At 40.8% G+C, this 72089-nt stretch overlaps 1 protein-coding gene across 3 annotated transcripts; it reads left to right on the forward strand.

The window, feature by feature from the left end:
- Nucleotides 1-24656: 24656 nt before the first annotated feature.
- On the forward strand, nt 24657-55595 carry LOC148038307 (UBX domain-containing protein). 3 transcript variants are annotated; one of them, XM_087670434.1, is made up of 5 exons: nt 24657-24791; nt 24884-25933; nt 53066-53236; nt 54082-54285; nt 54366-55595. In XM_087670434.1, the coding sequence occupies exons 2-5, from the start codon at nt 25064-25066 to the stop codon at nt 54594-54596; spliced, it is 1476 nt and encodes a 491-aa protein (XP_087526560.1). In that variant the 5' UTR covers nt 24657-24791; nt 24884-25063; the 3' UTR covers nt 54597-55595. The 3 variants fall into 3 exon arrangements, 2 of the variants coding, with proteins under 2 accessions (XP_087526560.1, XP_087526555.1); XR_015689338.1 differs by lacking the exon at nt 24657-24791 and having other exon boundaries at nt 24816-25933; nt 54366-54906; nt 55134-55593; XM_087670429.1 differs by lacking the exon at nt 24657-24791 and having other exon boundaries at nt 24816-25933.
- Nucleotides 55596-72089: the final 16494 nt, after the last annotated feature.

A 72089-nucleotide genomic window follows, 5' to 3' on the forward strand; every position in this document is an offset into this window, starting at 1 on the left:
GTGAGCTTGATTTCTAACATCTCTCTCTCTCTCTCTCTCTCTCTCTCTCTCTCTCTCTCTCTCTCTCTCTCTCTCTCTCTCTCTCTCTCTCTCTCTCTCTCTCTCTCTCTCTCTCTCTCTCTCTCTCTCTCTCTCTCTCTCTCTCACATCACACATGAGATCAAGAGACTACAAATGGCTACACAAGAAAAAAAAAGCTCATTCTTGCTTAAGAAATAGCAAAAGGATAGAAATGGTGAATATCAGTTTATATTTACATCTCTTCACCACACATCGATGACCTAAGGGGTTTTTTGAAAGCATTCTAAATACACAATTTAACATGGGCTTAAGGCAAACCTTTCCATTAACATTTGCCCCTTGTTGAAGTGCCAACCCCATAACATAATGAAAATGGGTAGCAAGGTGGAGAAGGGTGGAAGGACTTTTATAGTACTAGAGCATGGTAGTGGTGAGGAGACACTCACAAAATAAGGGGTCACCAATGATAGGAAAATCAAGGAGAGAGCCATTGGAAGATTGATTAGAACTAACATATAGATGTCATTATAATGAAAATATAACTAGGTGAAAAACTTATGCAATTACCCTAGGGGTACTAGTATAGCACTAGGCAAGCCAAGGTATCTTAAGTATGTCTTGTTATTAATGTGCCTTGGTGGGTGGAGGGGGAAGGAGGGGGATTGAGGAGGTAGTAGAAGATTTTATCAAGTCAGATCACCAAGTATCATTGAGAAGACCCCTATTGCGATTCATGAAAGTGTATGCTTATTTTTTCTTTTTTTTCTTATTTACGAATATCTTGTATATCAAGGGTGGAGGATGCCAATCCACCTTGTGAAAGAAGTTTCGCTTTTTAAAGAGGATCTCTATAAGATGAATGTGGTTAAGGTGATTCTCTCCAAGCATGAGAAATTGGTAGATTGGGGAAGCAAAACTTATCACTAACATATCTTTAAGCATGGCCAAAGGATGCTAGGAATTGAGGCCAATTGGGAGGTAAAATAAGATGGGGGAGCTTGGGTCTTGAAGGGATGGAAAGCAAGATGACAATTTTGAGGATGATATTTTGGGCTTTATATAAGATACATAAGTCATTGATGCTAGAAAAGGTGGGTAACTAGTCAATGGGGGGTAGGGATGTTAAAGCAAGGGTATCTAAAGGAAGTTTGAAATATTGGGAAGGGTGAGAAAGGAGCAAAGGGGGGATGAGGATGTGAGCTAGAACGAGGGGTTCTTACAAAAGTCACAAGGAGTGGATTGGGAGTGTATGTTGAGGAAGGAGCAAAGGGGGGATGAGGATGTGAGCTAGAATGAGGGGTTCAAACAAAATTCAAAAGGAGTAGATTGGGAGTGTACGTTGATTCGTTACCTTTGTGACAAGATCTAGATGTGGGGGGCTCTAAAGAAACTTGTTTGAGTTGATGAGATTGTATATGAATTAAGATAAAGAACTTACATTAACCAAAAGATTTTTTATAAATGATAATTGAGACATTAAAGAACCTTTAATTTATGGTTTCTATACATGGGTGCATATGCAACTAATTTTCCTATTAAAAAAATAGAAATATTCAAGAAGAAAATAGCTATATTATAACATACCCAAATAAAAGTAGAACTGGCTCCACAATGAAAATATTGAAATACATAGATTTCCTATAAATACTAAAATAGTTAGGAATCTAGATAGTTTTGTTGTGCTACAAATATAAAGATAATCTTAATATGCTTCGATAAAGAAGAGAGCATTTAATGAAACTAATGAACAAGACATCTAACATGTAGGCTGAATGGGTTGTACTACCTAGATGACCAAACAATGAAAAAGGTCCAAATCAAGAATGCAAGTAGTGATGGTGGAGCAATTATAGAGCAAGGAGAACCTCATGACTCTACTATAAAAGATAATGAAAAGGAAGTTTGTAAGTATGAAACCCTAAAATGGACTAGAGACTAGTGTATATAAGCCCAAGGCAAAAATCACTTAAGGAGGAGAAATGTATGTAGGCCTAAGTGTGTCCACACATCACTACCATAGTATATATGCTACAATCCTTAAGGCCGCACTTAAAAGCAAAAAGAGATGGTTATGATTTGAGGTCAAAAGCAAAAGGAAGAAGTTATTATGGTCCATGCCAAGAAAGAGAATTTAAAAATGCAACAAGAACAAGAATGCAAATGCACCACCAATAGCAATTGAAAATTGAGGCCTTGAAGGAGGTTAAACATGAGGCTCTCAAAAAAGTTCAAGAAGAGGCCAAAGGAGAGGAAGAAGATATAGAGGCCACCAAGAGACACTACTTGAAGAACAAGGGCCTCATCTCGCCACTATCACTACCATCGATGATAAAATGGTGAAAGTTGGTCAACTTAAGCTTGTCCTCAAGCTATTCTTCCAAACAACCATAAGGGTAACCACTCTAGATATATTGATGCCAGCTTGGACACCATAATTCCAACTTCTCAAATCAATCACTACTATAGGTAATGTTATGTGAGTTCTAGACAATGTATCATAAACTCCTATTACCATCACCCCCATGAAAATGCAAGCGCAAGGAGAACAACACCCTAAATAAGTATCTCACACTTGTCCTAGAGGCATCAAAGAGCATGCATACCCTTACAATAGAATGAGTTGTAGTTGTTGAGGACATCTAGTTTGTGCAATGAAATTTGGCCAAGCTAGAGTGCAAAGTCACCTCATGAGGGTAGTAATAAGGAGCTTGGTCTGTTGGTGGTAAAGGTGCCTCTGCATAGCTACCTGTGTATTACTACACTAATAGTACCCGCATCCATTGCGTATGGATAGATCTTGCAATCTCTGCTTCATCTACTACAAGATATACCAGGAGGTGAGTTTGTATCAAAGAGACAGACCATCTCCATTGGTCCTTGCCTTGCAGATTCAATAGAGGATATCTTGATCTCCTTTTGTGAGATCCATTGCACTAATTTTGACAGCCTATAAATCGCAAAGTGTATTTCTAGAGTGAGACACCCCGCAATCATGATCGATAGTATAAACTGTCGAAAATTTGAAGCATTATGAACATTGAGTCGACACTAAATAGCGAAATATTAAGGTTACTTGCTATCAAGGTCAAGACAAACCTGGCATATCTTATGCCAATCATGGGATTTCAACCATGATAGTAGCTAGTCGTCTTTAGGAAAAGTAGACATGAGGGAACACATCATACTCATCGAGGTATGGATAGACCTAATAATTTGCTTCACAATGCACTCTTCATTAGTAGATAGGGTGACCTAAGGAGCACGAGGTAGTTGCAAGTGACCGTCTGGATTCGCCTCCATCTTGCCTACCTCCTTCAAATCCATTTGTGCCCCTATAGTGTCTCCATTTCCTGTGATATGGTCCCATAATAAGTTACCCACATTTTTGAAAATATGCATGGGATCCAACAAATGGTTGATCTGTAAGTGGGTCCAATAAATATGACAACTTGTAGAAAATTGAGAACTGCATATTCCCCTTGGATGTGACTCCTTATGGACCATTTTTAACTTATACCAACTTTGGGCATTCATTTGTATTAGAGGTCATCCAAGAAAATCTTCCCTCAATCCATTACCCTTCGACAAGAAAGTGGTGTGTCCCTGATATACCATCTTCGTCATGGTCCACGACTTTTGGGAGTCTAACTATGGCCACACAATGGACATGAATGATAACTTGAGGTAAGCGAACCTATCACAATATCCCTATCCAATCAACACAAACTTGAACGAGCCATGTTAGATATCAATAATGAAAATGGAAGCCCACTTACTTGAGCACTTTTCGAATCCCAAAAAGTCATGTATGGTCACCACGAGAATGTCTCATATATTAGTGGACCGTCGACCATCGTGCTTGCTCATATCTTCCACAATGACCCCCTTCTCCCACAAAATCTTAAGCTCGTCAACTAATGGATGGAGGTAGACGTCCACGTTCTAGACTTTGTAGCACCTAGGAACGAGCAAGCTAAGGATCAAGTGTCCTTTCTTCGTAGAAAGCCATATTGGGATGTTGTAGTTAACAAGGACTATATGGCCACACACTATAAGAAGTTGAGCAAAGACTGAATGAATTCACACCATCCATAGCAAGACTAAGCCGAAGATTCCTTGGCTCACGTGTAAAGTCTAGAAAGGTGGAGTAAATGTGACTCCATATGCGTGAAGCTACTAATATTTGTTTGACTCCATTTGTGGATCTATTCCATGCATGCCATGTTATCAAGCTTGCCATACTTGACGTACAAAACATGTGACATATATGTGGTGGTATAAGTGGAAAGTGTCTAAGAACCTTCTAAGGGACAGTTTGCCCTTGCAAGTCCTATCGATATCTATGAGCACCACACTTCAGACACGTCTCCATAGTCCCATACTCTCCTCGAACTAGCACACAATCATTGACATATGCATGCATACTGTTATAGTCCATGCCAAACTTTTGTAACACCAATTGTGTATCATCACGGGACTTAGGCATCATGTTTTCACTTGGTAATATGTGATATTTTAGCAACCTTTTAAAAAAATGAAGCACGCTTGAAGAGCACAAGCAGTGTTTTTTATAATGGAGTCAAAAAAATCAACAGAGCGTAGAATGTACCTGAACAACTTGGTCACACTCATATCGCTCCACCCGTACTTTGCATGCACACTTAGGAGCACAAGCAATGTCTTTAAGTGAGATACTTGGCACCCATTATACAATGGTATGGATGCTTCCTTTCTCAATGGATTAGATAACTTGGCATCCATGGGCAGTAATGCATCAATCATTTGCTCCATCTCAAGCTCCAAGATTGGAGGAAGGTTCAAAAGGCCCATTGTCTCCTTTGGTATCAAGGGTGTAGTTTGCGGCGTACTCTCCAATTGGTGTATCGGCTCAAGCACTCCATCCATAGCACACCCATGAACTCTTCTAATAGGCCGCAATAGGTGCATTCATTGGGATGAAGCATCACCTCTCTGTACAAATTTCCAAGGCACATCTAATATTTTTGTATATGATTTTCAATTACTTTGTGAATGTAAAGCATGATTAATACACACTTTTCTTATCGTTCATTCAAATTCTGAGATCACTTGGTCAATGATCTTCAATTGAAACTCGTCGAAGCGTCATACATGTTCTATGGACAAGCAACGCTTTTGTGATTGCCAGCTTGCATTGAGTGCAAGGACACGCGATACTTTGATGAAGATATGCCTTGCAATCTTGGATATCACAACTATCATTATTCTCCATTTGGTCTATATTACGACAAACAATATGTTTTTGTTTCCCTCATTGATGATCTTTCACCATTTTAATATCTACTTATCTTTCTTGATCTCCATTCTTATATTTCCCATCATTCCTTTTCTCTCTCCCCTCTTTATTTCTCTCCCCACCCCTCTTTCTCTCTCCCTTTCCCTTTGTTTGTTTGCCTCCTTTCATCTCATTGTTTTTCTCTCTTCCCTCTCTCTCTCATTGTTTCTCTCTCTTCCCCCTCTCTCTCATTGTTTCTCTCTCTATACCATCTCTATACTTCTCTCTATTTCTTAATTTCTCTCCCCACTCCCTCTTTCTCTCTCCCTTTCCCTTTCTTCGTTTGCCTCCTTTCATCTCATTGTTTCTCTCCCTCCCTCCCTCCCTCTCTCTTATTGTTTCTCTCTCTCTACCATCTCTCAAAATCTCTCCATTCCTTAATTTCTCTCCCTTCTTTATTTCTCTCCCCACCTACCTCACCACCTCTCTCTCTCTCCCATTATCTCTCTCTCTCTCTCTCTCTCTCTCTCTCTCTCTCTCTCTCTCTCTCTCTCTCTCTCTCTACCATCTTTGTACTTCTCTCCATTCCTTTTCTCTCCCCTTCTCTTTACTTTTATCTATTTTTATCTATCCCTCTGGTTATTTTTCTCTCTCTTTCCCTTTTTTTGTTTGCATCCCTCCATCTCTCTTTGTCCATCGCTTTTCTCTCCTCGTCTCTCTATCTTTATCTATCCCCCTCTCTATTTCTCTCCCCACCCCTCTTTCTCTCTCTCTTTCCCTGTCTTTATTTTCCTCCCTTTATCTTTCTTTGTTTCTCTCTCTCTCCTCTCTCTCATTGTTTCTCTCTCTCCCCCATCTTTCCCTTCCCATTCTCACTAGACGCATCTCGTTACAATCAAAATCAAAGATAGAAAATAAAAAACTTACAAAACAAAGACATTGAAAGACCCTCTCTCCCCACCTCTCTTTGTGTCTCTCTTCTCTCTCCTCCTTTATTTTTCTATCATTCCATTCTCTCTAATTCTCTCATTGTTTTTCTATTTCTCTCTCTCTCTCTCTCTCTCTCTCTCTCTCTCTCTCTCTCTCTCTCTCTCTCTCTCTCTCTCTCTCTCTCTCTCTCTCTCTCTCTCTCTCTCTCTCTCTCTCTATTTCACTTTTTTTCTTTCTTTTTTCCCCCTCTCTTTCTTTTCTTTTCACTCTCCTTCCTCTCTTTATCTCACCCTTCTTTTCTACCTCTTCTTTCTCTCTCTGTCTCTCTTACTCTCCCCCTCTCTTTCTTTCTCTCTTTCTCTTTCTTTGTTGTCACTCTCTTTGTTTCTTCCCCCTCTCATTGTTTCTCTTACTCATTCTCCTCTCTCCCTTCTTTCATATCTCGTTTCTCTCTTCCTCCCTCTCTCTTTGTTACCTTTTACCCCTCTCTCTCTCTCTCTCTCTCTCTCTCTCTCTCTCTCTCTCTCTCTCTCTCTCTCTCTCTCTCTCTCTCTCTCTCCTTTCCTCCCTTTCTCCCTCTATTTCAATGCATTTCATTACAAATAAAAACAAAACAAAAAGAAAAAAAAATACAAAAACTAAGCAAGAAGAGGCAATGTACTTACCTCAAAGACCCGAAGATGAATTCTTTTTTGCCTCCAACATGAGGACAGCCCACCGGAGGAGAATCCCCTACCACCAAGGCTAAGAGGAAAGCTTCATCTTCAAAGGCCTCAACGTTTATTACCACCATCATTAGGGAAGCCTTGGGGCAACAACAAGAAGGAGGAGAAGGAGTGGATGAAACACCAAGCATGTCGTCACCTCACCAAAATAGGAGGTATAGTCAAGCAAAAGGACATTGAGTGAGGAAGAAGAAAACATGGAATAGGAAAAGCATACTGATAGGGAAAGGCTAAGAAGATGAATAAGAAAATTGCACAGGAAAAGCAAGAAGAGGAGAAAAGGAAAAAAGAGAAATTGGACTTGCAAAAGGCTCCCAGGGAGTCCAAGAAGACCGAGGAGGAAAGAAAGAGAAAGCAGGAAGAGGAGGAGAAGGAGGAGTTGACAAGAAAGGAGGAGGAAGACATAGCCTTTGCAAAGCACAAATCCATTGAGCAACAGTCCAGGTAGGACAAGCTAGAGGCCGCAAGCCCACTTAGAGATGAAGTGCCGAGCTCAAGCACCCACGTTCTAGAGTTTGTGTCACCTGCAGCGCGAGAAGGCAAGGGCAAGGCCCCAATCACCCCTATTCCCACTCTCCTGGTGCTCGCCACCATGGCCGCCATGTCCACACCCAATTCTATGACTCGGGTGGATGCCAGCAACTTAATGGCTTGGATCCAATACTTCGAGAATTAAAAAATGAGCCAAGGAGCATGAGAAGGAACCCCTCTGGCAGGAATCAAAAGACCGGCAACAACAGCAAACAGCAAGTTAAGGCAAGACCCGAAGAGACAAAAGGTGGCAACCTCCACAACCTCTGTCCTTGCAACAGAGAGGCCACCTATAGAATATGATGAATATGTCAAGGAGCTTCTCTCTCAACTAGAGAAAGCCAAGGAGGAGAAAAAAAATTGCAATAGCAAAGCTAGAAGCCAAAAAAGAGGCCATGGTTGCATCCCAGTTGGAGAAAATTAGCCAAAGGGAAGTTAATGAGCTGAAGGAGCAGCTACAGGCTAAAGAAGAGATAGAAGCTGAATGGTGGGTGCAATTGGACAAAGAAATTGAGGCCATACAATGCCTACGATGGCACAATGAAGAGATTGTGGGGCTCTATGAAGATCTGCAAACTAAAATGGAGAAAATCACTAAAGCCACAGAAGAATTTGAGGAGCTGAGGGAGGAAAGAGCTCGCAGGTACAAAAGAGAGGTGAAAAGATTAACCCAAGAGGCTGCCTCGGCACAGAAAGATCAGCATAAGCTATGGGCAGAAATGGAAGATCAAGAATGAAGGTTGAGAGTGCTAGCTCATAGGCAAGGAGAAAGCCTTGAAGACATGAAAAGGAGAGCAGAAGAGTGGGCCAACCAGAATGAAAAAAGAGTTAAAACCTTGGCACACCATCTAGCTCATGTGGAGAAAGACAAAACATTGGTAGAAAGCAGAGCATCAGCTATCCACATAAGTTTCGAGGCCCAGCAACGCACCTTCCTCAATATGCTACTTGATGTCACTTAAACAGAGGAAGGGGAGGCTGTTGAGATGATTAAGAAGGAGCTTGGGATTGCACATAGGGCCTTGAAGGTAGGATTGCAAATGCCAGCACCACTAGTGGGAGTCCACCTAAGCCCCAAAGAACAAATAAAGTATATATTGCAAGTAGGCCTCACCCCACAAGAGGTGGATGCATTAGGGTTCACTAAAGGGACGCAGCAAGAAGCCTGACACAAGGAAGAGGTTGGATTGAACTTTGAGATGGGACCTCATGAAGAGGAATTAGTCCCATAGCCTCCCTCCCCATCTCAGCTAGATGACCAACATCAAGTGGACACCTCCGAAGAAAGAAGAGCTGCACTCAAGGAAAAAAGGAAGCAGATGGTGGAGGACACAAGGAGAAGGCTCAAGGCCAAACCTATACAAGTACCACCCACACTTATTCCCCTGAGCCAGGATACTGTCCTAGCAAGCTTCCACGCTAATTTGGTGATCAGAGAACAACATGAGATCTCCAGAAACCCCTTCAACTTAAACTTTTAGTTCCCCGCTAACTTGCATAAGGTTTTACTGGTCAAGGTGGTGGAAAAGGTAATCAACATAAGAAGCAGGCTCAGGGAAAAATGACTGACAGAGAGAGCACAGAACCCCACCCTCTGGGGCACAAAGGATGCAGAAATTTGGTAGGACAAAATTTTTGAGATCTCTAGATTAGTGCCAGCCTACATGGAGAAGGCGCCTGGACACTTGGGTGGCATTCTACAACACCCTCCCACTCAAGTGCAACAACCTGATATTCATGCCATGCCCCCGAAGAATGGGAGTGGATTTTGACCCCAATGTCCACGGCCAGTACGATTTTCCCATGGTCTACAATGTAAATTGTACCACGTTGAAGGAGGCCCTTTGATTTACCCCAGAAAATCTAGGTGACTCTATAGTCAGTTTTGTAGAGGAATTCTCCTCGTGCCCTGACCTCGCATTCATTACTACCTATTATTACCTTAGGCTACTTAGCTTAGAAGCAATAACTATATCAAGATACATGTTGCTTCTCAGTACTTGCAATAACAACATTTCACAACATGGAAAAGTGGTCCCATAAAGCATTTCATTAATTGACACCAAATTCTTGGATACATTATTGCTCCCATACATTTTCATATCTCGAATGTACTTGTAAATTACTCAAGTCTAACTACAAACTATTCCCAAATCATAGAAGTAATATGTATGCTTCCAACATGGGAATGATTATTATAGAGGTATTGTATTGTAAAATTAAAAAACTTGTGTTCAAGTATATAACAGACTCTATCAAGAATAATAAGGGTAAACTTGTATTTGAAAGTTGCATGCCAAACCTAATGCATGGCTTGGCCACCATAATGTAGCAAAATGGCTGAAAGTAGAAAATACATGTCATTTGCAAGGGTTGTAAAAAATGTTTGAAAACTACTTGCATAGTGAAACATGACCAAGATGCAAGTTTTTCTCAAAACATAGTGCAAAGTTTCAATCTACTTAGTAGTAAACACATGTCCTCAAGTCCACCTTGAACAATACAATAATTCAATGATTTTTGTACCCATGCAAGAGAGGCTTGTAGGGAGAGTTAGACATAGGCTCTAATAATAACTATTGGCCAAAGGAGGTGGTATATGATAGAAGTGTGGGTGCAATTGGGGTTGGGATTGGGTAGGGTAGTCATACTTTGAGATTAAGGTTGTGTTAACACAAGATGAGATGAGGCTAGAGAATGAGGTGAGGGAAATTATTGGTGGGAGATTGGAGGGAAAAAGGGAAGCAAGTAAGGCATCTTTAGCTACTTCTTTGTCATCTTTGTGATTTTCATTTATAGATGCCTTATATTAAAAGTCTTTAAGCTCTTTGTAGTTGTGGCAAACTTCACAAAGCTTGGTTCAATGTTGATTTTCTACTAAGCCTAAGAAGAGACAATGAATGAGAGGATTGGGAGGGGTTTGGAGTAGCATGATAACTAGGCAAAAGAGAAGGTAATGCAAGTGATAATGTGTCCATGGCTTGTGTTGTGAATTTGAATGTAGATTAGAGGGGTGTAACCAATGTTGCTAGAGCCGATTGGGGTGTATTAGGGTGCATTTCCAAGCTACCCTTAGCATTTTTGGGGGGGAGGGTGGGTAGCAAACTGGCTTTTTTTTCAAGGGGGTAGCAAGGCAAAGAAGGGGAATTTAAATTTAGCAAGGTATATTGTGAGCTTGTCAATTTAGGGGATGGTGCAGTGCTATATGAATGTGATGTCTTAGTGAGTAAGAAAGAAGATGTTATTATGATGGACTTTGAGGTGGATATGGTGGAGGCTAATGTAGCATCTCGAGTAAGAGGCTATGAAGTGGGTTGACGACAAGTGTATGTGACAAGGAAGAAGGGGCATGTGCTAGTGAAGCTAATTTCTAATGTAGGTATAGGTGAGTTCAAAGGACTCTTTGTGGGAAATGGGAACACCAGTGTAGTGGGAGAGGAAGATTGTCCAACTAGCTTGGTATTTGTGAAATCATATACTAGGCAATTGTGAAGGTAGATGATGATGTAGTAGTTTTCACCTTGGATGCCATGGTGGTGATACATTTGATGCAAGAGCTAGTGTTGATATTGGGGTTAAATCCTAGATAATGCTCTATTCAATCAGTTGTCTAAATAAAGGTCCTAATTAGCTTACTAATCTTCTATATAGAAAAATAAAATATTGGAAGTCACATTAGACTCTTAAATATGTGTGGAAGTGTCAAAAGTCTTTTTCAATTATGAAATTGCTAAGCCATGGTAAAGGAAATGTACTTTAAAGACCCCATATTGCATATTATATTATGTGCATTTCCATTTCATTAAGTCATCTTAATGTGTTAAGGCCACAACATATACAGAATGAATTGGTGGTTGATAGATCCAGAAGGCATACCACTCTAAATAAAGTTTCTTGTTTTGGACCCTTGAATTTTTTTAATTCCTTTCTCATCAATACTTACTTATTTTTCCTTTAATTCACCCATGCCTTAACCATCTTTTTCTATATCTCTAGCAAGTTCCAAATTTGTGATCTATAACCATATTTATTTTTCAATAATGCAAATGCAAAAGGGTTTCCCCTATCAAGCACTATCGAGAGTAAGTTTATCATTGCTCCTAGCTACACCAATAGCTTACCTTCTCATATCAACAAAATGTTCTACTAGTGACCCTTAGGGAAGCGATTGCTTATTTTAAGGTCTCATTGCTTTGTTGAATCACATGAGCCTCGATACATCTTTGGCACTAAATGGTGTTATCTCCTCTTTGGATTTGGAAATCATGAGAAGATTGCCCGATTGGAATCAGAATTGGCAAGGTGAGGATGGCAATGGTGATGAACTATAAATATAGAGGGCATGGATTTAAATAAACCATGTGTTGACATTGAAAGAGGTAATAAATGGGTTAATAAAATTACTTAGGAAGTGGTAGACCATGAAAGGTGAGAAGGATTGAGCAAGAGAGCATGAAGGTGAGAGCTATGGCAGATGGAGCAAGAGCAAGAAAGAGAGAGCCTCCAAATGTTGGAACTCCAACAGTCACAATGTGTGACCAGCCTTCCCTTTATTCAAATGTCACTGAAAGAATAAAGAATCAAGTAACAATGATGGGTGCCCATCGCCTGCAGTGTGTAGGTGCGGGTACTGTCAGTGTAGTAATACACGAGTGGCTAGGTAGAGGCGCCTTTACCCCCCAACAACCTCCCACTTTATCTGGCTCAGTTGAGGAGTGAGAAGAAAAAAGACAGTATAAGAGGATAAGGAAAGACACCATTTCATCCAATGCCCATCAACTTCCTAATGAAGGCAAAGCATTTTGTAGAGAGGCTTTTCATGAGCAAGTCTGCAGGACTTTGGTCAGTTTTGAGATCTTGATAAGGTCAACAGATTTGTCCTCAACAACCCCACGAATGAAGTTACCTCAATGTGTTTTGTTTTCGCATCATGGAAGACTGGATTCTTAGCTAACTGGATAACACTCATAGAATTCGAACATAGTGTAGGAATGGCATTTGCAATACCAAGATCAACAACCAAACAACCCAACCAAATGGCCTCCTTGCAACCCTTAGTGGCTGCAACATACTCGGCCTCTATAGCAGAAAGGGCTGTGCATTTTTTCACCCTAAACATCTATGAAATAGCACCTCTAGCAAAAGATGAAGCAAAGTGGTCCATGATGGAAAGAAGTACACGTGAAGGTGGGTGTAACATCTTGTGCATTGTGATTACACGACGTAGTAGGATAGAACACAGGGATAGTGTACTATCCCTAGGTGGTAGACATTGGGCATGTGCAATGAGGACGGTGTACTGTTCATGGCCATTCGTGCGGTGCATGCCCCAATTGATTGCCATGGTTTTAAGGCAGAGTGTAAGAGGGAAATGTGTGAACGGGTCAGGGTGACGGGTCTAACCATAGGTGCGACAGACTCCATAGGTTTGTCCTGCCCTTGATGTGCCCTGAACTATTGTGGGGGGTGCTAGGGGGCTAGGGGCGGAGCCAACCGACTAAGGGCACTGGACGCACCTAATTTGCAGGCCCCTAGGTGTGGTGTTGTGATCGTGGGTACTCTTTATTTTTTCATTCTTTTGTTTTCTTCTCTTTCCTTTTCTTTCCGTCCCTCTTTTTTTTTTTTGGGCCACAGTACAACCATTGCAATATGCAGAGGCTATGAGCCTTTCAATGGGTCGGGACATGTCAAGCCTCGAAGGCTCAGGAAATGGATATGATGGTGATGATTTTGCCCTAGCCTCGTTGTTAGGGGAGCCTTTGTTGCGATATTGGCGTGGTTGCAGTGACACCCATCGTGAGCTCACTGTAGAGCTTGGCCCAAGAAGAGAGTGTAGCCCATGACTATGCTTTGGTTCGTGCGATGTGAGCACTTGCAAGGGTTATTTTTCGCATTCAGCAGCGTGGCTTTATTGTGGTTCTTTGTTCGGTTGGTGGTCTTGCGGTGGCCTGAGCGTTGAATACATTTGCACGAAAACATGTGTCATCCTACATCCACTTGTCACTTCGTGAGAGTATATGCTTGCTCGCGTTAAGTGCATCGAACAAATGCAATCATGTTAAGACATAATTCCATTGCATTGCGATGCCCATTCCATTGCTTGTTAAGATCGCATACATTAACGATAGGTAAAGGAAGTGTGTACAAGTGGAGATCTTGCCCCTTTACTCATCAAAAGACAAAAAGTTATGGCATGATGACTTGTCAAGCCACTTGTACATCATAGGGGCTTAGTCGATTTGTACTAGGCGGGGTGAGTCCGGTTGGTTAGGCGGGGTGAGTCGATTTGTACTGGTGCGGGACTCCCGTGAGGTTGGGCAGGGAACATGTCGGTCAGGATATTAATGGTGTAGTCCCGAGCCGCCACCGTTTCCAAAATGCCTTTAAACAATTCATTAAATTCTTCCCTGTCCCGAGCCGCCCTTTCTTTTCGTGAGCACCTGGTGCCCGAGCGTACGTTGGGAGTCTATGTAACTCGTGTTGCCACATACTGCGCGTTTCTTTGAGTCTCAACTTTCTTGGCCCGGGGATTCTTCGGCCTTCATCTGGGACGGTGTCACTTAGGACCTCGTTTCTTCGCATACCTTTTGAGGGTGGGCACATAGTGCACGGGCGGAGGGGCATGTGCCGCATGTTCCCGTCGTCCACGGAGAGCGTCTCTGCAAGCCAGCTACCCTAGGTTTTCCATGTTTTTCTTGTAGGGAGACCTGCAATATGCAAACCAAGGGTTAGGCCTTGATACGGAATGAGACCGTTCGCATGGGAGAGATTATAATGTGGGTTATCAAATGCATATGACCAGAAGAGGCAGAGTGGGCCATGCTGTGCTCTTGTAGCGGGATGGCCCCCGTGATGATGTTGACTTAGCCTCTTACCATTAGCAGATCTTGGCTCATACTGAGTTACATCGACTGCTGGCGGTCATGGATTTGGGCAGGGCTTATCCTCAAAAGGATGGACCGGAAAGGGAAAGGTATATAGGAAGGGATTGCACTCTGCTTACATCATCAGAGATGTTGGTCAGGGCTTCCTATGGTGGTAATGAGGGTTGCATGCCCTTCACTTGGAGGTGGGGATGGTCACACGACTTTTAAATGTGTGATGAGAGGAGGACTTGAGGGGCTTAGCCTGTCAGACCCAACTCTTCTCCCTGCGCTTGACTATCATTGCTTGTGTGTGTTGATTTGTCTATACAGGGTCGCACAAAAATCCTTGTTTATATATATACATATTTACGAATCCATGTCACTTCACGAGGATAGAAACCAATTGTAGAACTCGAGATTGTACTGGAGCGTGGCACATGCATCTAGTACTCATGGCAGCTTACTCAATACCGATAGATATTTTGCCACATCGAGTAGCATGGAACCTTGCTCGATTCTACTGGCAACATGTAACTCCTCCTCAGTGAGAACCTTATCAAACAGAGAGTTTTTTTGGCTAGGTTCAGCCAAGTCCGTACCCCGAATGGAGTTAGCACTCGAAGGGAAGTTGGTGCCACATAGGTTGGGTCTCTTTGAGACCTCCATTTGGCCAATCGCTCCTCAGAGACTGTCATGATCTGAGCTCCTAGTTCGGCCATTGCGATGCGATTTTCACACCAACACTTTTCAAATTGACTTCGACTCTCTGACTGTCGCTTTAGTTGCTCTATCTCTAAGAGATTTGTTTGGCAGAGCGCATCATTGAATGTGACAGTTAAGTGCAGTTCGTCAGCTTCCTCGCCCGAGATGAGTAGCATGCGTTCATGCAGGAGCCTGTTATAGTGCTCATCAAGATGTTCTTGCTCTTCCCAAGATAAGGGAGATGGCAAGTATTCTCCGAGCTGCTCTTTAGGGAATGCGTGCATGTCTGCCAGGACATAGACACATGTGAACACCTTAGCTTGGCATTCAACTCAGTTAAATCTTCCAGGTGTCCAAGAGGCAGGACTGATACTCGATCTACACAAGTGAATGCTCTAAGGGCAACAAAAGACACGACCACTTCCAATCGCCCTAAGGACTTGACACCGCAATCCACCAATGGTAGGAAGTTCACTCAACTAGCTGCTAGTACTTCAAATCAGGGATCACAATAGTCACAGCCCTTGGCTGTGACAATGCCCCTTGCGCAGCTTGTCCTTAGCAGTTTACCTGTGAAGGAAATGTCACAACCAACTTCCTTGACAACTCTAGCACTTCCAAAGTGCCTAAAACCTAGACTGGAGGAGTTAACCACGTGGGAATTGGCGGAAGAGCTAGGCTCTTCCAAAAGGGAGATAGTCGTACCCTCACAACCTGGCGAGGCTAGTCAGCAACCCACGGTTACGACCCATGTGGACACCCTAGAGACAGGAAATGCTAAGTCCTAACCAAGCACAACAACGGTTGACCTAGTCCAGGGTTCTGAGATGTTGAGAGATGCACCTCCACTAACCAAGAAAAAGAGGAGAAAACAACGAAAACAACAATAGTTGCAGGTGGTTGGGGACCCCAAGAACAGTGAGACAAAGAGCACTGGAGAGTTGATGAATAAAGCATTGAGTCCACCCACCAATGAACCCCTTGACGCCTCCCCTAATAGCGGTGAAACCTCAGACACATCCGTGTGCTCTCAAAAATCAAAGTAGTCGTTACCAGCAATGGTTGCTTGCAACACTCAATCCACCGAAAATAGAACTTGCATTGACCAATCAAGAATGGATATAACGCTGTCACAACAGGGTGACAAACCTATACCAGTCACATCCAAGGAAAACCATGACGCAATAACGAAGCCTCAGGTGAAACATGGAAACCCCAAGAGCGTCAGACGTCCTAGCGTTGAGCGATCCTGCTCATCTAGACCTGAGCCCCCAGCTACGCTAAAGCCCAGGCAAACTCCTAGAACCTTGCATGAGATAGCAACTGGGCAAGCCCTCATTGAACATAGAAGTGCTATCTGTGATTTAAAAGACCGTTTACAGCCAAATTTTGAACTACTTGCTCTAAGTTTCAGCCTAGTGATCAATCTATGATATGGTTTCGGCTTATATGGTCTCTTGGTCAGTTTCACTGTGTTCAGGTTAAAATTTGAAAAAAAATCTAAATTCGGCCCAACAGGTCCGAATTGCAAGGATCGAATGCCCGATTCGGCCCCATCCGAGGGCCGAGTAGAAGGGGCCGAACGTAATTGGTCCAAGTGTCAAACTCGGCCAGTCCGAGCCTAGATGTCCGAGGGCCGAGAGGGCCGAGGGCCAAATTCCAAGTTAGTCCGAGTGCGCAATTCGGACAGCCCGAGCGGTGGGTGTCCGAGTGGTAGTGGCCGAATGGTCTGAGGACCAAGTGGCCAAGGGCCAAGTCGAGTGGTCTGAGGGCCGATTTTGGGACTCGGCCCAAAATCGTTGTCACTTGGACACGCCGATCGCGGCACATTTTTTCGCCGGGCTTCACGAAATTCACCGTGCCGGGTGTTGGAGGCCTTCCCCCTAGTCAAGCAGTTCCAGATCCATCCTACTCATGTAGGGGAAGGTGTAGAATTACCTGGGTTGGGTAAATATCTCTCGGATGACAAGATCGACGCGGATCCACTCAACAAAGCTTTCCTCTTCTCTCTTGGTCTCCTGAAACCCTGCAATGCACAATGTGGCCTTTCTTGCCACTCTTGGCCCTTATACCCCTTCCCGGGTATGGTGTTGATGTCCCCCAATCACTCACTTGCCAATCTTAGGCATCACAAGCGAGCTTTTTACCATTTTTTTTGCATGATTTTTGCCCTGTTTTGCAACAGTAAACCCTAATGCTTCTTTTCTTTGTTTTCTTCTACTCTAATGTATCCAAATCACAAAGTAAATACCTATACTACTCCATCTCATAACATAAATCTCAAAAAAGCAAAAACCTACTTGCCAAGGAGATCGAATACCATCTTCAACCCCCTCACTTCCTACCTATCTCAAGCACCGGTTCAGGGAAAACCCTTACTTCGATGCTCAATTCGAAGTGCGCAAGCGCTCAAGGCTTGAATCCGTTGGTCCCAGCAACGGAACCAACAACCGCGCCAAGACCCACGGACCGCTTATTGTTTCAAGCGTTCCAAGCCGAGCACTAATGGCAGCCGATGCACCCTCCATATGTACGGGTGTAGTGAGCTTACCTCCATGCCGTTCGAGTTACCTCCTCTCCCACGCACTCCGGTAGCTCCACGATCCAAGTGCAAGCTTCAAGCAAGCTCCATCCTCAAGCTCCACGCCCCAAGCTCCATCGCCGCGAGCAAGAGAAGAGAAGAGAAGAGAAGAAGGGAAGAGAGAAGAAGATGGAGAGCTTCTCCTACTCGGTCCCTCACCCTCGCACCCTCACTCCCTCACACTCTCACACTCCCTCTCTCAAGCACAAGCTCAAGCAAGCAAGAACAAGAAGAAGAAGAAGAAGAGGAGAGCCACTTTTTGCCACACACAAGAATGAGCTTCTCATTCACTTTTCAACTTTATATACAAAACCCTAAATCCCTTTTGGGCGGTCATCCCCTTTTCCCCTTTTTTACATAGCCGGCCGTGGCCTAGGCCCTTTTCCCATTGTCCCTCTATCTTCCTAGCTTCCTTTCCACCGCCGCCTGTCTACATTTACAAATTGCACGGGTGAGAGCCCAGCGCTCCTTGAATTAAACCATGATGCACTTGCGCTCTTTTACAAAAGTTTTGACTTGCGCTTTTCCTTGTGCTCCTTTGTCTTCCGTTTCTCTTTGCCTTGGCCTTTGTCTTTGTCTTCTGTTTTAGCTTTTCGGATTTTCCACCACCTGGCACTCTTCTACAAGATTTCAGGGTGCGCCTTTGTATTTTAAAATGCACCTTTCCCCTTTTGCATTTGCCTTGGGCTTTTTAAGGTTGCCCCTGCTCTTTTGGCATTTTCTCCTCTTCTTTATTCTGTCGGGCTACCTTTTTTCCGCCTTTGCCCTTCGTCTTTTTGTAATTTCCTTTTGCTTTCTTCGTGTTGGGGTTAATAGTTGTCTTCTACTACTACTTCTTCTTCCTTTGCTCCATGATCTTCTTCTTCTTTTACAGCTGCAAGATAGGCCTTTTGAGATCTCATTCTGGCATGATAGAACTTCTTAGTGTGTCCGGTCCTTTCGCAGAAGTCACAAAATAGTTGGTCCTTTCTTCCTTCGTTCCTATTGTTAACATACAACATTTGTTCATCGTTATAAGTACGTGATTCTTCTTTATTTGTGATCTTCTTTTCTTCTTCCAATAGGGAGGCCTTAATGTCAACCAGTTTAGGATCTGGACTGTTAATTAGGGTGGTTGAAACATTATCATAATTAGAAGGCAAACTTTTTACCAATACAAATATCTTCATCCATTTTGAGATTTATACCTGCAAGTTGGGTTAGAAGACTTTCCATGTAGTTCAGATGAGATGCCAGGGATGTATTAGGCTTCATATCAAGTCGAAAGAATTCAATCAATAAATCATACTTTGAGGACTTGGACTGTGCACCAAACAATGTATCTAATCTATCCCAAGTGTCATGGGACATGTCACAAGCATCTACATGATGGATATAGCTGTCATTCAACTCTAATTTGATGATGGCGTGTGCTTTGTCATCATTCTTTTGCCAAGTAACTACAAGAGTTGCATTATGAGGCTTCTTTTCTTGTCCATTGGTAATGGCCCATAGGCCCTTCTTCATCAGGATGAGTTTGATGCAGGTTTGCCAGGTGTGAAACCCAACTCCGTTGAATTGAATAGTTGGAGAGTCTTTGCCCATGCTAGAGTAGCAAAGTCAATAGCAAATTAACTCCAAAATTATCAAATTTGAGCAATAGAAGAGTTGATTGAGATGCGTCAAAAGACACAAGTGCTAATAGCACTAAATGAGTATCAATGGACACTATGTTTCTTCCTTGACTCTTCCAAATCTGCAAAATCCTTCAAGTTCTTTCAAATCCAAATCTTCCCCTTCTTGATTTGATGCTAGGAACTTCAAATCTGAGTGACAGGACCTTCATTGTGTTAGAATCAATGAGTAGATGAAGTAAAAAGGAGCTTCAGTGAAAGTGAGCTATGGCAAATTAGGGTTTTCAAGAACATGCGACTAGTATTTTGCTTATACTGCACACAGAGGTAGTCATTTGAGAAATCATTTGAGGGGGAGAGATTTTAGATTTATAGCTACAAAAGCCCTATGATAATGATCAACATTGTTGCGTGTACGGATTGAACGAACTGTACGATCGAAACCAGGCACAGATCAGGTAGCGACTTCAAATTTACGCAATGTTGATCAACTGGGAGGCCAATCTCCCATTGTAATGTCCCATGCAAGAGCACATGAAGTTCAAGAATGTTTCTCCAAAAGAGATCTTGGAGAGATATGGCACGCATGTGGAGCTCCAACTCCTCCAAGTCAGGTAGGTGTTGCTGTCCATAGACACAGTTATGGTAGCGACTCTAAAAAGAGGCAATGCTGAAGCTATAGTTGCCCAATGTCAATGATTGAGTGCAAGAAAGGAGCTCTGGAAGCATACAAACACTTATCCAGAAGGAAGTTCAGGAGATTTGGCATGTGGAGAGAGATATGAAAGCTTCAAGCTGACAGGGTGCTACTGGCTATGGCTACTATGGAAGCTTCATTGAAGGTAGAAATACAAATGAAGTTGGAGATGGGGTCCAACACTCAAATTGAGCTGAGCAGAGATGGAGAGGAGCTAAGCCATAATCACCATGGCTCTGATACCATGTTGGAATGCATGGACTTGAGCATGGCTATGTGGCTTGAAGACATAGAGTGAACTCATGAAGACATAGAGTTGAAGATAAAATGCCACACAAGTGAATTAGGTTCCAAGATTGAGACTTGGACTCATAAACACAATCTTGTGTGGTTGAATAATGACTCAGACACTTGACTGAAAGGACAAAAGTACCATCATATTGCATTGAAAATGAGAGGCAAGTACAATGCTTTATAGCTTGAGGATAGGTGGTATTTTCCTGCTTTGTGCATATGGGATTATGGATAGCCTGCATATCCTTTACTCAGACTGCTCCTCAAAGAGGCTATACTAGGTGTGAGTGCCTAAATCTCAACATTCTACGATGATGAAATAGCTCAACATGAGTTTTTCTTTTAGAAAGTGTTAATAGTACATTCTGACAAAGCAAAGTGGTGTGTCATGGATTATCATAGCATGCTATGATGTTAACTTCAACCCATATGAATGCACACTTGCAAATATTGTGTGCATAAGCTTGTGGTGTTCATTAAAGCAAATACATCTCCTATGACAGAATACATTATGTCATATGAGTCATATCATGAAGATACTATGATAACAAAGTATATTGAGTATGTACTTATGTGATAGTTAATCTAATAAGCATATAGATGAGATATACAACCATGTATGCACACAATGTGGCATAGAATGTGAAACTCATTGTATATGAGATTTTACTAGAGAGAGAGAGAGAGAGAGAGAGAGAGAGAGAGAGAGAGAGAGAGAGAGAGAGAGAGAGAGAGAGAGAGAGAGAGAGAGAGAGAGAGAGAGAGAGAGTGTGTGTGTGTGTGTGTGTGTGTGAATATGTTGTCCAAGCTTTGGCTATTAGTTATGAAATACTTTACTACCTTGTATATTCTAATGTGTATGAGAACATGTGATGTGGTAGAGATGTGAAACTCATTCTCAATGATAGTTTGTCACACACAAACACACACACACACATTGTGTGTGCGTATCAATATGTTGCTATGTGTTTGGTGCAATCAAACCAAGTATTTATATGTAATATATTATGTGGATTGGTTGCACTTAGGTCAATGGATACAAGAGAGAATGAAAAGAGATGAAATATGAGTGCAAAAAATGGGACCATGTGCTATTAGTGTTTGGGTATTTTATGGTACTTGATGCTCTGACTAAAGAACATTTAACAATGCTCTACATGTGTACATGCATGTCTAAAATAGTAAGTGTTTTATAATAGTTATATTCTAGGATGATGAACTAGCTCAACATGAGTTTTTCTTTCATAAAATGACGATAGTACATTCCTACAAATCAAAGTGGTGTGTCATGGAGTATCACAACATGCTTTGTGATATTAACTTCTACTCTCAATATTTGTGAAAACCATGTCTCTTATAGTGATGCCATGTCATCCCCACAAAAGAAACAATGGCAAGCTAAGTATGAATCTCTTCTCTCTAAAGATGCATGGGTTTTAACTGAGTTACCACTTGGAAGTACTTTGAAGCCTATATAGGGAGACTATCATGCCATTTTATCCCTCACATAAGTACTGCATGTGGAGAATTGAATATTCAAGCACTTATGAAGATCCAAGTATCTTGAAGATCACAATGGGGTAAAAAAGGCCCATTACAAGACCCTACAAGGTATAAACAAGTCATTACTGGTACCATCCTCTTCATTGGGATACAAGTGTATTGAGTGCTGAAATGAATGCATTTTTAGCTGTTTCTAGTTGATTTTTGGATGGTTTTTGGTTTATATGAGGATGTTTTTATTGAATTTGGACAACTTTGGAAGTTTTTTGGGATAGTTGGAGTATTTTTTGGAGAGTCATGATGTTTTTGATTGAGATATGATCCCATACAAATGCGCACTTGCAAATGTTGTGTACATAAGCTTATGGTATCCATTAAAGCAAAAACATCTCCTATGAAAGAATACACCATATCATATGAGTTGTACAAATATAAGGGTGTGAGGTATATATCTCATGAAGATGTTATGATGACAAAGTATATTGTTTATGTCCTTGTGTGATAGTTAATCTAACAAGCATTTACACGATTATTTGTCTAATTGATTAAATATAAATGCTCTACTGCTTTGATTTATATGACATGGTTGTATTTTTACATTTACATAACACACATGCATATGGCAATATATATTAGATTAGATTATATGCACGAAATCTTTTAGACCTAGCAAGATGAGTCGAGTATATCTAGACCATAACACGAAATGACCTTCAAACTTAAGCCATCTCTTCTTAGATATGGGCTCTTCTTTATATTCCCTTGACCCTAATCTTTATCGCTTGTATGTGAACTTTTATGGTTATGTGAAGTTGAGAAAAGGGATTAAAATTTGTAAGACTTATGCACAAGTGAGATATTTATATGAATCCACTTTGGCATGGTGGCTTCAAGTCTCCAAACTTTTAGACCTAGGAACATGAGCTAAGAAAATAAATATATATGTAGACCATATCATGAAATGACCTTCAAACTTAAGCCATCTCTTCTTAAATATGGGCTCTTATTTATGTCCCCTAGAACCTAATCTTTATCACTTGTATGAGAGCTTTTATGGCTTTGTGAAGTTGAGAAACGGGATTACAAATTGCATGACTTATGTACATGTGAGACAATTTTGTAAATCCACTTTGGCATGGTGCCTTCAAGTTTTCAAACCCATGAAAGATAATATGCATATTAGACCATGGCAACCTTTGGATGATGTAAGGTGTATTGCATCGCATGTAGAACTTTCACTTTTTAAGTGAACCTAAATTTTCAAGTTGTATTTTATTGTGTGCATTGCATGATTTTCATAATGAGATGTGAGTAAATCAAATCAGCTTCGTAGAGCAACTGCTCAATTTCAGACCAATCATACATACATTGTTAAGTGTAGAATACACCATTTGTTTTATTTTTTTGTGAGCAAAGGAAAGTAACATTGCCTTAATGCTTAGACAGAGAAAGAGATATATTAACATCCTTAGATAGAGGTATACACAGTGCACGCGCACGCACGCACGCACGCGCACAGAGAGAGAGAGAGAGAGAGAGAGAGAGAGAGAGAGAGAGAGAGAGAGAGAGAGAGAGAGAGAGAGAGAGAGAGAGAGAGAGAGAGAGAGAGAGAGAGAGAGAGAGAGAGAGAGAGAGAGAGAGAGAGAGAGAGAGAGAGAGAGAGAGAGAGTCTTCACACATTCAACATCTCACAAGTGAATGCATTTTTGCATTTAGATAAGAATGTTATCTATTATAATGTATTAGTGTATATGACTAATTATATGCTTTTATGAATAATCCTAACAAGCAACCTATTCACATTCATGGGATCTTACATATAGGCGCAAAGCACCTTGTTCATAAAACACAAAGAGTGCTATTTGTAATTCTTTTGTGAGCAAATGGAGGTGGTCATGTGATCTACTTTCCTTTGCTTACAAAAGCTCAAAGCGAATGAGCCAAGCCTCATGATCTTTGCAAGTTTGCATGGTTAGGAGGTTTGGCTAGTAGTATCTATTAAGGAGAGAAAGAACCTTGGTAGTCTTGAGTGTCTTTACACATCATTACTATTATATGCTACACTTTATGGGTGCAAAGAATATGACAATCAAGCAAACAAAGTACCTCAAAAATATATAAGATTGGATGATAATCTTAATCGTGTTAATGCGTTAACAATTTGAAAACAATCTAAATGAGTAACTTCATGAGAGATCTCATAGTCATCAGAAGTGCTATGTATTGCCTTGAAAATTTGAACGATCAAGTGCATCATGAAAATTTAGTAACAAATCTAATGGTTGTCATCATAAACGCTATGTATTGCCTTGAAAATTTGAATGATCAAGTGCATCATGAAAATTCAGTAACAAATCTAATGGTTATCATCAGTGCCAGTTGGGATAAGAACTTGAAATTTAAGTTAATCGAGCACCTCATCGAATTCAATGAGCTAGATGGAATATTGGTGTCATATTGCATTCCCACATTTTGAAAATCAAGCTATGAGCACCTCATAAAAATTAAGAATTAGATTGACAACCATCATGGGTGTTGCATTTTGTGTGAATAATTAGAAAATCAAGCTCTACGAACTAGCCAATGAAGATACAGCCATAATCGGTATCATTTGGGGCGCTCAAATTAAAGCTAACTATTTACCTCTTCAAAAGTAAGGAGTTGGATTTGACAATCATTGTTAGTGTCAGGTCCAAGCTAATGGATTATCTCATGAAAAAGAATGAACTTGGTATTCATCATGGATATCATGAGTTGTGTCGAGGATATGATTGAAACCCCTCACAAAAATGAACAAATTGAATGTGATAATCATTGATTGGTTTCAATGTGAGTGGTGAGTCAAGAATGTTAAAAAATCAAGCTTATTAGGGGTAGATGTGAGCCATGTGGTGTGTCAAGAATGCAAAAACCAAGTTAAACCAAGCACCTTAGGTAGCTCACAAGCATGGATGGCGAAGCGAAAGCATTCGATGCGAGGCGGGAGGAAGAGAATGCTAGGGTGAACAGCACCTTGGTGAGTGTGGAAGAAATTGCCGTGTGACCTAAATTCTGAACGGATGGAGGCGACTTAAGTCAGTAATTACTGAATTTGCGTTTGATAAGTACACACCGCCACCGTCACACACACACAAAAACAGAGTATTCGTCGTTCTTATTGCCGCAGAAGACGAAGATCGTCGCATCGCAAGGTGGATCCTTTCACGCAGCGAAGAAATTTTGCACAGTTATTGATTATCAGCAGAAGCTCTTCTGTCTGTATCGACCAAATACGCAAATTTGGCAGGGATTCAGTGTACCCCTCTCCCCACGGGCCCTCATTGGCCCCCCCCACAATCATCACGACATGGTGCACAATAATGATGACAAGGTCGCCCACTTCCAGGCCGTCACAGGCTTGGAGGATACCTCACTCTGCGTCCAGATTTTACAGGCCTATGGCTGGGATCTCGATCGCGCTGTCAATTCTATGGCGGACGGTGGGGTCGAAAATTTAACTTTTTTTGATGACGGTAGTCAATTGAACTTGAACACAGAGGCAGGTTTAGGTTCTGATGTTGCTGGTGCTTCCGGCGAAGCCGAGAGAGACAGGGCCCTTTCCATGCAGCCAAGCGGCGCAGACACCAACAGGCTCCCCATCACTGTTTCGCAGCCAGCTGCACCAGGCATAATATGGAGGGTGGCCACCTTGCCCTTTTCTGTCATCAGGGGCAGTTATAATCTGATGTATGGAGCTTTCGGCCTCGGTATGGGGATCGCTGGCGGGGTTTTGTCCCACTCTTTGGGAGCACTTGGATTGGGTGGGACTGGGATCACACAACAAAGGGACGAAGGTTCCCGCCCCCTTCTCCCCATGTCACCAGGGGCTGCTGAAGCTCTTGCTTTCATCAGGAATTTCGAAAGTGAATATGGTGACATGCATCTTGCATTTCAAGCTACAAGTTTCATGGATGCTCTGAGAAGGTCGAGAGAGGAATACAAGTTTCTGTTTGTGTATCTTCATTCCCCAGATCATGAAAATACACCCTTCTTTTGTGAGCACACACTTTGCTCCCAATATGTAGTCGATTTTGTTAACAACAACTTTGTGGTATGGGGTGGTAATGTGAGGGCCAGCGAAGGATTCAGAATGAGCAACAGCCTGAAAGCTTCAACCTTTCCTTTCTGTGCTGTTGTGATGGCTAGTTCAAATCAACGAGTTGCCCTTTTACAACAGGTTGGTCTTGGTTTCTTTTCCTCTAGGCTTCTCACATTCTTTATAGTAGTTTAAGTTTGCTTGTGAACTGATGTTTTTGATTTAAAGGTCTATGTTGCCTTAACCTGGACCCTTCAAGGAAGATCGTCAACTGTCATGGCACATAGATGAAAGGGAACACAAGTAGGATTAGTTTGGCTTATAGGTTTGGGTACTGGTTTGTGGACCTGATAGTGCTATTAAGATTATGTATGAAGCTATTAGTTATTTGGAAAATTTTAAAGTGTACACATATTTCATTAGGATTAGCACCTTGTGGGCAAGCCAGGTTCCAATGTGCTCAGATCTTACCTGGTTATATTTTGTGGGGTTTGAAGAACACATCGTGCAGCATTTCTTAAGGAATATCAAAAGACAGCTTTAGAAAGTGCTTCAAGCTACAATACTGCAGAAGACAAATGTTTTCCATCTATGTACAGTCAATGCAGTAGCTTCTTGGACATGAACCGTACGTAATGAAACTCCAAAGTAAAAACTATACCGAGGGAAGAACTTGTCAACTCTCATTTGTAGGAACCCCATTAACTCGTGGCTCGTATTTCATCTATGCGCATTCCGCTGGTATGTCTTGAACATGAATTCACAATTCATGTAATGTGTGTAATAGTTTCTTGTCTTGGTGCGTAGAGTGCTTTGGATTCCATGCAATTTGAGGTATATGGTATATCCCCACTTTGGAACTAGTGTAATTGTATTTTCTTGAGCTTCATAGTGGACAACTCTAGAGGCATTGCATACGAGAACCTTGAAGTAGGATCGTGCGGCCTTATGGGATTGACTCAACTCTAGAGCCCAATCTTTCCTCTTTACGAGCTTACATGATTTTGTCCTAGTGCATGTGCACAGGTTGTGCAAAGTAGTGGAAGTGTGGACAAAAGTTGCTTCTTTGTACAACCAAAAGACGTTTGCCCATTGGATTACTCTCGAGAATGAATTGCGGATGCTTGCTGTTGATTCTTCTTTCATGAAGAATCATATCAACATGTTGGAGGACATGAGGGATGAGCTCGCGTCCCTTGGCAGGATGATCTCTTCAAAGGATATGGCTATGATTCTTTTGACTCAGTTGACATCTCCTCGGTTTGATGTCTTCTACACCAGCCTTCTTACATCGTTGACCTGTGAGAAGCTTCTATGGGAGGAGCTTGCCCTCCTTGTTTTAGAGCATGATGAGCGTGCCAAAGAGGTAGCCAGTGGATCCACCTTCACCAAATCTTTTGTTGTATGTTTGGAAGGGGGAACCAAGAAGAATGGGAAGTGTAAGGCTAAAAGAGAGAAGAGTTATTTGTTGAGAAACCATTTCTTTAGTTCATCATCTTCAGTTAGAGTTTTGCTCTGACAGCCCCAAAAAGTGTTGGCGCCCTAATTTTTGGGTACGTTATCAGTGGGCGCTACCCTAGACTGAGTATGCCTATTTATAGGCCATCTCTTCACACATTCAATACTCACTGTTCAATCTTCACCTCTCTCCTTCAATTATTAGACACCTCTCCACTGCCCCCACACCCCTTGTAGGAGGACATTGAGGTTCGTGGTTGGTGGCTTCTTCCTTAGCATCTTCATCATCTGCTGGCGTCATCCTCACATCTTGGCGACAACCCATACACCTTGGTGACAGCTCATACACCCTAGCAACCATCCTCTACAGTTGGCGTCAGCCTCTCTCCATCATGTAGGCACTCCTTGCTTGTGTTTTAGCCTCTAGAGGCCTTCCCCATAGTTGGCATCTTCCCAACAGGTCCTACACCTTGCATTTTGAACCTCCAGCCATCTGGTGTCTGTATCCTCAGCTGGCGTCATCTTCTCCAAGCCCTCCACATTGCGTTTGATCATCCTTGTGGCTTCTGCTCTGACTGGCTACCTTCTCTACAGTTGGCGTCATCATTTGAGGCTGTTATGAGTCTGCGTTTGGTATCCTGGCCCCCACTTCCATCCTGTGTTTTGCAGCCCAGACTCTCCTCCGGGCATCAGAGGACTACATTTTACTCCCTCAATAGTTGATGATCACTCTCCTCCACTTAGATGGCATCAGAGGACTGCGCTTCGCTCCCTTGACAGTTATCCTTCACCTTCAGTATACATCTTTGATATCCCTATTGCCGGAGGACTGCGTTTCGCTCCCTTCACTGTGGAGATACCCTACAGGTGCTGCCGCTTGATTCAGACAGGAAAGTGCAGTTAACTTCTGAGCTTCGGCTCCACTGTATTAGCTTTTCTCATTATAGCACGATTCAATGCATCATCATGGTGCTCTTTTGAGTTTCTTTTCTTTCTCAGTGTTTGCCGTACACACTCTGTGTTCCACCTCGCAAACCCTACTGTCTCTCTGGTACGTCGTTTTTCTCGACGTTCTTTAGGTTCTGTCTCTGACTGGGAGAAGCCTAAATGCCCATATTGTGGGAAGGGACACATTCAGAGGAGAAATGTTGAAAGAAGTACCCTTACCTTTGTCCAGGAGCGAAGGATGGAGCTAAAACATCCGAGCCTTCTACCTCTACTCCAACGGTTATCCATGAGTCAGTGTTCCTTTATATTGTTGACTTAGAGGAGCCTTCTTCAATGGTTGCCTCATGTTCTGAGAGGCCTTGGCTGGTTGATAGTGGAGCTTCTACTCATATGACCCCGTGAGGTAACTTGTTGCAAGATCTATGCCCTTCTGAGGGTTCAATCACTATTGATGACATTGTAACGGTGCCTATTAGTGGTGTTGACACTTTGTCTTTATTTCCAGACTGTGCGTCGTGCTTCCTTTCACAAGCCCTTTATGTTTCAGATTTGGGTTTTCCACTCCTCTCAATTCATGGCTTTAGTAGGCTTGGTACCTGGGTTGTCTTCACCGAGCAGGCGGTTTCTCTTATACAAGGTTCTCCGAGCCAATTGTCTATTGCTACATATGTTTCCACTTCTATATCGTCTTTTCCATAGTTCCTTCCCATTCCCTACCCTCTCCTCTGGTGGTTCCCTCGTACCTCTATCCCTTTCAGAAGGGGACATCTTGGTGATGTGGCTGTGGATTTCCTAGCCCCTAGTGTTTCAATAGGGGTTTCCCAGGATTGTGAGGAGCTTCTTCATTGGCAATCTTCATTGACATTGGCGTTCCACTTGTTGCCCCAGGATCCGTTTCCTCCTTGTCCTTCTACCACATCCAAGTTTTGAGAGGAGGTGTTAGTAGTCATGTTTGTTATACCTTGTCGTCTCCTACTTGTGAGCCTTAGTCCGAGTTAGATGAGGACTCTAGGAGCTTTGCTCTATCTACCACTTGTCTTGATGGAGAAGGTAGCTCATTCTAGAGCACTCGATTTATTGCATTTTAGTGCATTTTCTCCTCTAGTTGGGATTTTATATGCATTTCTCAGGCAATTTTTGCATTCTTCAGCTTGTTTCACTTGTTGGACATTGTCCATCCTTTTTGGGATTTTTTTGGCATTTTTACCAGCATTAAATGCTAGTTGGCCACATTTTTGGCCCTAGATTTTAGGTCGGTTAGTTTTTGGGATTTTTGGCTATTTATAGCCATTTCCCACTTGGTAGTCATATATATTATTATCTTTCCTCCTTCCTTGGTAGGTAGACACTCCGACTCCATCATCTTCCTCCATCTCCAATGCTATCGTCATTTGTAGTCGAGTGTGTGCGAGAATCGAGACAAAATATACCTGAGATATGCATAGTGAGAGAGGGGGTGAGTGTAGAGTTTAGAGTAGAGAGTGGGAGCATGACACTCAATGTGTGGGTACTATCAAAAGTGTACCACTTTAGGTTTTTGATAATATATATTAAGTACAAGTGTAAGGGTGTATGCACACCTGAACACCGTAAACGGCATGGTGAGTCTTTATTCCCAATAACCTCCCATGTAAAGGCAATGTGCCTGAAGGTAGAGGAAAGAATTAGCTAAGTCTATGTATGTACAAAGCTGAAATACATATATACTATCCAATCCCCATCATCTGGCGGCAACGAGCAAACAGCTTTGTTGGAAGACCCTTTGTGAGAAGGTCTGCAGGGTTATCATTTGTATGTACCTTGACCTACTCAATGCTCTTGCTATCAAGTACATCCCTGATAAAATGGTACTTCACTTGTATGTGTGTAAACGCTCCGAACAACGTAGTATGCTTAACAATTATGATATTCACTTGTTTTCGAGATTTAATATAAAAGAGAATAAACACTTAAAGCTGAAAATGAAAATTACTCACAAAATTACAGCCATGAAAATGTAAAAGTAATGGAGACAAGATTGAGGGTTGAAGATGGGCAACCCCCCCCCCCGAAGGAAATGTATTTCTGCTCAGCCCAAGTCCCTTAGGGAAGAGCTCAGTTACAATCAACCTGAGAGTGAGGAGAAGTAATTCTCACTCTCACAAGATCATGCAAAGATGTACAAACACACATGCATTATCTATTATGCAATGATAAGAACTGATTTCTTTACAGTATGAGAGAAGAAAGAGGGGAAATCAGCCTTTCTCCATCGTTGATCAGCAGTACATGGATAGGGCTTGCTTCTTGTTGCTAAAATGGAAGAAAGAGCTCGAGAAGGAGGTGCTGTAATGAATTTACAGGCTTGCTGTCCTATAAAACAGCAGTGATAGAAGAGGGAATATGGAGGAATTTGATAATGGAGTAGTGGGGGATGATGATGGGGATGGTGTTAGCAGAGTATTTGTCAGCTCATGTGTGAGTCTGAGCTTGATCTGGGCTGGGCATTTTTATTAGGTATTTTAGGTTTTTTCTGGTGTGGCATTTTATGCCAGTGGAGCATTTTTATGCACAAGTCGGCCAGCATTAATGCTGTGCGACCAACATTATTGCTCCCCACTTTTTCAGCCTATTTATACTCAGCGCTCCTCCTCAGTCATTATCATCACCTTCACCATCTGCAGACTCTGTGGAGAGAGGAGCCAGTGCCAGTGCCCACGCAGCCAGTGACTCACTGTTGTATGCGACTGTCTCGTGTTTAGATATATGGATTTCATTTCCCGTGCATACATCTGAGTTCTCATCTGTATCTTGTTGATTTCTTTTCTCTTTTTGTCTTGTGTTTCAGCAGTTTATTTCAGCACATGTTTATGCTTCCACCGTTGCTCCACTTCTGACATGGTATCAGATTTCAGGATCTGTGCTCCTGCTGTGTTTTCTTGCTGATTTCAGGACTGTTTTGTATCCCTGCTGATCAGGTGACTGCTGTCGCAGCCAGGCGACCTGTTTTGGGGCTGTTTTCAGCCTGCGTTTTTTGCAGTTTTGCCATGGCCTGCTGCCTACGCACCCTCTACTGCCTGCGTTTTTCATCTGCAGCTGCTGGCGACAGTTTTCTACCTGTTTTTCTCCAGTTTACAGCCTGCGTTTTGCTGATTCCGCATCTCTCGTGGCTGGGTGACTGTTAATTCAGGCCGTTTTTGCTGTTTTTGGCAGTTTTCGACTGATTTTTTGACTTTCTGCAGCAGATTTTGTCTTCTATTGATAAGATTTTGGGTTATATTGCATGTGAACTCTCATTTTCTGCAGTCTGTGCTTGTGTTTTGGCTGTGTTTCCTCTCTACCTTCCATATGGCTCCTCCATGCACTTCCACTGATGATAAGTTACATGGACCTGATTATCTCACATGGAGTGCTATCATGAAAGCTTGGTTTGTGCAGAAGCGGTTATGGTACATCGTCTGTGGAGCTATTGCTCGACCTCTCCGTCCTTTTCCTCTTCTTGAAGACTTTGATGAGGGCAACCATGAGGAAGCAGTGCTCACATGGGACTCAGACGATGCCTGTGCTTACTCGGCGTTGCTTCGGTGTATTTCTAAAGCGGTCTTACCGGCGGTTACCTCTTGTAAGACATCTCCTGAAGTATGGCAGAAGTTGCAGTAGATGTACGAGGCACCTTCCACCATGCGGGCCGTCACACTTTATGGCCAGCTCCAGCAGATGAAGTTTGAGCCGAAAGATACTATTCAGTTTTTTCTTCTTCGTGTTACGCAGGTACAGGACCAGCTTCGGCACATGCAATCTGCTTTTCTCGAGGCGCATCTCGTCGGGACGGTCCTCTACAAGCTCCCCCCGGAGTTTGATGGAGTGGCCAATGCTGTGCGGGTGCAGACATCATCGACTCCTGTCAGTTTTACACATATGACCTCAATGCTTCTTGAGCATGAGACATCCTTGAGATTACAGGGGCGGCTTCCGGCACATTATGGAGGCGAGGCTTATGTAGCTTTAGAGAGGGGTGACGAGAAGAAGTCGAAGGCCCAGTGTTACCACTGTGGCAAGAAGGGACATTTGCGAAAGGACTGCAAGAAGTTAGCAGCTTCCAGGAAGGAGCAGAAGACGAAGCGGGATGTTGACTCTACCGATGAGTCCTCTCCTTTATCAGACTCCGACTCCGATCCTCCGACCAAGATGAAGTCCAAGGCGCGGAAGGGATCCTCTTCTTCGGATCGCGGGAAGGGCTTGGTGGCCCCTTCCTCGGCTGCTTTCTAGTGGTGGTGATGAGGTCATCCCTCACGACTCTCTTGTGCCAGAGAGGGAGTGTGAGCGGGTGTTCAGATGGGGCAGTCGCACCTCATCTATACTTTTATACAGGTGCACAGGTTCCAGAGAGGGACGTCCCTGACGCATCAACTTCAGTCTGGCGGAATCAAATCTTGGCGCTGGGATTGACATCCAGGTTCATGATGAGTTGGTTATCGGACAGAGAGCGGGAGGCTTTCGTCTGGAGCTCACATGAGGGGACACTTTGGCGGTCTGGCCAAAGGCGGGGAATCCATGGTCACCTATGTTCAGAGGCATTTTTGACAAGATGGTCTTGTATGCTACTGCGAGACATTGGTAATGGACACAGAGACATGCTATGATCTTCTCTATTTTCCGGTGTTTGGTACGATCGACATCGACATCAGGTTCTCTCCGAGGCACCTTGGTGGTGGCTTGATCACCCACTGCTTGGGTATCCATGGTTCTACTTGGTGGTTCTATGTTGCATAGTTTCTGATCCCTTTTCATTGTATTATTGTATTGTATCAGATCACTCATGATCTGAGAGAGGGTGTTAGCAGAGTATTTGTCAGCTCATGTGCGAGTCTGAGCTTGATCTGGGCTGGGCATTTTTATTAGGTATTTTAGGTTTTTTCTGGTGTGGCATTTTATGCCAGTGGAGCATTTTTATGCACCAGTCGGCCAGCATTAATGCTGTTCAACCAGCATTATTGCTCCCCACTTTTTCAGCCTATTTATACTTAGTGCTCCTCAGTCAGTATCATCACCTTCACCATCTGCAGACTCTGTGGAGAGAGGAGCCAGTGCCAGTGCCAGTGCCCACACAGCCAGTGACTCACTATTGTATGCGACTGTCTCGTGTTCAGATATATGGATTCCATTTCCCGTGCATACATCTGAGTTCTCATCTGTATCGTGTTGATTTCTTTTCTCTTTTTGTCTTGTGTTTCAGCAGTTTATTTCAGCACATGTTTATGCTTCCACCGCTGCCCCACTTCTGACAGATGGATGGGGCCAGTTTCTGGCTATTTGTGGGTGCTGTACATGAGTTTACAGCAAAGAAAAATGATGCTGAATGAAGAAAAACGAGCTCTTATTTATAGGAGAGGGAAGAGCTAGTACAAAAGGGGAAAGTGGAGTAGCACAAGACAAGTGTCCAGCCACATGTCATGAGATGTGACAAGTGGTGGGACACTTGGAAACTTGTGTGACAAGTGTCTTGACACTTGTCTCTTCTCTATGGCCTTACTTTTTGGGCTGAATACTGTCAAGAATAGAAACAACCAAATTTAGTAAGCACAGTCAGGGTACAGAATTTACTATTTTTAGAATGTCATCCCTATTTTTTAGGACTAGCATTTTTAGGCTAATTCGAGGCTCCTAAAATTTAGGGACCCCCCAATATGGGTGTCATATGAAAGCTTTTTCCGTGTACATCGCAAAAACGGTATCAGAATCTTCATGTGACTTTCCTATGCAAAGAAATGTGCATTTCAAGCTTTCAGCCCACACATGCACATTGTACGAGCATTTCATGATCATGCCATCTTGTTGATTGTAACTGTTTGTTCTGACGGATCTAGCCCACACTTCAAGGCATCAATCCTTTCTGTGTGCGAGTCTAACCCTGATATGCGTGAGTTCTGGTCACAGGCGCCCAATTGGCCATATAGGTGGAAGTGTGAACTATCTTTTCTCTAACCCACTGCGTGGGTCCACCATAACCTGTGACCACTCATCAGTGGCCAGCTCCAATGCACTTTTCTTTATATCTAATTAGTGCAAAGGAAACAAATTTAATAAATCATTATATAGTCAAATTAATGAAAAAGGATACAAATTCTGTTTCTATAGAGTTGTGACAATGTGCTTTGTCTTTGCATGAAAGATAGGATTCTGTGTTAGCATGATAGCAATCTAAATGTCACAGTGGAGGGTAGAAATCCCTGTAATGCCAAGCTCTCTCACCAGACGTGAAAGCTATAAAGCCTCCTTGCATGCCTTAGTGGCAGCCACATACTCTACCTCTGTAGTAGACAATGCAACACACTTTTGCAGCTTGGATATCCAAGAGATTGCTTCCCTTGTAAATGTTAACACATATCCTAAAGTAGACTTCTTGCTGTTAGGATGACTAGCATAGTTTGTATCCATGAAGCCAACAATAGATGACTTCTGCTTCCCAAAGCAGATACACAAATCCTTTGTGTCCTTAAGGTATCTCATGATACCCTTCATTGCTTCCCAATGCTTTTTGCCAGGATATGCCATGTATCTGCCAACCACTCCCACTGCAAATGCAATGCCAGGACATGTAGCAACCATAGCATATATCAAGCTACCAACAACTGAAGCATAAGGAATCTTGGCCATCTCAGCCTTTCCATCATCAGATATAGGGCTGTCATCTCCACTAAGTTTCACATATGGAGATAACGGTACACCAATTGCTTTCCTCCCCCCCAAAAACAATCCCGTTTGTAGTGCCCTTTCTTGCCACAATGATGTCAGTTCACATTTTTGCCACAAGTCTTGCTGCGTGCTCTATTTTTAGAATTGCCCTTTTGCTGAAATTTGCCCCTAGTGTGCAATGCATTAGAAGACTTGTTTGCTGAAATATTTTACGTGTTGAGTTCTTCCATCAGCAAAGAACTCTCCACATTAGAATATAACAGCTGAGCATTTGAGTTACTCAAAGCTGCCCGGAAAGTATCCCAACTTTCAGGTAAAGTGCATAGCAAGAAAGTAGCCTTGAACTCATCATCAATATGGAAATCCAAAGCAATCAGCTGACTGAAAATTGAGTCGAACTCATTCAAATGTACAAACATGGTTGTACCTTCCTTCATGCGAAAGTCCATTAACTTTTTCAGCCAATAAACCTTGCTGGCTGCACTTTTCTGAGCATACAATTCTTCAAGTCTCTACCACATTGCATATGTTGAATTCAGCTTCTCAATGCTATAGAGCAAGTTGTCTGACATTGAGAGCTTAATGGTAGAGTGTGCAAGCTCATCCAAATCATCCCACTCTTCTTGTTCCATACCTGCCGGCTTTATTCCCTTCGCTTTGATGGGCTTCACTTGTTTCTTTTGCACCAAGACATTGTAGCACTGTTTTTGCCATATTGCAAAATTGTGTGCACCTTCAAGCTTTTTGATGTGCAAAAGGTTGCTGTTGACACTATTTCCAGCCATAATTTGCAGCACTAAATTGACTCAAAAGTCAACAAATGCAAGCCCAAGTGTCACACAAATGACCACGGTACATTGCAAGCACCAACGAGGAGTGAAAACTAAGAAATTGCAGAAATTTCAGATCTGCAAATTGATTTCCAGAAATAGAGAATGTTTGCTATTGCACTCCACAAGTAATTCTAGCCACATTTAGAGGCCAATGCACCAATTACATGCGAAATCCCCAAAATTTGATTGCCAGTTTTGCTCCAAAAGCATTATTGGGTACAAATTTGACAATTTTGGTTAAAAGCCCCAAATTTTCAAAAGGAAATCTGTCCAGACTGCATTGATGCATGTACCCAAGTGCATATACCGGGCAATTCTTGCACAAATTGATGAATTTCTGTAAAAGCCCCAATTTTCTCGGGTTTAGTGTGCACAAATTTCAATAAAAGTGAAAAAATTTCACTAAAATGTGAAAAGCCCCAAATTTTTCGAGAAAATGTGCATTGATTTTGCAATTTCCGAGTCAAATTATCATGTTCTACATCAAAGTCCCCAAATCTGGAAAAAGCCCCAAAATACTGGGTCAAAATTGCACACTATGCTTGGGCATGCGAACGTCTTGCAATGAGAGAGGGAAAAATTGCAGGAAATAATTAAAAAATTGTCTAAAGATTATTTGTCGCATGTTGCTTGCTTGTGTTGACTTGCCCCATTGCCTGCAACTTGTCACTCGTCGTATCTACCTAACGGCACTTCTTACTTGTCTTTTGCCTTGTCACATGCCACTTGGTCATTTGCTTGCTGCGTCTGTCGACTATTAGATCTATGCCCACTAGTCCGCCAACTGCCTCCATTAGGCAGTCGCCTACTCACGTCGATTGCTGACTCTGACCTATGCTTGTTGAACACTGACGATTGCTGTTAACACCTCATGCTTGAGGTCGCCTGACCAGCCTATGCCTGTCCAACTTTGAGAAGCGTGCACTCCTCGTGCTTTGATACCAGTTTGTAGTCGAGTGTGCATGAGGATTGAGATAGAGTACATGTGAGATATGCATAGTGAGAGAGGGGGTGAGTGCAGAGTTTAGAGTAGAGAGTGAGAGCACGACACTCAATGTGTAGGTACCATAAAAAATGTACCAATTTAGGTTTTTGATAATATATAAAGTACAAGTGTAAGGGTGCGTGCACACTCGAATACCGTAAAAGGTACGGTGAGCCTTTATTCCCAACATCATCATCAACTTGATTTGGTGCCCTCACTGACGCTGTGAGCTGTATGGAGGGATTGATCAATCCTTCTGTATTTAGCATTTGTTCCTTGTTGAGTGCAAGTTTCTTTTCTTCTTCTCTTGCAGATACTCTCTCTCTCTTTCTTTGTGTATGAGTTCCTTCTTCCATTGCACACTCACAATCACAACCTATAGGGTTTGTGATTAAGGGAAAAGAGCACATGGTTTGCAAGTTGCATAAGGCTCTTTATGGTCTCAAATAGGCTTGTTGTGCATGATACTCTAAAATTGATGCTTATTTGGCTAGCTAAGGGTTCAAGAATAGTCCAATTGCTCCTACTCTATACATTAAAAATGAGTGGAGGGACTTGCTGATTATCATTCTTTATGTGGATGACATGTTGCTCATTGGACCTAAAGAGGATAAAATTGCAGATTTCAAGGCTGAATTGAAACATGCATTTGGTATGTTAGATATGGGCTGCCTACACTACTATTTGGGGATTTAGTTCACCCAACAAAGTTAGCATGGTATCATCATATCATAGTCACAGTATGTGGACAAGCTTTTACATAGGTTTAACATGCAAGATTGCAAATCTATGTGCACTCCCATGAAGCCAAGCTTAAAGCTGTCTTTGCATGATGGTAAAGAGATGTATGATGTTGCAATTCACAGCTAGGCTGTTGGCTATCTTATTTATCTTTGCAACACATGCCTTGATATTAAGTATGCAGTATCTCAGGTGAGCAGTTATATGCACAACCCACAGCCCATACATTGGCAAACTGTTAAGCGGATCTTCAAATATTTGCAAGGTACTCAGTCACATGGGCAATGGCCATGTAATTTGTGCGGTATGGACACTTTAAGAAGTGTCCGTGTAGTGTGTGCGTACCTAGTGTCCTTCGACATTAAAGTAGTGACACTAGGGACTAGAGTAAGTTAGCCCAACTCTAGTTAGTTAGTGGAAGGCTGGTGAGGTTGACCTATGACCTAAACTTGTGTTGTACTTTCATTCTTATCTTTTAGTTCAGTAAGTACACTCTACTCTCTTGCTTCAGCTCACTCATTGTCACTCTTGTTTCTCTCTCCTCCATAGCTGATACATTTCTCACTTTGCTACCTTGCGTGTAGTTTGCACTTGTTTTTCTCTACTCTCCATCCTCTTTTACTACTACTCACTCTCATTAGTTGTTGCTGTTGTTTGCTTCCCTCCTTGCGATCTATTGCTGTCTACAGCCCTAATCCCTATATCCCTCATCCTTGCATTGCCTAATCCTTTTCCTTTTCTATCCTCACTACTTGAAGCTCTTTTCCCTCAGATTTGCAGTTGTATTCTCTCAAAGTTAGATGATGCGGAGTGACTCTTTAGATCATAGATGATAGTGGATGCATCATGATTCATACTAGATAGATCTAAGAATCAAGATCACAATCATTTTGGCAATACCTTCTACGTTGTACTTCGTAGACTTATTGATCATGTTCATGGATCATTTGGCATTTGAATGATGTTGCATGCATTTATTTTTCGTGTCATTGTTTAATATGCACTCTCCTTTTTGAGTCTACATGACATAAAATGAAAATATGAGTCTGTAACTATTCATTCTGGACATCATTGCTCATTATATATTGAAGTCTTATATATTGAGTTCTAAATCCTAAATCTTCCATGTTTTTAAAACTCATGGATTGTGATTTTACAAACTTTGATAGAATCATGCATACTCGTCAAATCTCTTTTGATGTCACATGTATACTCTATATTGTTGAAGAATTCAAGTATTTTTGTGTTAAGAATGGTATTACCCCTTTATATATGTGTGTAATATAGAGATATTCCTAGAAATAGACATAAAATCCATTTTCCTATTTTGCCGTTTCGGCCTCGGGCCGAAACTCCATTTTGTGACTCCAAAATGTGTTTCTGTTTCGCCGTTTTTGAAACTCTAGGAAATTTTGGAATATACTATAATTCAACCCCTAGGGCTGAACCATACATGACCTAACTTCATGGTAAAAGAACTAAGAAAATAAAACATTGCACACATTTCATATTGGAGAGTCACACAACCAGTACAACTCAACCTTGAAACTTGGATTTTCATTAACTTGAGCTTATAAAGCATCACAATGCCACATAGTGACAAGAAATATCAAGTTTCGACATGCAAAAAGTAATGATTGGTCAATAATTTGTAGCAACAACTAGTCTGAAGAGTCAAGGCAGGAATATATATATATATATATATATATATATGCAATAATTACCCACATTTGAAACAGGCTTTCCCACCTTGGAAATCTTGATACCCATATTCTTGAATCTATCTATCTATGATAGCTCTAGTTGGAAATCCCAAACTTGTTTGATGTAATTAGCCTCCCATATATTGAATCTCATGCTGTGGGAATAAAGACCGAGTGAGATGGGGTTGTGAAATGATCCCCTAGGATCCAACTTACACAAGAGACATGACACAAGCCATGCCCACGATGAAAAACATAAAGGCAATGGACGTTAGACTCACCTCCTAACCATAGAGCTAAATGGGCCCACCCTAAGCACCCTCATTTGAAATGGGCTTTCCCACATTGCTAATCTTGATGCCTATGCCCACGTGTATGAATCCATCTATATCTATGATAGCTTTGGTTGGGAATCCCAAACTTATGTGATGTAACTAGCCTCCCAAGTACTAAAGCACATGCCGTGGGAATGAACACTGAGTGAGATGTGTTAGCAGGTTTGTCAGCTCATGTGTGAGTTTGTGCATGCCTATCAACGTTGGGCACATTGTCTTTTATTTAGGCATTTTTTAGTCATTTTTGTGTAGCATTTATAGCATTTTATGCCAGTCAGCCAGCATTTACCAGCTGCCATTTTAGGCCTACTGCTCCTCTTCCAATTCAGTCATCATCATTCTTCATGTGGTCTTCCTATTGGAGAGAGGAGCCAGTGCCGTTGTCCACGCAGCTATTCTTGTGCACATCTTTTGAGTTGTCTTCTTTTACAGTATTCTTTTCTTTTCTTTCTCTCGTGTCTTGTGTTTAGTAGTTAATTTCAGCACTTGTCTATGTTGTCATTACTGCAGCACTTATGATATGATATTAGATTGCAATAATGCAGCGATCTACTGCTGGTGGTTTTCAGCCTGTGTTTACTCAGCTGTTTCCTGCGTTTTCAGCTTGCACCTCGATTCCAACCTGCAATCGTCAGTTTGCTGCATTCAATGCTCAACCAATGTGTGTTTTTGTTTTTTTGCCCCTAACCGTAGTTGGGCGATTGTTTGTACAGGCCGTTTTTGCTGTTTTTGGCATTATTTGACTGGTCTTTCTTCATTTTGTAGAAGTTTCCCTTCTTTTTTGATCAGATTTTTGGCTACATTGCATGTGAACTCTCATTTTGTGCAGTCTTTGTTGTAATTGACTATTTTATATGGAGTGGTGTGATGAAAGCCTAGTTTGTGTTTAAGTAGATTTGGTACATTGTATGTGGAGCTATTCCTCGGCCTCAACGTCCTTTTTCTCTTCTTGAAGATTTTAACGAGGACAACCATGAGGAAGTTGTGTTTATATGGGATTCGGACAATGTACGTGCGTATTATGCTCTATTTCGGTGTATTTCTAAAGAAGTTGTATTGGTAGTTACCTCTTACAAGACATTCCCAAAAATATGGTCGAAGCTTCAAATGTTGTATGAGGATCCTTCCACCATGTGTGTTGTGACTTTTTATGGAGAGCTTCAGTAGATGAAGTTTGAGCCGAAGTATACCATTCAGTCTTTTTTACTCCATGCTACATAGGTATAGGACCAGCTTTGACACATGTAGTCTTCCCTTCCAGAGGCACATCTAGTTGGAACAATACTCTATAAGCTCCCCTTGGAGTTTGATGGAGTAGCCAATGCTTTGCGAGTGCGGATATCCTCTACACTTGTAAGCTTTACACATGTCCTTGATGTTGCTTGAGCACGAGGCATCTTTGCGTTTACAAGGGAGACTTCCATCTCATTATGGAGGTTCTAGTGAGGCCTTTACAGCTTTCGAGAGGGGTGTCAGGAGGAAGTCGTTGAAGGCCCAGTGTTATCACTATGGTAAGAAGGGACACTTGCGAAAGGATTGCAAGGAGTAAGGAGCCTCACAGAAGGAGGAGGAGGAGAAGAAGCGAGATGCGGACTCCTTCGATGAGTCATCCTCTTTTCTCAAACTTCGACTCCGACCCTTTTGCCATGGAGAAGTCCAATGCATGGAAGGGGTCCACTTCTTCAGACCGAGGGAAGAGCTTGAGTGCTCCTTCCTCTGCTCTAGAGATGGATGTCCTTGACGCATCGAACGAAGTCAGGAGGTTCAAATCCTGGCGGTGGGATTGACATCCGGGTTCATAATGGGCTGTTATTTGACAGTAAGGAGGATTGGCTCCTAGTGTGAGCTCACATGAGGGGACACTTTGGTAGTCTTGGCCAATGGTGGGGAATCCGTGGTCACATATGTTTAGCAGTATTTTTGACAGAGTGGTCTTGTATGCTATTATGTGACATTGTTGATGGACACATATATTTGCTATGACTCTTCTCTAGTTTCAGGAGCTTCAACAATTGACATCGATATCAGGTTCTCTTCGAGGCACCTTGATGGTGACTTGATTACCCACTGCTTGGGTATCCATGGTTCTACTTTGGTGGTTCTTTGTTGTATGGACTATGATTAGCCTTTGTCATTGTATTAGATCCTCCATGATTTGAGAGAGAGTGTTAGCAGGTTTGTCAGCTCATGTATGAGTTTGTGCATGCCTATTAGGGCTAGAAACAATACCTTTTATTTAGGCATTATTTTAGTGATTTTTGTGTGGCATTTGTGTCATTTTATGTTAGTTGGCCATGTTGGGATAAAGGCTCGTTTTCACCTCCGTGTATAGTCCACTTACATTATTTAGTTGTACATGTGAATACACCCTTACGTGCCCTAAGTATAAATACATTTTATTCTTTGTGTACCGACAATATTTGTTGGTACACTCAAATCTAATTGTACTTTCACTCTCTCACTCACTCACTCACTCTCTCTCTTGCCGTCACTCTCACTCCTCGAACTGCTGCACATCCCTAGTTGAGTTCCAACAACTGGTATCAGAGCACAGATTGCGGGCGCTTCCCAAGACCATTGTGTCAAAAGATGACATACTAGCGAGAGTAGGGTTTGCGGGGAGGAACACAAAGTGAACTCGGTAAACATGGAGAAGAGAAGAGAAGAGAGAAGAAACTCTGATGAATGGAATGATGAAGTTCTGAATCATGGAGTGAATGTGATACAAGGGAACAAGGGTGCCGTAGCACAAGGAAGACGATGAAGATAGCCACGAACTACTGAACTACAATGTCCTCCTAAAGGGGTGTGAGGGTAATGGAGAGACTGGGAAGAAGAGGTGACAGACTGAATGAATCAACCGTAAGGAATGAATGAGAGAGTGGCTTATCAATAGGCACAGTTAGTCTAGGATGGCGCTTATGGAAAGGTGCATCTTGGAGATAACCATGCTTGCAGCATCGATGGGATCGACACTGTACACTTGTCTTTAGACAATGGGCAAGAGCTTGTGTTGAAAGATGTTAGATATGTGCCTGGCATTAAAAAGAGTTTACTATCTGTTGGTCAGCCTGACTTGCATGGTTACACTACACTGTTTGGTGGTGGTTTGTGGAAAGTGAAAAAGGGTTACTGTTAAAAGTTGCCAATTCTATGGGCTGCTCCCAATGTAATTTGTGTGGTGTGGACACTTATTAAAGTGTCAATGTAAGGTGTGTACATCTAGTGTCTTAGAAACTTAAAGTAGTGACATTAGGCTCTAGAGTAAAATAAACCTAACTCTAGTAAGTTGGTGGAAGGCTGGTTAGGTCAACCCTTGACCTAAACATAAGTTGTACTTTCACTCTATCTTTCATTCTAGCAAGTACACTCTTTTCTTTTTGCTTCAGCTCACTCTCTTGCTGTCATTGTCTCTTCTCTCTCTCCATAGCTGGCTGCCATTTTCTAACGTTTTGTTTCAAAGCAGCTCGTACGCGCGGATTCCGTTCGTTAATCGGTGCCATCTTGCCCAAGGTCCTACTGCTGCCAGCTTGGTTCTCAGCTTGAGGAAGAGTTTTCAGCTGCTGTAAGGTGCTGCTGAAGTGGAGGAGGAGCTGTAGTTGAGCCGTCTCTTGTTTACTCCAAATCTGTCCATTTGCTCCAGATCTGTCCAGCTCAGCCATCTGCTCTAGATCTGCTGTTTTCAGCCTGCGCGCAGCCCTGCACGCAGGCCAACGTGCAGTCCCACACGCAGCCCTGCACACAGCCCAAGGAGCTGCTGTTTTGGAAGAGTTGCTGCTGTTTTCAGCTCTGCCCGCCATTTTCTCAGCTCTACAAATTTCTGGAATTTTTAGTCTATTTCAGCCATCTCTTCTTGAATCTCAGCTCGTGCTGCCCAAAAATTTGGGGCTTTTGCTAATTTTTGCTCTCGGAGTTCGAATTGATAACCAATTCGAAGAAATTTCTCAATTTCTTGGACATTCCCACCAAAAATTTGGGGCTTTTCAGTTTTTTTGGATCAGGTACGCATCATGAGGCAGTTTTCAGTTGCTATTCATTGTTGACACGCATCCCAAGGCGACATTTCTACAGAAATTCTAGCTGTAAGGTATAAATTTCTTCAATTTCTTTGAATTTTTAGAAAGAAGTTTGGGGCTTTTGCCCGGCACATACTCCAAGGCAAGCAACAAGCAATACAACAACATTTAATTGTTGTTACAATCAGATCGGGTAGAGAATTTTGAAAAAAATCGGTAAATTTTGTTAAGAATCAGCATTAAGTTGTTGTATTTTGTACTTTTGTGGGCACACATTTCGAGGCGGGTGTGGTACAACAGTATAATGCTGTAATTTATTGGCTGAGTGTTGATTTGGGTGGCATTGTGCACACTTTGGCATTTGAGTGACAGTTTAGTATTTGTTTCTTAATCCCGTGGGTGATTTTGGTACTCTGAGGAGTATACTCTATACTCGAGCATTGAAGTATTTGGCTGTAGATTTTTGTCTATCATTGACAACATGGCACGCCAAGGGAATAATGATCAGAGCAACATTCTTGGTATCCTCACTTAGGAGCAACATCCAAGGGAATAATGATCAGAGCAACATCCTTGGTATCCTCACTCAGGAGGACAAACTTGATGGCTCAAACTACCCACTGTGGAGTTTTATGGTCCATAACCTTCTTGTAGTGAAGGACTTGTGGGACTAAGTTACAGGTGATTTGCAGTGACCAGGAGGCCTTGTACCTCAGACACGTCAGCGTAACGCTCAAGGACATGTTGTTGGTGCTGGTGCTGCTACTGCTGCTGCTCCTTCTCTCCCTCCTACCAAGGATTAGAGGAAATGAGACTTAAAAGATGCACAGACACTTTCTTTGATTGCCTTGTTAGTGAAAAAGGGTAATTACTCCGCATATTCGGTCTTGTAAGACCTCAAAATTAGCATGGGATGTACTTGAGTGTATGTTTGTAGCACGCAATGAGGCGAGGATATCCTATCTCCGCAGAGAGTTGGCCCCTTACATTTGTGGAGTTGGAATGCCTCTTGCTACAAGAGGAATAGACTTCAAAGAATGTGGCATTGCGTTCGGGTGATGTGGCTATCCTTTCCAAGTTCAAAGGCAAAGGAAAAGTCAAGCAAAATGTAAAAACTTAGCAAAAGGGTGATGCTGGACAACCATAAAATAAGGTTGTTTAAGATACAAAAAAGACTAAAAAGAAAGGAAATGCCATTATTGCAAGAAGTCCGGTCACTATATTGATGAATGTAGAAAGAGATTGGCCAAAGAGAAGAAGAAAAACTCCAGTTTGGTTGTCCAAGAAACATCAGCCAACAAATCTACTGATGATGGTACTTTTGTAGAGGAGGACTATGCATTTCTCACATGCAGATATGATTCTTCAATGGCCGATTCACCATTTAATGCTGCTGAAATGTAGCAAACATGGTATTTTGACAGTGGGCCGTCAAAGCATATCACTTCTAGGAAGTGTTTGTTTACCTCTGCATTCTGCCCCTGTTGGGAAGCGTGTTACATGTGTGGACATCAACAGTTATGATGTATGTGGCATTGGGACAATCACTATTACTGTTGTAGATGGTTGTGATTTCATGCTTCTAGATATCTTGTTTGTACTTGGCATTACAAAGAACTTGTTGTCTATCTCTGCTTTTAATAAGCATGGCTTTCAGGTTATCTTTGAGGATGACAAATGCATTGTTAGAGACAGAGAGATGGATTATGCACTTAGGGCTGTTTGGCACACACCTTGCATAAGGGTCTATTTTTGTTGGATACATATGACAGACAATCTCATGATGCTTTAGCAGTCACTACTCTTTCGTTCGCTATGCAAAATGCGGAGCTATGGCATGCCTGCTATGTACACATGAGCCTTGGGAGTTTGATGACCCTTCAGAGGTGTCATATGGTAGATACATTGCCTCTAGTGGAGACTCCACCTCCTCATGCATGTGAGGGATGTATTTTGGGCAAGATGCATAGGTTTGCCTTAAAAAAGGATGGTGCAGTGCGTGTTGTCCGAAAAATGCAGCTTATTTACTCTGATGTTTGTGGTCCCATGAGCACACGTGCAGTTGGAGGTCATCAGTACTTTGTTACATTTATTGATGACTACTCTCGGTATACATGGGTGTATGGGCTGAAGGCAAAATCCGATGTGTTCATGCATTTCAAACATCTTGTTGCAAAGCTTGAAGTTGAAACTAACTTAAAAGTGCAGACACTTCGCACAGATAGAGGGGGGAGTACATGTCTCATGCTTTTGAGACATATTTGCTTGATCATGGCATTACGTATCAAGCCACTGTTAGAATGACTCCTTAGCAAAATGGTGTTGCTAAAAGGAAGAATTGGACTCTTATGGAGATGACTCGTTGTATGCTAAAAAGTAAGGGGCTACCTCATAAATTTTGGCTAGAAGGCCTTTAGTGTGCAAATCATGTATTGAATTGGGTACCCACTAAGACATTGAAGACGATCATACTGTTCGAAGCTTGGCATGGCAAGAAACCCAAAGTAGACTACTTTCGGGTGTTTGGTTGCATAGCCTATGCACATGTTCTGAAAGAGCTTCATGGGAAGCTTGATGATAAGGCTGTAAAATGCATATTTATTTGCTACAGTTCAGAGAGCAAGGGCTATCACTTGTATGACCCACGCACGAAGAAAGTCTTTGTCAGTAGGGATGTCGTATTTGCTGAAAATGCTGCATTTTCACATGATCAGTTTCGAATGCCAGCCATCCATGACATTGGTGATGTCTTTGAGGGTCTTTTGCCACTTACTTTGGAGTCTGTGCCTACTGTAAATGGGAGGACAGACTTAATACAATAAGCTGTTGCTGTACCATATGCTCCCGAACAGTAGGGTATCGATGATGGTTTGCCACATGTAGTGGAAGAAGCAATACAGCATGAAAGGGCTGCTGTAAATGCAGCCAAAACAGTCCCAAGATGGCTATTACAGACTCTCCAAGAGAGTAAAATGGATGCTCCTAAACCTCAACGCATTAGAAGGGCTGCCAGAAGTGCAACAAATGATGCAGGGGGGGCACATTTGATTGATTTTACGGAAGTAGATGATTGTGATGGGCATGTGTTTATGAGCTTACTATTGGATGATGATGAGCTTACTTCCTTGGATGAAGCTCAACAAGATGTACATTGGATGCAAGCCAATGCAAGATGAGTTGGACTCTATTGCCACTAACTCTAGATGAAATCTTATGGATTTACCACCTGGCAAGAAGGCCATTGGCACAAAATAGGTTTTTAAACTCAAACGCAAGGCTGATGGTACAATTGATAGGTATAAAGCATGGTTGGTAGCAAAAGGCTATGTACAAAAGAAGGGCATAGATTATGAAGAAACTTTTGCTTCTACATCCCGTATGAGTATGGTGAGATGTGTGGTTGCTATGGTTGCAAATTATGGCTGGAAAGTACATTAGTTGGATATTATGACAACATTCTTGAATGGGGATTTGCATGAGGATGTTTATGTGTCACAACCTCTAGGGTTTGTGGTTAAAGGAAAAGAGCACATGGTATGCAAGCTGCATAAAGCTCTTTATGGTCTCAAATAGGCTCTTCATGCATGGTACTCCAAAATTGATACTTATTTGGCTAGCAAAGGGTTCAAAAATAGTCCAACTGCTCCTACTCTATACATTAAGAATGAGGGGGGGAGGACTTGCTGATTATCATTCTTTATGTAGATGACATGTTGCTCACTGAACCTACAGAAGAAAAAATTGCAGATTTTAAGGCTGAATTAAAACATACATTTGCTATGTCAGATATGGGCTGCCTACACATTATTCGGGGATTCAGTTCACTCAAAATCAGAATGGTATCATCATGTCACAGTCACAATATGTGGATAAGCTGTTACATAGGTTTAGTATGCAATATTGCAAACCTATGTGCACTCGTATGGAGCCAAGCTTAAAGTTGTTTGTGCATGATGGTGAATAAATGTTTGATGTTGCAATTTACAGCCAGGCTGTTGGTTGTCTTATTTATCTTTGCAGCACACGCCCTGATATTCAATATGCAGTATCTTAGGTGAGCAAGTATATGCATAGCCCACGGGCCATACATTGGCAAGCTGTTAAGCAGATCTTCAGATATTTGCAAGGTACTTAGTCACATGCATTATTATTTCCTAGGGAGGGAGACTTGCACTTACAGGCTTATAGTGATTCAGATTGGGTTGGTGATGTAGACACTAGGCAGTTTACTAGTGGACAGTGTTTCTTTCTAGACCGTTCATGCATTTCATGGCTAAGCAAGAAACAGCCTACAGTGGCTACCTCCTCTTGTGAGGTTGAGTATAGGGCAGCCTTCATGGCAACAGTGGAATGTGTATGGTTGCGCAAATTGTTGATTGATCTACATTTACCATTGGAGGGTCCTACACCCATTCTTTTTGATAGTTAGAGTACTATTGCAGTAGCACGAAATCTTGTCTTTCATGCTTGCACGAAACACATAGAGGTGCATTACCATTATGTCAGAGAGAGATGCTATGCAGGAGAGATCAGCTTGATGTATGTACCTATACAGAAAAATGTTGTAGACATTTTTACCAAGGCACTACCACGCGAGAAGTTTGAGGCTTTTCGAAAGTCCTTAAACTTGTTACCCTTTGGTGATTGATAATCCTTGTACTTCATCACATTGGCATTGCAGGGGGCTGTTAGAATTTGCCGATTCTATGGGCAGTGCCCAATGTAATTTGTGTGGTGTGGACACTTATTAAAGTATCAATATAAGGTGTGTACACCTTGTGTCTTAGAAACTTAAAGTAGTGACACTAGGCTCTAGAGTAAAATAAACCTAACTCTAGTTAGTTGGTGGAAGACTGGTTAGGTCAACCCTTGACCTAAACATAAGTTGTACTTTCACTCTATCTTTCAGTTTAGCAAGTACACTCTTCTTTTTTTGCTTCAGGTCACTCTCTTGTTGTCATTGTCTCTGCTCTCTCTCTCCATAGCTGGCTGCCATTTTCCATTAGTTCCATGCTGATTGCAAAAGGAACCAAGAAGGGCACTTTGTATTGTTTGCATTGTAAAGCTTTGAATGGCAAGTTTCTTGCAGTTGCTCAAATTGGCAGTCACATGGAGTTATGGCATAAGAGATTAGGCCATATGAGCCAGAAAGGACTTGATGTCCTTACCTCTCTGAAGAGGGTTGATGGAAAAGGCTCTAGACTTGACTTTTGTAATGAGTGTCAATTTGGAAAGCAAATAAAAAATTCCTTTTACTCTGGTGTCTCTTGTAAGTTCAATGTCTTGGACTTAGTGCATTCTGATGTATGTAGTATGTCCGTGAAATTGTTGGGTGGTGCTGCATATTTGTCTCCTTTATTGATGATTGTTCCAAAAGGATTTGGGTATACCTGTTGAAAAAGAAAAGTGAAGTGTTTGTTGTTTTTAAAACTTTTCATGCATTTGTGACCACTTAGACATGCAGAAAGCTGAAATGCTTGAGAACTGATAATGGGGTTGAGTTCACATCTACTGAATTCAAGTCCTTTTGTGACTTGTATGGAATTAAGAGGGAGCTTACAGCTCCTTACAACCCTTCTTTAAATGGGGTGGCTGAAAGATATAATAGGACTTTATGTGAAAGAGTGCAGTGCATGCTGTCCACTGCTAATCTCCCTCATGAATTTTGGGGAGAGGTACTCAAAACCGTGGTTCACATTTGCAACTGCTCTCCAAACAGGTCCTTATATAATGGCATTCTTGAGAAGATTTGGTCTGGCAAATCGGCCTCATATGACCATTTACACATATTTGGTTGTGATGCTTTTGTGCATGTTCGAGATGAGTTGAGGAACAAACTTGACCCAAAATCCACCAAAGGCATTTTCATGGGCTATGGTGATGAGGGTGAATTTGGCTACAGAGTATGGCTACCTCAGTCCAAGAAAATTATTCATAGCTGTAATGTTGTGCTTAATGAGGCAAAATTGCTGAAAGGTACTTTAGCCTCTAATGAAGATATGAAAAAGGTCAAATTTCAGAATTTGCAGCCACCTATTACTTCAGATGATGAGCCTCATGGTGTTGTACCACAGACTGAAACTGATGATCAACATGTTATTTTTGAGCCAGATGATGATGGACAGTAAATAAGAGCACAAGGAGGTCATGGACAACAAGATAGACTTGCTGATTATCAAAATGCAGGTGCTGGCAATGAAAATGAGGGTGTTGTACAGCATGAACAACATGTTGAAAATGGCTTACAGTAGCCAGTAAAGGCTAAAAATAACATATCTCCAAATGTAGACCCAATTCTTGAAAATGTTGATCATTGGGTACGCAGGTCTACACGCATAAGAAGGCAACTGCATAGGTTTGACCCCTCCTTGCATTATGTGATGCTTACAGATGAGGGTGTGCCTCCTATATACAAAGAGGCCAAGTCATGCCAATTCAGCAGTAAGTGGGAGCTAGCTATCCAAGAAGAGATTAAATCTTTGTATGCTAATGATACTTAGGATCTTGTGTTGTTGCCCAAAGGAAGGAAGCCCCTTCTAAACAAATGGTTTTACAAAGTAAAGACAGTTGATGGAAAACCCAAGTACAAGGCAAGATTGGTTGCTAAAGGGTATGCACAGAAGGAAGGGATTGACTTCTAAGAGGTCTTCTCACTTGTTGTGAAGATGACCACTCTATGTGTGCTTTTTGCTCTCACTGCTGTCTTGGACTTAGAGCTGCACCAAATGGATGTAAAAACAACTTTCATTCATGGTGACATTGATGAGGAAATTTACATGACACAGCCCAAGGGCTTTGTAGTTCCTAGAAAAGAGCAGATGGTGTGTAAACTAAAACGCAGCCTATATGGGTTGAAGCAAGCACCACGACAGTGGTACAAAAAGTTTGACACTTTTATGCTATCTCATGGGTTTACATGCAGCCATGCAGATCATTGTTTGTACATGAAAAAGGATATAGATGGCAGTCCCATCATACTTGTTTTGTATGTGGGTGATATGTTGCTAGCTGGGAAAAGAAAGATTAGCTTGGATGCTCTCAAAAATCAGCTGAAATCAGCTTTTCCATGAAAGATTTAGGGAATGTAGAGCATATTTTGGGCATGAGGATTTGCAGAGATAGAATGCAGAAATTGCTGTTTTTATCTCAAGAAAAGTACATTGAAAAGCCACTGGACAGATTTAACATGGCTGAAGCCAAGCCTTTTGGGGTACCCTTACCTCCTCCTTATCTTAAGCTTAGTAAAGCCAACAGCCCAAAAGATGATGTGGAAGCACATGCTATGAAGGGAGTTCCTTATGCATCAGCTTGTGGCTCTCTTATGTATGCTATGGTTGCTACTCGTCCAGGCATTGCTCATGCAGTGGGAGTTGTTAGCAGGTTTATGTCAAATCCTAGCAAAACACATTGGGAGGCTGTCAAGTGTATTCTTCGATACCTAAAGGGTACACAAAGAAAGTGTATTTGCTATGGGCAAGGTGCACTTAGTTTGGAGGATTATTGTGATGCAAACATGGCAGGTGACTTGGACAGTCGTAGGTCCACCAACCAGTATGTCTTTTTAGTTGCTGGTGGGGCCGTTTCTAGGTGTTCCAGGTTGCAGAACATTGTCGTACTAATACTACTGAAGCTGAATACATATCAGCTCTACTGTAGCTTCTAAGGAAGCTATCTGGTTGAGCAGACTTGCAAAGGATCTCGGCATGTCTATGGGTACTGTAGTTTTGGGATGTGATAGCGCATCTGGCTAAGAATGCCATGTATCATTCATGCACAAAGCATATAGATGTGCGATATCACTTTATCAGAGAGATTCGAGAAGATCGTCTAATCGCATTGACCCATATCAAAACACAGGACAACCTTGCAGATGTTCTCACTAAAAGTCTAAGCAAAGCTCAACATGAGCATTGCATATGACTAGTGGGAGTTGGTTAGAGGTTCACTTCGGACCTTTAAGTGGAAGGTTGTTGGGATAAAGGCCCATTTTCACCTCAATGTATAGTACATGCACATTATTTAGTTGTACATGTGAATGCACCCTTACGTGCCCCAGGTATAAATACATTTTATTCTTTGTGTACCAACAACATTTGTTGGTACACTCAAATCTAATCGTACTTTCACACACACACACACATTCACTCTTTCTCTCGCTCTCTTGCTGTCACTCTCACTCCTCAAACTATTGCACATCCCCAGCTGAGTTCCAACAGGCCAACATATCATTATTCTTTTGGTGGTCTTCCTGTTGGAGAGAGGAGCCAGTGCTGGTGCCTATGCAGCCGGTGACTCATTGTTGTACGCGTCATTCTCGTGTTTGGTATATGGATTCCATTTCTTGAGCACATCTCTGGGTTCTCTTTTGTAGTATTCTTCTGTTTTCTCTCTCATCTTGTGTTCAGCAGTTTATTTCAGCACTTGTCTATGCATCCATTGCTGCACCACTTCTAACAAGATGGGGTTGTGAAATGACCCCCTAGAATCCAACTTGCACATGAGACACGACACAAGCTATATTCCCAACAAAAAAAATAAAGGCAATGGACATTAGACTCACCTCCCAGCCATAGAGCAAAATGGGCATGTTGGCCTATGGGCCAAGAGTCCGAGAGTGGTCATCACACAATGATATGCACAATAAGGCCTTGAGTTCTATAAATATGACTCAGCTGCCCCAATTCTTAAGTGCTCCTAGTGCATTCTCACTAGGTCACTTTATGACCATTGTGACCAACTGCCCAATCTGGATGTTCAAGGCTGTAACAAATTGATTGGTTATTGGGAGTGACTTTTAGGTGTATGGTAAAGCCTCTGAGTCTAGATTAGTGGCACAATACAAGTTATCAGTCCAGGGTAGGGACATGAAACAAGTCCAGGGTACAAAATAACCATAGGCATCTTGGAAATAGTGGATGTCAATACCTAGGATAAGCTGCAGACGGGAAACAGGGGATGTCCATCTTGTCAAGATATGCTATCAGGACTTAAAAACACTGTTCCCATTGCAAAAAATGCAGGTCTATCCCACTGCATGGCATCAAAACACATGTCTCTGTGCATGCCCCCTTGCGATGTGATTGTGATAAAGTTCTCCCTTGTCTCCCCTCTGCTGTCTGAACTGCTGCCTGCCACCTGCTGAAAATCGCAGCTCCGCCAATTATGATGATTGCTGCTATAGGTGTCTATTGACCTAAAATGCAGATGTGGCAGGTTGCTATAGCTGGCTGTCAACCAAAATGCAGATCTTGCTTGTGCTCTGTCGCTGAAAAAACTGTGGTCTAGAACCAACACAAGAAGTAGACATCGCCTAGCTGATGGCAATGTTGATCCGCCAGACAGCAAATGCAAACTGACAACCGTTCTTGTGTGCATTCAAATTAGTTGATTCTCATCCACTGATTCAAGTTCTTCCACTAAATGATCCATGTGATTAAACAATCCATGTGATTGATTTATTATCTAAGCAGTAATTCTATGTGAGTTGTAATTTCATGAGAAGCATATGTTTGTTGTTGTGGGATTGTCATTGATGTGACTTATGGGTGCCTTATATGTAATGTATGGCTAATTCTGCAGTTGGAAGGACCAAAGTCAAGTGCTGACCTTGTGACAGCATTGCAAAAGGTCATAGAAGATCAAGGCACTGTACTAGTAGCTGCTAGGATGGATGAGGAAGAGAGGCAGATGAATAGGCGTTTACGTGAAGAACAGGATGCTGCTTATCAAGCTGCTCTGCGTGCTGATCAGGTTTGGCCTTTCCTTTTTGGTTTCTGACAAGGTTTTTTGTTTGTGCTAAATGCCGTGGGCAGTATCTTAGCAAAGCTATGTTAATTTGTCCTTCAGTTAGATTTGCCTATCGTTCTCATTGTACCTTAAAAATGCTACATAGCCAGCTTCTGACAAAGAGACCATGGCTTTGAAGTCTCTGGCTCTTGGTGCTTCTAATCAGAATCTTCAAAAACTTGTCTGGATGTTCTAAAATGGGTGTTTCGAGCCTTTAGAATGCCAATCAAGTGTAGTTTACTGGATAAAACCTTTCTTCAAACTCTTGAGACAGGGTGTTTCGAGCCTTTAGAATGCCAATTAAGTGTAGTTTACTGGATAAAACCTTTCTTCAAACTCCAGACATTCACAAAGTGGCCAAGGTGGCATATATGTAGGAATCACAAGAATGGCTGTAGGGCAGAGAAAGACTTCACTGGCTGAGACCCTTTACTAAAAGTTTCTGTTTGCCAATGTTAATGACGTGATAAAACCTATTAGAAGTTATGTGCTTTGGGATTGGACTTGGCTCCTTTCTGGCTCCATGTCTCGTACTAGACAGTAAATGAATTCGTATGGTCTGCATGGAAGTGCTTGGAAATTTGAACTTGAATGAAGGTTGTTCTCCCGCATCGAAAATTTCTTGTTATAAGAGTTGATTATTTATTGGAGTTTGCAATAAACATGATAATACAGTGATTTCTTGATCAATTTTTGGCCTTCTCCGATTTTATTAAGGTCCTTAATGTGCTCGTGTGTCCCCTGAAACCACGACACTTGTTGTCTTTGCATTTAATTTTTCAACTGAGAATGCCCTTCAATTTGTGCAGGAAAGGGAGAGGCAGCGGCAGGAAGAAGCAGAACGTTTGGCAAATGAAGCAGCTGCAATTGAGCAAAAACGTAAACAGGAGGAGGAAGCTGCTGCTCGAGCTGCTCAGGTAGCAGCAGAAAAAGAAGCTGCAATACAACGGCGAAGGCAAGAAAAGGCAATGGCTTTGGGTGCTGAGCCAGAGAAGGGTGCAGCAGTTACACAGGTATTCTACATTATATGCTTTTTTTGCTACGGTACTGTCGGTTTTGTTTCTATGTTGAACATTATCATGTATTTTCTAAGGTCTTGGTGCGGTTTCCAAATGGAGAGCGGAGAGAGCGAAGATTTCACTCCTCTGCAACTATTTCATCTATTTACGATTATGTTGATTCACTGCCTGATTTTGATGTGAAGAACTATAAGCTTGTTTCGAATTTCCCTCGTGTGGTTTATGGGCCAGATATGTTTGGAACTACATTGAAGGATGCTGGTTTGCATCCTCGTGCAAGCCTTTACATCCAAGTGGAGGATTGAATCTTGGTCTGTCTCAGGCTGCAACCAGGGTTCTTGTAGATCTAGGGGTAGCCTTCAACCTTTGAAGTGCATGCCCCCATCTTTTATGGTGAATGTCAGATGATTCAATTAATTTATGTTTTGTAAAGCCAAAGCCCTTAATAACGTAGCACAGTAGTCAAGTAGATGAACTCTCTACTGCTGTCTCAAAGGGCCAAGAATTGTCTCTCTTTTGGCTAGTGGAAGCTTTATCACATTTGATGGATTTGGCTTGTGGAAATCATAGTAGTGGCATAAATGACTGAAGTGCAGATGGGCAAATCCTCATTTGGTACGTATAAATGCATAAATTTTCGGGATGCTCAATTACATCTGAAATCAATTGGTGCTTCTTTCCATTTCTCGTGTAATCTGTTTAACCAGTTAAGGTGTTTAGTTCAGGTTCTTGCATGGAGTATTCTGTGATTGTGATGGCTTCATGCAAATTAGGCTGTGACCCATGCAGAAGGCATGGTGTTGATTTATGATCTCATTTAAATCAGGTTGTGCGTTGACCAGTGCAGCGTCTTTTAAGGTAGGCTTGGTCCGAATTAAGGCCAAGCTTCTCACTTAAACCTTGGCTGGAAGTCTCTAGGTGCTCTTGTTTTGGCATATATGGAAAGAAATAACGCAAAGAGATAACAGATCAACCATGATATGTGTTGTCATTATTGTCAACTAATCTTTTTGAAGCCATACAAATTACCTATATTGCAGAGGCCTTCATGAATCAGTTCGTCATTAGATCAAAAGCATTCAAGAAGTACAGGAGTTATGAAAGATCATGATTTTTGTCCAATTATCTCTATCTGATGTCCGGAGGCCTCCATGAGGCTTATCACACCCCAAGTGGAAATTTTGCTCTGCATGTATTTTCAATATCCTTACCGAGGTAATTCTCGTTTTTGTAAAGATGCTAAATTTTCACTTTAGTATCCTAACAGGAGTAACTATTCACCCAGTCTTTTATATGCTCAATTATTAGAATGATTGTTGGGTATCTCTAGTTCATTTTCTTGAAAGTTTGGTATCCGGTCGAGTGTGGTGTTTTGAGTGCTCATTGTAAAGGAATTATCTATGAACACCTTGAAAGCCAGGACTCAGTCCTTATTAAGAACACAAGGATCTCAACTGAATATCAAACAGCATGCTCAAGCTAGTGTGTGATGGGAGTGCTAAAAGGATGCTTTCTTTTTGCATCAAAATTTCCTTATGAAGGGAATTACAGTGGAAGTTTGAATGGTATAGTTCTTTTGAGGAAGCCGCTCAAAAACAGCCTCGCTTTCACTTAATTTGTAGAAATAACTTATCACCATAAATCTGAAGTTTTAGTCGTAAAGAGGGAAAAAAGGGTAGTTGCTTCTTTTAGCATATTGATTATGTTGATGTGGAGTGAAGATCTAAAAGGATCCTCACATGCTTGTGGTCCACTTCAAGTGAGTAACAATACAAGGATATTTAATACAATAAAGGTTAAGCTAAAAGATAGAATAAGGAACTCAAAATGACCATATTGAGTAGTTAAGGCTATCTTTGGAACATGTTGCTTATGCAATTTGATATACTAATAACCTAGTTTCAGGTGTACAACCAATGAGTAGAAAATATGATCTCAAGCATTCAAAGGTATCACATGCTGCCAATAGCAGTGTTCTTTTCTTGACAAATTTTTTGACCTATTTAGGAAAAGCCATAACTTTTGTTGTACCTTATTTTCTAATTGAAAAATTAGAAGATAGTTATCTTTGCTACTTTCTCTTTCTCTTCTTGTTCTCTTCAATTTTCACCCATGTTTTGAGTTACAATCAAGCTTTGGCAGTAATTATTCTTCCTCTTTTCATGTCGACTAGAATTGAAGCACAAGTCTATTTATGGGCATGTTTACTTTCAATGGGTCCTTGCCATGATAGTTGCCTTGTTTTAAGTTCCTATAGAAACTTGGGTGAGAAAGGGATCCTTTTTGAGCTTGCAAAATTGCTATCTTTACATATTAAACAATTGGCATTTGTTGACTAAACTTCAAAAAGTATTAAGAGAAAGTATGGGTCTAATTTAGCAACATATGGAGATATCCAAAAGCATGTGAGAACGACTAAATGGGTACATTAATGAGTGGTCAGTTTTCAAATGAGGCATTTGAAACAAAACATCAATAAATTGAAAGACGTATCAATTAACATTAGGTCCAACATCTTGAAAAGTCTCGCTTGTTCTCCAACGTTGATTGTCATGAGGTATCCATTCTAATGAGACGAATATCCTTTAGGTGTTGTAAGGCAAGAGATCTAGATTTGAAATTATGCACTAAATTGTCAACATATCCTCTTTATCCAAACTTGATATTGGTCCATATTGTTTTAGCTTTGTTTTAAGTTTCCTTTGCATCTCTTATGACATTAGCCTAAATTGAATGTATTGATTGCCTAGGTTAGTGTAAGGACATAATTGATGAGCATCAAAATTTACTAAATTCAAGTGTAGATTAATCTTATTAAAAAAATTGTAAGTCAAATGTCATTCTTGAAGTGAGATGATGCATACAAAATACATATATACTATCTTAAAAGATCACAACATTCCTTTCGGTAAAGGGAGCCAAAGTCCAATAACAATTTGTCATTACCAACTTGAGGTTAATTTACTGAAATCCAAGAGCAAAATGTTCATATCAATACCATCCACATCAATGTGTCAACATCCTTATCAAACGCGTGTGTGATATCATTGACTTATTGGTGTTGCTTTGACTTTTAACTTATCGTAGAGGTGGTTTTTGTTGATTCAATTCACTATGAATAATGTAGTCTTAGAATATGTTAGGATGTATCTCAATAAAAAATAGCGCGTGATTATAATTTTGAAAGCTCGAGTGTGGCCACATCATTTCTTCACTTTTATTTTTGAACACTATATCCCAAATCCTATAAAATGAGGAATTTGAGTATTTGATCACCCAACAAAAATTATTCTATGAGAATTGATATCAAAAGTGGTATTAGTGTCCAACAACACTGATAATTATCATTAGAAGAGAGATTGCCTATATACGAATGACTAGTATTTTTCTATTGGGTGAGTTTGTTGAGTTTACAAGCACAATAAATGAATTGTATATTGAAGAGATCTATTCGTACAAAACCATTCTCTTGTGAATGAAAAATTCTCTCTTGATAAATTTGATTTTTATCAAATCTTGATTATAATGGGCCTTATTAAAGGTAAGTTTTTAGAAGTGTATCCACCTACTTATTAATGTCAAGGAGAATGAGGTGTCTCTCTCTCTCACCATATATAGTTGCCCAACATTTGGTATCCTCTTTGCACTCCTAATTTTGTGATATTGATTTTTTGTATATACACAATCCCCTCCCTATATTTTTTCCCATGCATAACTTTCCCTAGCTTGCTTTGCATTTCTCCCTATACCTATACAAAGATGACTTAATTTCCATTCACGACTTTCCCAATATTGCTTCACAATGCTCTATATATTTATATAATGATGACTTAATTTCAAGTATTTCTTGCTTCTACTTTATCTCTAGTTAAACAACTACATAATACAATCATTAGGAGTAACTACACCATGTGTTGGAAAAGATACAATATTTTGTTTCCATGTGGCCATGCCCCAAATTCATGTGTTCCATGTACATACTCATCTCCCTTCACATTTGTAATCACTATACCATAAAAACCCTTTTCTTTTGTGGGGGGGGGGGGGGGGGGGGGGGGGGGGGGTGGGTGGGTGGGTGGGAAGGGTTCTTGTTTTAGGAGAGCTTTTCAACAATGTGACTAGTTAGCTGAGCATTTAGGCAAATTCCCCCAAAACCAACTTGCTTGAAGTTAAATCAAGGATGTCCATGCTGACACTTCTTCCTCAATTTTCAAGTCCAATTTTTAGGTGAGATTTTGTCCATGCACTTAGTTAAGATATCTTTTTAGGCATTGTTCATGCACTCATTGATCCCATCCATTGAATGATGGAAGTGTTACATCCCCATGTCACTTCAAGCATGTGATGTGAGATTTTATCAAGCGTGTGATGTGAGTGTATGTTTCCCACTTTTATTATTGCACAAATCTTTGTTATTTAAATATCAAAAGAATGTTAAGACAAGACTCTCAAAATTATATCAGACTCTAATATCAAAGGAATGTTAAGACTCTAATTCCTTGGAATCTCAAGATTAAAGCTCTTAAAAAATTTACATTTGAGTAGTACATTGCCAAAAAACAAAGTTTTAGGTTTTCAAAGAATATGTAAATCATTCCACCAAAACTAATCCATTTACTTTGCATTTTTTTGGAACATTGATAAAGTGGATGCTCAGAGCTGGAGAGTAGTCTACAATCTTCATGTTAAGCTTGATATTGAATACCTATCTCTTTTAAGAGAAACAAACATTTGCTTTTATCTAACAATGAAAAAGGCTTGTGTAGGTTGCAAGAAGCAAAAAATCTAGATGTATGGGTAAATGGAAAGCTTTATCCCACGAAACCTTTGAAAAAATATACACCCCCATTTAAGGGTGTGATATATTTTCTCAACTTTGTTGGTAATGGGTGCATTGGGTTTTTAGGATACACACATTGTCTTAATGTGGATGGAGGGGTCTTGTAGTTAGAGAAGGATTTGCTTGAGAAGGAGAACACATATTTTGAAGCAAGCCATGGACCAATATTTGAAGAAGTTACAAAGCAAAAACGAGACCATTTCACAAGTATAAAAAGAAGAAGAATCATTATGATTTAGAAAACAACATTGGGTCTTCACAAAAGAGATAAGAAGCTTTGAGATGTTGCTCAATTGGAGGCATGAAGTGGACGTACTAAAAAACACATAGATGCAATCAAGTGAGCAATGCTTACTTCTTGCTTCTTTTTCTACATAGCACACGATTACGTATGTATGTATGCTCAATGATTTCTATTAAATAGTATCTAGCATAGGTCTTTGTTTCACCTTGATCAAAATGGTAATGACATGCTTGACTCAATTGGAGCATCTAATTTTGATATTCTTATAAATCACTTGGAGGTGGAGGCAATAATGAAGAAAAATAAAGTTTAGGAGTTTTACCCAAGAAGACATATAAAGCTTCATAGAAAATAATACAATGCAGCCAGAAGACATCTAAGAGATTCTTGATTAGTTGAGCATGTCACATAAAGGATGCTTCACAATGTATAAAATTTTGTAGGAAAGATAAAGTAGACAATGTAAAGGGCTCATTGTTGCCAAATTCCCACATTTGCAAGATTTGACTGCTATCAAGTTGATGAAGACACACTATACTGGGATGGGCATTCTATATTGAAGACACATATAGCTCAAATTTAGGAGGTGGGTTTTTTACTTAGCACAACAACATATATTATGATTCAAAGGCTTGGAAATCCCTTACAATTCAATTGTTTAAAGTCACGTCTCTAAAATATGGCAATGTTTTAAAATTTGTTATCAAGCTTGATGAGTGTAAAATTTCCACAATAAAAAAATAAAAAGAGTGACCATAATTTTTTATAAAGAGAACACTTGATTCTTCCACTAATACAGATGATCCAAAGTAGTTCACTTTATAATGTGAGAATAACATATTTTCTCTAGAATCATATGAGGTAAATCTAAGTTTGCTATATATGGGAAGAAGTAAATGTTGATTTTGCACAATCTAAATACTAAAAAAGGTACAACAAATTTTAGGTTTCCATGATAACTTTAATATTTTACATGGGGTCCTTTATAAGACTTTAATACTGTAGGTTATCAGTGATCATTGAAAAACATGTTACATGTTCAAGGTACAAGAAAATATAACATGGAATGGCATATGGTAGGTAATCATCGATTGTTGGAAAAAGAGTGTTTAAATTTATGCAATCTTATGCCAAAAGGTCATGTAAGGCTATGGTGTATGCCAAGTGATCTAAAAACCTCGAAGTACATGTATGATGTGTCAAGGGGTGCTAATGCTAAAACTTTGTGTGTATATGGCATGAGCTCTATAAATATGCTTGACAGGAGGTATTAGAAGAGATCTCTAGATAGGCACAAAAAGGACTCTAATTTCAAAGTAGTATTTGACATTCCACTATGCAGAGTTCACACTTGTACAATGCATGCTTTTGTAGAATCATTGAGAAGTTGTTATTTTTGTATATATGCTTTGCATGGACTTGATAAGTTAGAGTAGAAAGGAGAGATCTATACAATCACTTGAAAAAGTTCCTCAACAATTGGCTTACATGGAGGAAATGTAAAGATTGAGAGAGAGGAGAAAGATCAATGCAGTGGAAAAGTTGTATCCATAAAGCCCTCCATAGGAGCTCTTAAAGCAAGAAAATTCCTCTTTACACCACCCTAAGATAATGACTCCACCTCATCAATAAGACAATAGCTATCAACATCAACATCATAGGAGGTTGGGTTTGTCAATTATATAACAAATGGAAATGCATTCATAATGCAGTAGTGGACCATATAGACCAAGGATGTGGAAGAGCACGAAAGGTGAATGCTTGGCAATCTTTGATACAATGTTCATATGTTGTAATTAAAGCAAGCATAGATAATGAGACGGATCACAACACCTTTCAAAAAATACTTGAAGAATTTAAGAAGTCTATGATTGAAGCTTAGACAAACCAACATATAACCCAATATATGATCATGAAAGCCTTAGTACAAGCAATCTGATGCATGATCTAAACATGTAGAGTGGCAACAAGAAAAGGATGTGGAAAATTTGGACATACACGAATTGTACCCAAATGGAAGAGATGCAGTACCACTAGAAAAAATATTTTTAAAATATATAAATATATTTTATTTAATATAGATAAATCCAATGGTGTCTAAATACATCAATGGCTCTCTCTTGTTATTCCCCTTCAATTCTTGCCCTATTTGAAGATGACCTCACTTTCTGTTGCAATTGTTGAACACCAGCAATATTGTTGGTTTGTTTAGCCTTATTAGTTCTCTCTTTCCATATTCACTTGGTATATTTCAGTAGCAAATCCCACATGGTAGCCTATAAGCAACATATGTTAAAAGTACTAGCTCCATATAGTAAGGACATCGGACCTTGTCGTCCAAAAATGTGTATTGCTATGCTTTTCCAAAAGTATTACATTAGATGCATTTCTTCTCAAAGGAAAAAATCATAAATACTTGGACACAATCTTTAGAACAAACAATGGGGACTTGGCCTTGCCTTTTGAAAATTTGGCATGTAAAATTGCAACCTATGGATATGGAAAATTACAAAATATGGAAACCTAATCTTCCTTATGTAGGTTCAAAGTGTAACATCCCTACCTAAGCCATTGACATGCTTCCTTTTGTGTTGGCTTAAGAACTTATCTTCATACACAACTAGTCATAAGAGAATTGAGATACACATCAGAACTTACATAATAGTTATCTAAATTTCCAAAATAAAATAGTTATTTGAACTCTCCTAATAGCTACATGAATTGGTAAAACAAAAGGTCAACTATGAGTGCTTTTGGATTCTTGTCATTCATCACACAACAGGTTCCACAAGTTGATAGTTTTGTTATCAATTTGAATAGAGGGTGACCCTCTATCAAATCTTCTCATAGCAAGAGTCCACAACTAAAAGGTAGAGTCCGAGTGGAAGCATGCAAAGTAGAAGCAAGAGCAAAGCAAGAGCCATGGCAGATAAAGCAAGAGCGCAAGAAAGAGACACCATATGTGGGAACTTCAACAATCACAATATGTGATCAACCTTCCCTTATTCAATAGTCATAAAGAATAAAGTAACAGTGATGGGCACCCGCCACCACTTATAGTGTACATGTGTGTGGTCATGGTGTGTGAAGTAAATATAACCCAATGTAGGCATATGCACATTTATCCCCAACAACCTCACACTTAAAGATGAATATGCCTCTAGTGAGGAGAGGACAAGAAATAGTGACAAAGCACAAATTTACATAAAGTACAATAGGATGAGGAATAGACGTCATCTCATTCTACACCCATCATCTTCCTAAGGAAGGCAAAACATTATGCTAAGAGATGTTTAGGGAGTAGATAGATTCTTGTCAGTCGATATCTTGAAAAGCTTAATAGACTTGTCCTCTACCACCTCTCAAAGTGATAGCGCACCTCAATGTGCTTTCTCTTTGCACAAGGAAGATTGGATTCTTGGCAAACTAAATAGCACTCATAGAATCCAAATGCAATGTAGGAGTAATAGAAATACCAAGGTCTATCACCAGATGCCCTAATTATAGGGCCTCCTTGGCAAGCTTCTGTGGTTGCAATAGACTTTGTCTCAATAGTAGATAAGACTGTGGATTTCTAAAAGGTAGAGCTTGAGTGGAAGCACACAAGCAGAAGCAAGAGCTATGGTGGATGGAGAGAGAGAGAGAGAGAGAGAGAGAGAGAGAGAGAGAGAGAGAGAGAGAGAGAGAGAGAGAGAGAGAGAGAGAGAGAGAGAGAGAGAGAGAGAGAGAGAGAGAGAGAGAGAGAGAGAGAGAGAGAGAGAGAGAGAGAGAGAGAGAGACCATATGTGAAACCTCCAACAGTCACAATGTATGACTGCCCGGCCTTCCCTTATTCAATAGTCACTAAAAGAATAAAGAATAAAGTGACAATGATGGACACCCACCACCTATAGTGTACAAGTGTGTAGTCCAGATGTGCGAAGTAATTACAAGGTGGCATAGGCAGAGGTGCCTTTACTCCCAACCACCTCCCACTTAAAGGAAAATGTGCCTCTAGTGAGGAGAGGAAAAGAAAACGTGACAAAATATAAATGTATATAAAGTACAATAGGATGAGGAATAGACGTAATCTCATCCTACGCATATCATCTTCCTACAGAAGGCAAAACATTCTACTAAGAGACTTTTAGGGAGTAGATTTGTAGGATTCTTGTCAGTCAAGATCTTGACAAGTTCATACTTGTTCTCTAGCACCTCCCTGATGAAGTGATAGCGCACCTCAATGTGCTTTGTCTTTGCAAGCAAGATTGTATTCTTAGTCAATTGAGTAGCACTCATAGAATCCAAATGCAGTATAGGAGTAACAATAATACCAAGGTCTGTCATCACTAGACAACCATGTGGCCTTTTGCTATTTGACTAGGAACAATCTGCCTAGTTGACCTTCACATGGGAAGGTAAGGGACAACTAATAGGATTAGCATCCTCCATATGGAAGCACTCGACCTTCTATATGTAGTCTTTCTATGATAAGTAAAGGAGCCCCCTAGAGTGATGACACATGATGCACATGCCGAGAATAGTGAGGCCTATCCTATGTCCTTCATCTCAAAGTTATTCTTGAGTTAACTTTTCAAGGCATCTAGCTCATCATGATATCTTCTAGCAATCGATATATCATTGACATTAAGTATCAATATAATAAGACTGCCATCACAAGCCTTCTTCGTGTAGAGACACGAATCCATATCACTACATGTATATCCTTGTGAATGCATGAAAGCATCAAACTTGTGCTTCCATTCCCTAGTGCCTACTTAAGGCCATAAAAAGGCTATTTCTCAACTTGCATAATAGGTGTTCCTTGCCTTTTTTCTCAAAGCCCTTACGTTATTGCATATAAATATCATCATGTAGATCTCCATGTAAGAAAGTCATCTTTACATCCATTTGATAAAGGTTCAAATCTAATTGAGCAACCAAATCTAGTACCAAGCGTAGGGTAGTCATCTTGACCATAGGAGAGAAGACATCATGAAAGTCATCACTGTTCTTCTATTTAAAATCCTTTGCAACCAATCTAACCTTATATGCTAGCTAAGGGTATAAAGGGGTACTCTTTAACTTGTACACCCACTTGCATAGCAAAGCACCCTTTTCACTAGGCAAGGGAACCAAATCCCACATATGATTTTTTTGCAATGAGTTATACTCTAATTGCAGCCCTCTCCCAAGAGTGACTATCACCTCTGTGCATGGTCTCATCATAGGTAAGAGACTTACTAGTATTTGTCACCATAACATAGTCCATGGAGGGTTCAAATTGATCAAGCTGATGTCTATTTTTAGTAGATTGTCTAAAAATAAGATGTGGGTCATGTACATCCTATCCAATATTATGATCATGGGCCATTGGAACATTAATTGCTACAAGTTGTCTAACTAGTTGTACGGTAACATGAGACTCCTCCTAAAATATCACTTTGCATATCTCAAGTACTTGCTCAGGCTGCTTATACATCTTCTCCTCACATCGAAGACAACATCATGGCTATGGATGACCTTCCTAGCAGCTTGCAAATGCCGTAGGCAATAGATTAACTCACCTACATCCCCATCACCAAGGAAAGTGCATTTTGTTTGATTTAGGATCCAACTTATTGTATTTGTCCTTGGGAATATAGCAAAAAGCCTCACATCTAAAAATACACAAATGAGCATATGATGGAGGTTTTCGAAACTATACCTCTTCTATAATTTGACAACCAATAGCAATGTATGGGGATCTGTTTATATCAAGTATAAGGTAGTAGTAACTTCCTCAGTCCAAAAATACTATGGTAAGCCTACCTAGTTAAGCATACTATGAACTCTCTCTTGAATTGTCCTATTCATGTGCTCTGCAATACCATTTTGGTGTGAGGGGCATTCAACTAACACTTAATACCATGCTCATTGCAAAATCACTCAAATGCTTTAGAGACCTATTCACCCCCATTATCCAACCTTAGGCATTTTTGCCTATACCTAGACCGGTTCTCAACAAGAGTAAACCCATGTTGAAAGGTAGCTAATACATCTAGTTTTTGCTTTATGGGATATGGATAGACCTTATGCGAATAATCATCAATGAGAGTCATAGATTACTTTGCACCACCTAGTGATTGATAGGGCATGGGACCACATACATCAGAATAAACAAGATCCAAAGCTTTACCCATGTGTGTAATGCTAAAATTCTTATGAAAACTGTGTGTTTGCCTTTCGTAAAGACAATGATCACATGAATCAAAACATTTGTAGCCAAGGGGTGAAAGATACTGCAAAAGAGAAAGCATTTTCATTCCTTTTAGGGACGTTTACCCAAGGCAATGATGCCATAAAGATACATGTGGTATATTAGCGCCATAGCTGAAATATGGTCAATAGATCTAGATACAAGAAAGCGAGAGATTGCTAACATTAGCAAATTGAGCAAAGACAAGGTTCCCATGGGTAATCTTCCACATGGTATCACCAAAAGATGTATGATACCCTATATCATCCAATTGTCTTGTAGAGAGTAGGCTTTTGGCCCAAGCCAAAACATGGCCTACATCATGCAAAATAAAAGTGTTTTCTGAAGCAAACTACAATCTTACATCACCAATGCCAATCATATCCAATCCCAAGTCATTTTTTAGTCTCACAAAACTTGTCATGATGTGATAGGAATGAAACCAATCATTGTATAAGGTAACATGAAAAGAAGGTATAGGCATAGGAATCAAGATTACTAGAGTTAGAATTTCTTGAGAAAGATTGGATATTTAAGAAAATTCAAGAGTTGTCTAAAGGGAGGCTATTCACATTTAGGATGGGTTTTTAGGGTTCCTCCAAGTACAATCATACTATTTTACATTGCTCTTGCCCTAAATGTCATTTTAGAAGTGAGATGATCCATTGTCAAAACCAAAAAAAGGCATTAATTTCACTTTGAAGGAGGATATCAAAAGAAGACATGAAGATCCATTGTAAAGGGGCCTTACAACCATGGGACTTATTGCAAGGTTTCCCATGAGACTAAGACCTCCGTGAGTCTTTACCATGCTGGTTATTTATCACTCTTACCATTATGTTTTCCCCTAATAGTCAATGCATGAGAAGTATGGGCTACATCCACATTCTTTCTATTTATCTCCTCTATGAGTAAGGCACCTCAACATCCTGGAGTTTCAAACCATCCTTAGGTATACTAGCACGCATGGCTATACGAAAAGTATCCCATGACTCAAGAAGCGTCACAAGCATTAACAAGCGAGGAGGATTATCCTAAAACTCAATGCCTTGCGAAGTCAACTAGTTGAAAATTGAGTGAACTCACTTCAATATGCAAACACACTAGCCCCTTCCTTCATGCAAAGGTTCATGAGGTGTTTCGACCAATACATTTGTGAAGTAAGACTTCGCTTATCGTAAAGATTACATATCTTCTCCCATAACTACCAAGCACTATCCTCAGGTGCCACAACATTGAAATAAACATGTTTTGATAATGACAATATAATAATAGATTTACACAACTCATCCAACTCATCCCAAGTATCTTGATCAATGCCTTCAAGCTTTATAGTCTTGGTTTTCAAAGGCCTAACCTACTTCTTTTGAACCATACCCACCCTATTTGTATCATGCAATGGGTAAAGTTTGTGCCTTCAAGCTTTTCAATATTGCAATATCATTTGAAGAACCAGTCATAATGATAGCATGCTAATGTTAATTCCAAGAACACCATATTAGAGAATTTGGAAATTTTCCAAGCCTTAATTTCAAATAAGTGATAAATATTTGACCACGTGGCTAAATCTTGATCCATATTTGAAGGTGGGATTTGGAAAGGTAGCTTATATAGCAGTTAGGATAGACTCCACCTTTAAGTGTAAGACAACAAGATTTGATCATGTGGTCAAATAATAATGATATTGGGGGCTCCCAAAGTGTTTGAAAATTCCCAAATTTTCTAATATAGTGCTTTGAAGAGAATGGACTACTGTAAATAACTATAAATTAGCCCCTAAAACTTGACCAAAACAAAGGCAAAACAGAAGGAAAGTCCAAACTATAGAGCTATCCACCAACTACAAGCCATAGACTGCCAAAGTACAATGTCTACTATCCAAAATAATGCTAAAAATTGTAATTATAACAATGCTCAAATAAGGATAGTATTATATATCAATCCAAATGTGAACAAATAACCAAGAAAGCAAGCTCCCACTATCAAGGATATTGGAGTAGAGCAACCATGATACAAAGAATGCAACTAGCAATGACTAAGGAAAGACAAAAAATACCAGAGACTGTCACATGAACTCAAAGTATCAGTAAACCATATAATCCATAAGCATGTACATCACTAACAAACTACAGTTAATAGGTTAAATGGTTCATAATCTTCAAAAGAGGAGACTTAGTGTGTACTCCTAATTTGATCCCCATTCTTATTTAGATTAAGCCTCAAATTCTTTAGACATTTAGGTTTTTTATATCACTAAAAAAATGATAAATAGTGAAGAGGTCCAACTTCCACTGCTTTCTTATTTGATTAATATCTAGGTTGGGCTTCTCAACAAAAAGCATATGTAAATATTAACCATTCTTTTTTCTCAATAAAGAAATTTCATTTCCACCAAAAAAAGAAAAAGAAAAATGGTAGACAATATCTCTGACTGACATGTCATTTGATAGATGCAAAAGTTTTTACATTTCTTTGACTGGTAAAGTCGCCAAAAATAGGCACGATATCTGTCAATTTTACATGGGAGTGCCTCGATAGTGTGAGGGGACTTCATGTTATGATTACAAGAGGGCTCCTTTGTGTTATTTGGAGGAAGAGGGTATATATTTTATAGCATTACACTGATGGTGAAGTGCCACATGGCATGCTAATCATCTAAGTGTGGCACGTGTGCACTAATCACTCTATGTGATGAAGTGCCCTAATAGCACAAGGTGGGGAATGGCATCGCCTTGTATTGTTTCGATTGCCATATCCAAGGGACCACTTTGGGGGGGGGGGGGGGGGGTTATTTATTATATGTCCTGATGATGATGGAGTCCCACATGGCACAATGGTGAATTTGAGTCACAAGTGTTGCATTGGTGATTCCATGCAATGATCCCAACTTGTATATGGCTATATGAAAGATCGTTCATTTCAATGTTCATTTGGTTTCTTACCTTGACATTCCTTCAAGTATTCACATATCCTAATTGAATGTTGACCACACTCCTAACATGATAAAATACCAAATCTATTTGCTTTTCTTGTTAGTGTTTTATGTGTATTGCATTGTGCCTCAATAGCATGTATTGTTTAGGTACAATTTTGAAGACCATTCAAAAGTGCGTCAATAGGGCCAGGGGACTTCATTTTGCAATTAGAATGTGGTCCCTTTGCATTGTTTGGGTGGGGGTATTTATATACTATATGTGCCTAACCAACACAAGGGGAGGGGGACTATTTGTCTTGCACAATGGTATCACCTCATGTTGTTTGAAAAATGTGTTTTACTACAGGTGTGCTGTAATAGTGTGAGAAGCACTCTTCAATTGAAATGTGGGCCCTTCACGTAGTTCAAGTGAGGATGATTGTATACTATGTTGTTGAGATTACACACCAATGGGAACCTTGGGTACCTCCTTATTATTTCAAGAGGTCGAGCACGTGATGCATTAGGCTAGCTTTCACCTAGCCTCATGTGTGCGGTAAGTAATCCTACCCTTGTATTGAGCCCCTTAGGCCTTCCCTGAAGCATGAAGGTAGCACTAGTTGACTCCACGATTCACACAAGCCCCCACTTCCTTCCTCACCCTCTATGGCCCTTCACATGTAAGATGAGAGAATGAGACTAGGCATGAGAGAGCATCCATGGGAAGGGATGAAGGCTTCACCCTTGGTCCCTCACTCTCCCTCCCCCTCCCCCTCTCTCTGTCTCACACACACACACACACACACACACACACACACACACACACACACACACACTCTCTCTCTCTCTCTCTCTCTCTCTCTCTCTCTCTCTCTCTCTCTCTCTCTCTCTCTCTCTCTCTCTCTCTCTCTCTCTCTCTCTCTCTCTCTCTCTCTCTCTCTCTCTCAGCTCACAAAAGGCAAGAAGGTAGAGCAAGAAGTTGGCATACATAAGAATAGCCTCTTCTATTCATCTTCATCCCTTTTATACAAGTTTTTAGGGTTAGGGTTTCCCCTTTTCCCTTGGCACCCTACTGGTCTTTTGGCCAAAAGACCAGTCTTCTCAATCTTGCACACCTTTATCCATACTCATAAGCCACATTCATATGTCACAACTTACATGGGAGGGAGCCTGACACTCAGGGTAGTGTAACAAAGCCAAAATAAATTATTACAATTCCCAAAATCCTCCAATAACTTATTAACCTTCCAATGTTTTCAAAATTTTTTTGAGAATTCAAGAGTCTTCTAAAATCCAAATGGTGCTGGTAGGAAGTGTTGGACTAGTTCCAGGAGAACATCTATTGGGATGCAAGGTGTTGCAACATAGTGGGGGAGAGTGCACTACTAGTTGTTGAGGAGAGTTAGTAAGATTACTAACTAAATACTAACTAAGGTAAAAACTAACTAATGTTAATAGCTAATAGTTTTTATTTAATTAAAAATATATTTAAAAATCGAGAGTCGTAAATCTGATATTTTTCTCGATTTGACAAGAATTATAGCCACTCTTCACGGAAGTCACAACATGAACGAGACTTATGAGCCATATTAATCACTAGTATTAATGTGTATAGTTTGGATGGTCCAAAAATATTAGATTTTTGGGCAAAAAACTAGTATATTTTAGATATTATCCTTAAAAGATAGAATTAGATGTCATTTAAAAGAAAAGACAAGCGATGTTTTAGTTAGTTTTGGAGATTTTATAAAAGGAAAAAAGATAAAGAGAGAGATTGGCGAAATCGCATGCACGCGATTGTAATCTACAGGTAGTAGACATCATTCGAACAGGGAGAGAAAGAAGGAGTGTTCCGAAAGCTTTCTAATCAAGTGTCTTAGGGTTTTACCCCCCTTTTTGGAGCCAATGGAACCATTAGATTTATGAGTTAAGCATCAGATCATTGAGTTTTCCAGGAGTGCCTCCACCGAGAACTCCTGTTCTCAGCCTCATCCCCTCCTCTCTAATTCATTATAAATATGAGGCATGGGGAGGCACAAGAGAGCATAAGGAGACCCCGAGAGGCTACGAGAGAGAGGTAGAGAGAAGGATACCCCTCTAAGAGATTGAGAGAGAGAGAGAGAGAGAGAGAGAGAGAGAGAGAGAGAGAGAGAGAGAATAGCCACCCCGAGAGGTTGCAAGGGAGAGAGTTAGCTCAATTCCCTCTATCTCGATTCTCGACTTAGCCATCTTCTCCTACACTTTCCCATCTCGAATCTATTCCCCCTTCTTAATCTCTTGAGTCTACTTGAAACGATAGCCTCCAAGCGAAGAATGTCGTGTGCGGATGGCAATCGTACAACCAACAACGAAGCTTCGGGCGAAGGCATCACTATCAATCCAATTGTAGTACTGGTCGTAAGTAATGTATTTTCAAATTGATAGATGCTTGTTTTGATTCTTGCATAAGATACATTAGGCTCCATACTATGATGGATGAGAATAGGTCATGGGAAGGGATAGGTCTCTTCTCACATATTTGAAAGATGGAGTTTGCAAAGTGCAAGTATCAAGGGAAGTTAATTTGCACTTAGTTGCGTATGGTTTATTCGTTGAAAGAGCAATCGGTCATGGGTTATGAATAGCATAATCATAAAAAGAATAACATTAGGAATTGTGCATACAAGTATTAAGTAATTTTTGCATAGAGTCGCTCTTTGCTCCCAAGGGGGAGAGCGAATATACGATGAAATTGTTAGTGCGCCCATTCTTGTATTGTTTGGGAAAAATACAATTAGTTTTGTTGGTTGATTGAACAATACCTTGAATGTTTTTCTTTCAATCAACTAATTGTTGCAATGGTATTTTGGATAAATATTCCAAGTCCTTGTGTTTGATGGTAAATGCATGGCAGGGGTTTGTAATGACAAGTTGCCATGGGAATAAAGGAATGTTTGCCTGGAAGATGATATTAGGGCTGATTGCCTTGATTATGCTCGAATCTTATAATTGTTTAATTAAGGAAGGATATTTGCACGGGTGGATCATCTCCAAGATTGCACTGTGAATTACCCCAAGAGAGCACTGCTCGATTCACATGCTGAAGGTCGAGTGGTGAAAAGGCCAACCACAGAAAGTGTGTCTCACTCTGAGGTCGCTTGGGGTTAGTGGAGCTCTAGACAACCCTTGCCGAGTTCGGAACGGAGCTGTAGACTTCCATGAGCCCAACGTCTGTGGCATTGGAAGATCTTATTCTAGATACTGGATGGAAATTATGGTGCCATGTGATTTGGACCGGGACTTCTGTTGGATAGAAGGGATACATAATTCTTCTGTATGGGCGGGAGACAAAGATTAGCTTGAAGATAAGTTAAGGAACTTTTGTTACGAGTATTGGTTTGTAGGCTTCCATTTGTTGAAAAAGATCAAGACAATACACATGAGTTATTTTTTACTTATGCTTTTCTTACACTAACTGGATAGTTTAATTTGTACCTTACTTGTATATGTGCATTCATTGCATGATTAAATCTCATGACTTACCCATTTATTACCATCTTATTACAAAAGGGATTACTTGTTTTGTGGTTCATGGTTGGTAAGT

Source organism: Lygodium microphyllum, chromosome 3 (assembly GCF_053477565.2).
Source record: "Lygodium microphyllum isolate KBCC chromosome 3, Lygodium_microphyllum_v1.1.10, whole genome shotgun sequence".
NCBI classification, from domain to species: domain Eukaryota; kingdom Viridiplantae; phylum Streptophyta; class Polypodiopsida; order Schizaeales; family Lygodiaceae; genus Lygodium; species Lygodium microphyllum.

What these genes read in the sequence shown, in the direction of transcription:
- LOC148038307 (XM_087670434.1), top strand. Translation starts at nt 25,064, where the DNA reads ATGGTGCACAATAATGATGACAAGGTCGCCCACTTCCAGGCCGTCACA. An exon ending in CTGCTCTGCGTGCTGATCAG is followed by an intron (nt 53,237 to 54,081) that starts GTTTGGCCTTTC and finishes CAATTTGTGCAG; the next exon opens with GAAAGGGAGAGGCAGCGGCA. An exon ending in AGGGTGCAGCAGTTACACAG is followed by an intron (nt 54,286 to 54,365) that starts GTATTCTACATT and finishes GTATTTTCTAAG; the next exon opens with GTCTTGGTGCGGTTTCCAAA.